This window comes from Andrographis paniculata, unplaced genomic scaffold (genome assembly GCF_009805555.1).
Source record: "Andrographis paniculata isolate CXL003 unplaced genomic scaffold, ASM980555v1 Contig54END, whole genome shotgun sequence".
In the NCBI taxonomy this organism is placed as follows: Eukaryota; Viridiplantae; Streptophyta; class Magnoliopsida; order Lamiales; family Acanthaceae; genus Andrographis; species Andrographis paniculata.
The window spans coordinates 2,806,958-2,869,984 of NW_026137589.1; the positions used below are offsets into that span (position 1 = coordinate 2,806,958).

The following is a 63,027-nucleotide window of genomic DNA, read 5'->3' on the forward strand; positions in this document are numbered from 1 at the left end:
TCTATTCATTATATAAAAAACTTATTCAAATCAAAACACTAAATAAATAAATCATTTTTATTATATATTTAACTATCACAAAAACACCATACTTCCGCGGGTGAAATGTACCTATTTCGTCGACAATTTTAATAAATTGTTGTAGAATTATCGCGAAATATAACTATTTCTTTTGATGTTAACTTGTAACAATTTTTTGCAATAATTTATTTGAAGATTAATTTCATTAAATTCTCACAAACATCTGCACAAATCATGATAATTTCTTTATTATTTAAATTCAACTAACTATTGCATAAATTTGCCACAAAGATTTTTAAAAAAATTATTGCAAATTTGGGTTATAATTTTTTGATTATTTTATTTTAATAATCCGCAAAAAATTCTAAAATACTTATAGTTGCAAATTTTTGCGACAAAAAAAATAATAAAATTGTTTTATGGTATAATTATTTATTCTAGAAATACTTAATAGTACAATTATTTCTTGCAGAAATCCACGACAATATAATTATTATTTATTATATCTCCTAATTCATATATTATGTGATGACAATATATTCAATTGCCACAAATTCTTCGTGATAATTAGTGATTTTTATAGTAGTGTTTAAAATATATTTAAAATTAAAATTTGTTTAATAAATTGCACCGGGCCAAGCATGATACAATTTGCACAGGTCCGGACACGGCCTGGATTTTTAACTGTGTCGGGCTAGCCTGGCCCAAAAATATTTTGGTCCTATTTTTTAAGCTCAAGTAATTATTTTTCATGTCGTGCTCTGAATCAAATTTTTAGACCGTGTTTACTTTTTGCAAGATATATGGCTAACTATGAGATATTCTTGATATATATATATATATTCCCTCCCTCCCTCCATGTTCATTATTGCAGTTTCTCTTTTTGGTTGTTGTACAAAATGATTTATAATTTATTTATACAAAAGAAAAAAAACAAAATTATGCACTAATAATTTCTTTTATTAATATTTTAATGAATAATAAGCTAATCCTGACTATCTTTTCAATCTACCCATTATGTATTTATGAGCTTTTTAATAAATTTCTAATGATAATTAATTTTACTTATATTACATTTTAGTTTGTTTGGGCGATTGGATTTTAAATCCACTGTTCATCCCATTTTTTTCTCCAAAAATATCAAATCAAACACCTATTTTTTATTTTTTATATTATACTAAAAATTAATTTTACATTCAAAACATCTCATCAACACCTATTTATATCGCATCATACAACTATTCAAATTCAAAATTTTTACTGTTCAAATCCCAACTCAAAATTCAAACCCCAGACAAGACACCCTTCATACTCTTATATTAAAATATTGTTATTTGTTACTCTTCGTGCCTAACCAAAAGTGCGGAAATATCCTTGAACGAGGGAGTATACTTTAATTCTAATGATCTAACGCGACAAAAAATTCCACAAGCTATCCCATACATTGCATTTTGTCGAGAAATTGAGAGAAATATGGATAGAAAATCAAATAGAACAAATGGATTGATTAATAGATCGTTTAATAAACACTTTCCAAAAGTAAAAATAACAAAAATTTAATTTTAGAATAATTCAACTCAAGAACTCTGATGTGAAAATTGAATCTAAAACTGAGTTAATTTGTTGTTGTATTTGGCAAATGACTAAGAAGGCAAGAACATTAATATAGAACATACGACTGTGGAGGTTGCCCTTAGTACCAGCGGCGGAACTAAAACTCGAATAAAGGGGGGATTATTTTTTTACAAAAAAAATTCAATAAATCGAAAAATCAATATGATACATATGTGTACTTATATCGTACTGGAATTTTAGTATAGTATCCATATACACCATTTCATATTAATTAAAATAGTAAAATCTAAAATAATAATTTTGATATCAATATATAAAATTATTTGTATTATACCGATATACCAAATACTAAAATATCGATATTGTTTTAGTATATACTAAAAATATACCGTACTAAAAAAATTGAATATGATGTTCCCTCCGTCCCATATAAAGAATAATGTTTGTTTTTTTGCACGTAGATTTTTAAATATTAGTATTATATTGGGATGTAGTAAAAAAAAACGAAAATATTCATATTAGTATTGTGTAATATAAAGGTGGTGGCATTTGTGTAATATATTGTATATTAGAAGGGTATTTATAATGTTAGGTAATACAACTACTAAATTAGAAAATGGTACCCTTATTTTGGGACGGACGAAAATGAAAAATAGAACTCTTCTTGTGGGACGGAGAGAGTATTAGATCATATTAAAAATTTTGATATGTAAAATTTTTAGTACAAACAAATAGTTTTTACACCAAAATTTTAATATTTTTTTTACTATATACTCCCTCCGTCATTCAAATTTATTTTCACATTCCTTTTTTTTTTTTTTTTTGTTATCATCCAAATTTATTTCTGTTTCATTTTCTTAGTAAAAAAATATTATATTTCTTTACCAAAAAAAAGTAAAAACTTACTTATTTTTCTTAAAGTACAATTTAAAAATTATATAAATTATAATAAAAAATAAGGAATGGGGTGGGGGGGGGGGGGCATGGCCCCCACCTAGTTACGCCCCTGCCTAGTACCAGCGAGGGGGTGCAGCCGACCAGTCCATAATTCGGATTTTGATATTGTTTCGACTTTTATATATATATATATATATATATAAATGTATACTTCACACATCTTAACTCATTATAATATAGCTCAACACAGTGTCCTTTCAGTCTCTAAATTCTTCTCACACTAAAATTAACAATGTAGCGTGTGTGTTCTATTATATATATAATTATCAGGTTTGTTTTCTTCAAATTTTGTAAAATAATAAGACAAATTTGATGATAAATTATACCATCAAGTTGGTTGAGGTTCAATGCGAGTACAAGCAACAAAATTGACGATGTTATCAATTTTCTTGGAGATAATTAAACAATGATAGGTGGAGGATTCCACATACAAGTATACTGCAATGAATATTATATATATATATATATTTAATACACTCTCTCCGTCTGCCTCTAAGGGTCACATTTACCTTTTTGCGTTATTGTACTTAGCATTAAAAATATCCTTATATTTGTATAAGAATCAAAGATCAACGCGCAAAAAATCAATGACAACTTTCTTGCGGGAAGGAGGGAGTAGTAAAATTTAAAATAATAATTTTGATATCAATATATAGAATTATTTGTATTATACCGATATACCAAATACTAAAATATCGAGATTGTTTTTGTATATATACTGAAAATATACCGGAGTCTTGCATACTTACAAATATATAGGGTCGTGTTTAGTACATGTAGTTATTTCAACACAGATAAATAATCCTATAGAAGTGTATGGAATTCATGGAAAATCGTCACGGCTAAACAAATTAAATGAGACGCAGAAAGAAGATATACCTACACTCTCATGATCTTTCTGGGCAAAACTATTAAGCAAAAGTCTAGTTTAAAGTATGCGCAACTATGTAATAATTCGATGTGTATCAGTTTTTAATATAAGTAAGATTTAATTCACAACTCACCTTCATTTTATTAGTGAAAAAAATGCACATAGCTCCTATTTGGCAATATGTTGTGCATAAACATATATATTTAGTAGGTACAAATACGGCGTCGATTAGCCCTAATAGGCATCCGAACAACTGCTTCTCAGTGTATGATTTAAATCAAATCCACATGTATTGTGCATATTGTTGTAATGTGTTGCAGTTGATTTGATTAATGTGCGCTATGTTAATATACATCTTGTGATGAGATCGATTGTTGTTTAACTATTATCAAGTAATATCAGTTCATATATTGTATTTTTCTTATATTAATATGTATCTTTTCATGTAACTTGTATTTTTTACTAGTCCTAATAAACACTTTATCCACCATCTATTTTATATATATTTAAAATTAAAATACATGTGACGCATATACAATTAATTAATGTGGGTTATTTTACTATAATTGAATTTATTCGAAATCAACAGACATTTAGACAAAGCAAACACCAAGATGGGACATGTGGAGTACGCACTCGGTAACATTAGTATCACCGTTGAACCCTATAAAAAGCTTATAATAAAAATAAAATAAAATAAAATAGAGAGCTAGAGAGGGAGACAAAATTAATTATAGAAATAGTAGACTCTGACCGTTGATGCTTTGAATCTAGTTTGTCACTTTACTGAATTTTCATGGAGATCTATTTATTCTCTTGGTTTTTTTAAAGAGACATAGAGATACAAAGTCTGTAATCTGTAACCTTATCGTCGTAAATAAATATGCTCTCTCTCCTGCCCATAGATGTAACCAACACGTTGTTGGTGAACTACGTAAATCTGTGTCTTCATACATTTTATGTTGTTATTCAGTCATCAATCCTAATCCGTCGCAACAGTAACCATGTCTAAGGAATTGTTCATATCTTGAAAATTGACGATACCATACCCCAAGAATATAATACATCTCTGACGTTTTGGACATCAAGGCGTGTTCCTTATCATACAGTTGTGTCTCTTGAGTTTTGTATTCAAAATCTGAATTGAGGAGTAAGAAATGCATCATTCATTCAAAATAGTAAAATAACCAAATTGGAAAATTTAAAATTTGAATCCAACCAACATGACTTTTTTAATGAAAAGTTGTGTCTATTCAATTCAAATGAAAAAACACCTTCCTAAGAGTTTCAAGGAATTGGGAAGTAAATTTACTGCATGATTTTATTTCATACTCCTTTTATATGTATACACTCTAAATATCTCTTACTTTGATTCTACTTGTTTTTCTCCAAATTTGAAGTTACTCTGAAAAAAAAAAAAAAAAAAAATGAAGTATACTAAAATGTTTTTTAAGTTTAATACCCCCTCCGTCCACGCCAACCTATCCATTTTGCCATTTTAGTCTGTCCATCGCAAATGTATCTATTTTCTTTTTTTAGTATATGTACATTCCACTAAAATATAAAATTACCCCACATTTTATATAATATTACACAAATGTTATCAAATAACACTATTTAATACCATAAATGTTAAATGGTATAATAGTCTTTATGTATATCAATTGCACCACATATCAATGTAATACTAATATACTAAAATCTACGTGCAAAAAGTAAACGGATAGATAGGCGGTGGACGGAGGGAGTAATATTTTAACTATAACTTTAAATAACTTTAAGTTATAATTAAGCATAGCGAGGATTCAATCAGCACTATGCTCATCCATAGGATCAGAATGGTAAGGGGACCGTGCATACATACATATATATATATATATATATACATGCATAATATATGAGTTAAAATATCAAAATTTTGAACTATTGTCCGAACTTGTAGAATGAGAGTGTTCGGTTGACTTATTTGATTTTCTTTTTACTATTCACAAATTATTTTTTGTTTCAAAAATATCATATTAAATATTCATTTTTATTTATTATATTATACTAAAAATTAATTTTATATTCAAAAGATTATATCAATTTCTATTGATATTGCATCAAATAATTATTCAAATTTAAGCAACTATCATATAGTTTTTTTTTTTTTTTATGTGATATAAATAAGAATCCGTTGTGAAATTTTAAAGGTAAAATTAATTTTTAATGTAATATATAAAAGATAAAAATAAATATTTGATTTAATTTTTCTTTAAAACAAATATGAATAATAAAAATTAAATAATAAGGTTAGCCAAACAAACACACCTATTATGACTTGTGAATCTATGAAATGTAAAGGATACAACTATAATGCCAAGTCTTTTAAGGGGTTGAAGATTCTTAATGCTATTTAGAAATTGGTATTTAAAAAAACATATCTTAAGTAAATAAATAAATAAACATTTCTTTTTTCATGCCCTTTGTATCTGTCATTTACCTAGGGGGGTACCTCATATTCATAATTTCAATGGGTTTAATGCCAAGTCAAGCATTGCTCACATGCCCTTTCAATAACATAATACTCAAATGAAAACATATCTTTAACTTGTTTTAATGCCAAATCAAGTATTATACACATGCCCTTTCAATAACATAATACTCAAATCAAAGGCGACCTTTACAATGTTAATTGAGTCAAATCAACATCATCAACATAGCAGATCAACGCAGATAGCATGCGATTTTATATAGCACAATACAAGTTGTGCTATAAAAGAAATATGTGTTGTGCAGTTAATTTATGTATGGTACTGTGTTGTGTATATAAATATTTATTGTGCGGACTATTATATGATTATGTGTTGTTAAAATATGTATTGTGTATTATTATTATTATTATTATTATTATGTTGTAATGTTATATTTGTCCTGATTTGACCCAATTAGCATGAAATTCAAAGTGCGGATCAAAACTTTATATCTTAACTTGTTTTATTGCCAAATCAAGCATTATATACATGCTCTTTCACTAATATAATAGTCAAATTAAAACGGCTTACAAATAGGTGTGTTTGTGAAGGAACATTATACGTGATATTATAGGAAGCAGTTTTAGTATTTTAAATTTTAAACGTTGGGTGTGTCTTTTTTATGGATTTGAGAAAATTTTAATTTAAATTTGATATTAAAATAACGTATGAATGATTTGTAAGAGAAATAAAATACATATTTTCTCGAAAAATGCAGAGCCGAAAGATAAAAAAATCTGGAGTTTTAGGTCAAAAGAAACAGACCCACGAGTTTGGAGTTGGTTATATGAAATTTTTAGAAAGTTGGATATCAAAGTTTGAAATTTTTCGTATATCATCATCGTAATATATAGTTCATCTGGTCTGACATTATTAAGATTGAAAATATATCATCAATTTTCAACCATATATATATATATATATATATATGTATGTTTAGTATGTTATATCATTGCTATCACTTTCAGAACTAATGTTTGAAGGGTTTGATTTTGCTTTATTAGATTGTACTACATGAGCTATGCAAAAATAAAAGAAGTATAGATTTTTCTATGTAAACCTGATCCATGATTTAATTATTTTACAACGTGCTCAATTTTACTTCAAAAATCACAATAAATTATAGTTATTTATAATATTGAGGTGAGGTACTTAATCATTCAAATTAAATTAACTACATGTTTATTCAATTGACAAATTTTACAAACTCATCGATTGGATTTCAAAAAAGAATTCATATACTAGAATGTCATGTCAGGGTTATAAAAACCATATGAAGCATAATATTTTGATAAGTGATCTATTAAATCATAGTTAAGCTCCACTTTACATAATTTAGTAATACATATTTTTTTATTGGAAAATTTTCTCTTATTGGAGCTCCATTATTCTTGGAAAAACCAAAAGATAGCTACAATTTTCACATATGCAACAAGTTATCTGGATGTTTTCTTTATCTTATTTATGCTGGTAAATTTAGACTTCCTTAACCCATTGGGGAAATACAATAAATTTGATGGGAAAATCTTGAAGAACGGTGGAACAAAAAAATTTGAAATTAATATTGTTCAAGATCAATCATAAAATTTCTACAAGGAAAAATTAGAATCTTGAAATTGATACAAAAATTGGAGACATACATATTTACTCTTTCATGTTATAATCCAAAGAATTAAGGAAATAGTAACTCTGCAAGCATCGACTTTCTTTTTCTTGTAACAAATATAGTGAAATCATATTGAAATATGAAGAGAGTGGAAATATTGTTAGATTAATTTAATAACCAAATTATTTATGCTACTTAGTGTATGAACTTGATACAAGAAATAAGGTTTAACTCTGATGGTTGCTGCTAAAATGTGACTGGAAGTTAAACTCTCTTCCTAGATTTTTTTTATGACGGAAATTCCGCAGGCGCTACTCTTAGAGTGATCGTGATAAACCTCTAGCCGAAACTAATAGCCTGCAAACTAGGTTCAGCAAGACAAGTACGACCTATATGCTTGTTTAAAAAGATTGAACCATTGGCATAAATGGTTGGATTTTGCAGTTTTGGATTCAGTTTTTTTGCATTTGTATACAAACAATAAAGAAATCATAACCAAGTCTATTTTTTTAGAGTTTGGTTTTGGATTTTGGTTCGATAGTATTGTGATATTTTATGAGAGAAAATAATATATTTTTTTAATATATAATCACAATTTGCATGGAAAAAAAAAAAGTTGAAACCAGACTCAAAATATTTTTAAGATTCATTTTTATAAGTATATTCTAAAATTATAAAGAACCATCAGCTTTTTGGTTTTGTTGTGTCCATATTATGTGCCAACTAATATTCTATAAACCCCATAGGAAAAATGTTGGAGTCATGCAATTTCCCTTAATGTTAGACAATTTATTTTAATATAAATTGAACTTTATTATGACAAACCAAAAAAAAAAACATATTAAAACCATTATATTTATTTCAGAAACTCTCAAATGTTTTATTTATGGTGTAAAATCTGGTACACACTTACATATAATAATCCTAATTCGAGGCTGAACCGTTTTATAGGGCATTATTGAGTAATTGTTTTCAGTATATTTTATGTGATTCAATAGATTTAACATGCTTATAATATTATACATATTATAGTATATTTATATTTATAATACAGCATATATACTATGTTACAAAGCAGCATATGATATCTTATAAAGCACCATATGTTGTAGGTAGAAATTTATCTTGTTTACCTCTATGATATATGTTGATCTGGTCAAATTAGCACCACGTTGATTTGATCGAATAAACATAGATCCACGTCTTTATACTATGGTTCAAAATTAGGTTTTTTTTTTTTCTAATAGACTTAGACTATAATATTTTTGTCTTTAAATATATAAATTTTCCACATGTTTACAACATATTTCAACAAAATTATACTCCTAACAAATATATACAATAATTTCATAATTGTTTATATATTATACTATTTATCATGTTATTTGATAGATTTCTTATGTGGTACAATGTAGTTTTTATTTCACTGGACAACACAATTCAAAACATATACATATTACAATTTCATAAAGCTTTTTTTTTTTTAAAACATACGAGTATCTCTGGATAAACTCCAGTCAAATTTAATAGCCTGCAAACTAAGTTTGACAAAACAAGTCACATTATCCGAACCAGGAGTTTGAATCCATAATCTCACGGTCATAAATTCACCCAATACCATCCGGTCATCCCTCATGGACTTGTATAAAGTTGTTATACCCATTGAGTGGCAATTCAATTAATATTAATGAGCTCATCAATACCCATATCCACGTTAATATCTTTGGTGATTTTCCATTCTTTTGGGAGGGAGGTGCTAATATTTTAATGTGCAAGTTGTAAAGATATTCATTCAGCTATAAACAGAAAGGGCTGTTTGCAACTCTTACATTCACAACGAAAGCATTAAAGCAATCCATAGAGCTACAGCTATATTTAATTTATCAGAAAACAATGGCGGGAAATGAGGCTGTTCCACCGGTGGACACATCATTTTTTAACATCAGTCGCAACGATTTTCCTCCTGATTTCATTTTCGGGACTTCAACTGCTGCTTACCAGGTATGGTTGTGGCTATGGCAATGGAGCAACTCTTCTCAACCATTCTTAGACATAGGAATTTTAGGACTTCGATATTGATTTATTTTCTTATCTATCAGGTTGAAGGAGCCGCGAGCGAAGGAGGTAGAGGCTAAAGCATTTGGCATGTTTTCGCCTTGCAGACCCCTGGTTCATCTCTCTCTCTCTCTCTCTCTGGCACTCTGTTTCTCTATCTTCATTTATTTGTATTCGTGTGTATGTAAATGCTTTCCATAACTTTTGATAAATTCAGATAGAATTGCTGATGGATGCAATGGAAATGTTGCTTGGACATGTATCACAGATATGAGGTTCATGCTGTTGCTCTCTCTCTCTCTCTCTCTCTCTCTCTATATATATATATATATATATGTTTTTAGAGATAGTAATGTTGATTAGTGGTTGTGTCGATTGCCCTTACAGGATGACTTTAGGATGATGCAAACCATGGGTTTGGATGCCTACAGATTTTCAATTTCATGGTCGAGAGTCTTACCCACCCAGTAAGTTATTTTTAGTTTATGAGCTACACTTGGTCAATCAAACTGTTCCCTTTACTCTAAGCTCATGCGTTTGTTGTTTCATGTTTATTTGTTAATTAGAGGGAAAAATTAGCCTTGGAGTTAACCAGGAAGGAATCGATTTCTACAGTAAAATAATAGACTCCCTCATCGACAAAGGTGTCCAAACCAATTACTCAAATATATATGTTCCTTCTCTCTCTCTCTCTCTCTCTCTCTCTCTCTCTCTCTCTCTATATATATATATATATATAACATTTATATATATGTATTTTAGCTGAGCTAGTTGCATTCATTCCATTAACTACATACAGGTATCGAACCAGTTGTTACTTTGTTTCACTGGGATCTTCCTCAGTTTTTAGAACAAGAGTATGGTGGCTTTTTGAGTGAAAACATTGTGTAAGTTGTGCCATATTTGTATTCTTCATTACACTTTGAAAGCCGGTGGACCGAGCTTGCACATTTGATATAAATCTATAACACATATAAAATAGTATTTACAGGATATACATGTTGTCTATTATATTTTCATATGATATCTATAGTTATTTTTATGTGTTGATTGGGCAATCACCGTTAAATCTCTAATAAGCATCTTAATTGAAGTGCACTTCGAAAACTATTGAATTAGAATTACCTGTGTTAAATTTGGCCTTATACTTATTTTGAATAGGATTTCCCTTCTTGATCCCTTAATTTCAGGAAGGATTTTCAAGACTCTGTCGAATTTTGCTTTTGTCATTTTGGAGATCGGATCAAGAAATGGGTCACTTTCAATGAACCACATATTTTCTGCACAATTGGATATGTGATTGGGGATTATGCACCTTGTTATAAGCAAGCTATTATAGAAGATGACAATGTTGGCGTTTCTGCCAAAACTTTTACACAAAACCCCAAAGGCACGAGTCCACCCCAAGATGTGTACACTGTGGGAAGAAACTTCATTCTTGCTCATGCAAAGGCAGTTCAATCTTACAGAACCAAATTTCAGGTTTATATAATATATACATATATATATATTGAATTTTTGTATACAAACTGATTGAAAAAAATAAAAATGGAATCACATTATTTGTTAACTACAACAGGAACACCAGCAGGGTCAGATTGGAATAGTCCTTAATTGTGCCTGGGTTGAGCCTTACTCTACTAAACAAGAAGATGTAGAAGCTTCCAAAAGAGCACTTGACTTCCAAATTGGATGGTAAACTTTGCATATAATCAGCTAAATTTGATTTGAATACTCGTAATTCTCGGATGTCGGATGCACAAAATAACCGCTTCACCTAAAAACTCGAGCTATTAGAGAAGCGTGTCATTAATTTATTTGGAGCTCGAACTTGAAACCTAGGGCTCTAATACCATGTCGGATGTGCAGAATAACCGTCTCACCTGAAAGCTCGAGCTATTAAAAAAATGCACTATTAATTTATTTATCTGCAACCAAGAGCCCCCCAATAGTAATTAATTATATCGATGTAGGTTTTTGGGGCCACTGTTGGGAGGACAGTACTCAGCAACGATGCTAGAAAATGTTTCTCCTGAAATTCTTGAACCTTTCAATGAAGAGGAACACGCTTCTCAAAGGCTCCCTCGACTTTTTGGGATTGAACTATTACACAGCCCTCTATGCAGCTGACAATCCACACCCTATTGGGGTAACTCCCTTCCAATATGATCAGAAAATTTCGACTTTCTGTAGGTGTCCACAGGACTCTTGCCAACTTTGATCATTTGTTATTTATTAAGTTCTAAATATGAATAATTGACATAAATATTTGTGTTGTTCTTCACTCCTTTCAGTTGAAGGAGATGGAGGGCTGCCAATAGGTCCAATGGTAAGTTACCTCAATAATCGATTGAGGGACTAATTGATTAATTTGTATTTACAACTACTTTGATGAATATTTATTCAAGTATTACTTATATATGGCTTGATACTTCAGGCTCCAGATTCAAAGTGGACTTACATAGTCCCATGGGGAATCCGCAAACTCTTGAAATACCTGAAAGATACATATGAAAACCCGACATACAACCTTCCCGTTATATACATCACCGAAAATGGTAATTCTAACTTTAACACCATCCCCGATTGGTTGTGTTCTTTTGTGAGTTTTACTGCATATTTTTACTATTTAGATTCGTTTTTCTTTTCAAAAATATCAAATCTGACTTTTCTTTTTTTATACTATACTATAAATTTATTTTACATTCAAAATATCACATCTAACATCTATGTATATTACATCAAAACTATTCAAATTCAACTTTTTACTACAACTTTTTGTAACTTTGTTAATGGTATTGTGATTTTCAAATTTTTTAAGGATTGAGCCAAGCCAATGACTACACGCTCACCGCGGAGGAGGTGTGCAAGGATCCATGGCGGGAGAATTATATCCGCGATCATATTGTGAATGTACTCGAAGCAATCAATGAGTAAGTTATCACTGAAAATTACTCATTCTTTTATCAAAGAACTAACATCAGCTAGCCTTAAGATTGGTTTTTAATTTGGCAATGTTTGCAATCATGTAGGGATGGTGTTAATGTGAAAGGTTATTTCGTATGGTCTTGGTGTGACAGTTACGAATGGGCAGCGGGATACACTAAGAGAATGGGCATAATCTACATCGACTATACGAATAATCTGAATCGACACCCTAAACAGTCTGCCAAATGGTTCACCAAATTCCTAACAAAATCTGAATGAAAAACTTTGCACTGCCATGTTTGGGAGGGTAAGCTTTGGACTAATCGTTGCATTATTTGTACGTGTGTTTTTCTTGGTTATCTTACATTATGGAACCTTGATAAGTATTATAATACATTTGTATCAGCCGGTGAGCTATGTAATAAACAAAAACAAAACAAAACAAAAGGCGATAGGGGAAAAATAGTAAATGAATGGTTGTTACATATAATCATCAAAGACGCGAAAATCAAGTGTGTTTACTTTGTCTTTTTCGAATATATGTGTCCTTTTGTTTAAGTATGGGGATCGAAATGCATATAAAAAATAGTATTTTGTATTGAATTAGATTTTTTTAGTATTACTCGTGGGGGATCGCGTGTAAAATTATGTAATAATGTATCAAACCATTGAAATCTATATTTCTTGTTGGTAAAAAAATGTTCGGAAAGGTCACATAGATACGTTTGCATATATCACATTAAGCCACTGAAGCTCAATTCATTTATTATCACTTGACACAAACCTCACATATTGAGCATAGTTTAATTTCTAAACGCGACCAACCGTGGTAGCTGAAGCCATCCTTCGCCTCCCACACCGTCCCTTTCTCAGCTTTTTTACTATCTTCACGATCAAGCGTATCGTGTGGACAATGAGGAGGAGTGCCATCAACCCAATCCACACAAATATTGTTATTCCAATGACATTCTCCATACTTTTGCCTCGCTCGACGGGTGTCAATAATGATATAATCAAGCTATAAGTCAGTGCCGTAGCTGTGATTGCAGCCCAAGTGACCACCATTAGAATCCACACAAAAATCTTGCGCCTCACCGGCAAACCACTGATCAGAAGCAATATGATGCTGAGAGATGAGATGAAGCTTATTGTGTTGTAGATGTAAAATCCTACATACTCTACTGGGTAATTCCGAGCAAGTATTGAGTAGCCTGCCTCATGAGCATGTGGATCGCCTGGTTTGCTGTCGTCTTGCCATAGGCCACCTGGAGGATTAACTCCAACTTGGAAGGCCACGGTTGCGATTAGTGAAGCTACAATCATCAACGCGCTGCGCTTTTCCTCTAACCAATATTCTTGATGTTTTCCCTTGTTCCTCAGATTGGTTTGGAATGATAATTTGTGATTGTTCCTCACCGAGTCTTGCTGAAATCGCGATCCTTTATTATAGTCGTGTACTCCATCCACATTAGCCTGTTTAAGAGATTCTAGAATCTCTGCATCCCTTAGATCACTTCTGCTTTGAATTAGAATATCTAAAGCCGTCATTCGGTTTAGATTCTTTGCATTCACGTCGAGCTCAGGCGCGGAAAGCAAGAACTCGACAGTCTGTTTAAGGAATCACAAAAGCCTTTATTAGCATTTTTCCTAAGTACAAAGAAAGGCAGCAAGATTTCTAATTATTGTTGGGGAATTGAACACATTAACATGATAATCTTGCATAATGGTGGAACAAAGTGTAAATTAATTTATCCAATTTCGGCAAGATCAATCCAAAAATTTCCTAACAAATCTTATATATATATATATATATATATGTTAGGCCCTAGCATTAAAATCAGAAGAGCATAGGAGTTCATCAGGAAATGTATGTCGTAAGACAACTCAGCAGTTGACTGATAAGTTCGGTAGCGAGCAAATTTTTGACACTAATTCAACAGCTACGAATGAATAACTTACCTCGACCTGCTTATGCTCCACAGCTAAATGCAGGAGAGTGTTGCCATCGCTGTCTTTAGCATTAACTAACTCTTGATCGGAAACTTTGTCGAGCAGGAGCTTCAGAGCCTCGAGCTGATGGTGTTTGACACACATATGTAAGATATTCTCACCTTTATGCACTGAAAGCTGCGCTGCATCGGGCTTTTCCCCGAGTAAAACCTTAACAACTTCAATCCTGCCTTTAAGTGCTGCTAGATGCAGGGCTGTCATCTGGTTTCTGTCTCGAGCCAGACATGTCTGAGGATCGACATAAATCAGAATCCTCACTACCTCCACATGACCTTTAGCCGAAGCCAGATGAAGAGGAGTCGATTGCATTGAATTCAACTCATTTGTCAGCCGCGGATTGATCCTAACGATCTCCCTCACAAAATCCGAGTGGCCTAACATTGCTGCCACGTGCAGAGGCGTCTCCGAGAAACTGTTGGCCACAGCTCTTTCCAGGATGATTGGATCTTGCCTGAGCAATTCTTGGAGAGACTCGGTGCTGCCCTTCACTGCAGCATTGTACAACTTTTTCTCCAAATCCTCCATCTTTTTCCGAGCAATGTTTGTTAGCTTGAATAAATCTTGGCGCAGAATTTTCATAGCTTGATGATATCCTTATATAGGCGACGCCTTAGAAACCGTGTGGTGTTTGGATTTGTAAACCATAAACAACAAGTCTTGGTCTTCTGATGGAAACATCTGCAAAACGCCAAGGTCAAGATTATGTTTTGTAGCCATTCAAGATCTTGTAAACTCTTGGAATTTTGCATTTCAAGAGCTTATAAACTCTTGGAGAATTAATGCAAGTAACCATGGATTGAAAATAGCCTCGACAAAGATTACTATATACAAGATTGTAGTATCACATTGAAGAGATCAATTAATTAATACCACACACAAGCCATTTTTTTAAAAAAAAAAAAAAAAAAAATTGTATTTGGAATTAGACGAAGTTCACATGTTTTATCTAAATGACCCAACGAGTCAAAGTTATTTAATATGCACATCCTGCGATTGATAGATTAAGAAAGATATATGGAGATGTTACATCTTGATGTTGGAGAGGATGGACTACTAGTGACCTTTATTTATTTAATTAGGAATCTACACTAAAGATATTTTGTAGTTATTTTTGAGTACTTGTGTTGGGTTTTAATTTCAAATTAACAACTATTAAGTCCATATTCTATTAAAAAAAAAAAAAAAAGCACAAAAAAAAATATATTAATTAAAATTTAAAGTCAAATCAAGAAAATAATTTTTTCGGCTGTATTTTAATTTTTATCAATAATTTTATTGTACAATATCATTGTTCCTAATAAAATAAATTTATTTTTATCCAAAATATTGCATCTAGTTAAAAAAATTCAAAAGACTAAAAAAAACACATAACTCTATAAAAAAAAAAAAAAAGGGCCAAGTATCATCATAGTTTCATAATTTTCAATTTTTTTTGTATTTATTTAATCAATTTTTTTATTATTATGATTAAAAAAATCTAATTATTATATTATATAGCATAGTAAATCTCCAACTATATATATTGTGATTAAATTGTAAAATTATATTCTTTTTATTTCAACTGAAAATATATTTTTGACCATTTTTATATATTTTACTCAAAATATCTATTTAACTTTTATATTAATTATACACTAATAATAAAATATTTTTTTAACTTTTATTTGTATTACAAATATATCATTACCCATGCAATCAATTTATACATAAAGTACAAATGATAAAAATGTCAAAACTATAAAGAGTATTTGATGGACTTATTTTTCACTTTTTCACTATTTTACTTCAAATGTAGCACATGGTTGTTACATATAATCACCAAAGACAGAAAAAATCAAATCTTATGATACCGAGGCTCCAAATTTACCACAAGACTATCAAACCATTGATATCCATATATTTTATTCACTTACAAATGTTCGGAAAAGTTGCGGAGAAATATCGACAACAAAATCACACACAAATTCATTCGTTATCACTTCACAATAACCTCACATATCGAGCATATAGTTTCTGAACACGACCAACCGTGGTAGCTGAACCCATCCTTGGCCTCCCACACAGTCTTTCTTTCAGCTTTTTAATTATCTTCACGATCAAGCGCATCGTGTGGACAATGAGGAGGAGTACCATCAACACAATCCACACTAATATTGTTATTCTGATGACATTCTCCATACTTTTGCCTCGCTCGGCCGGTGTCACAGCTGATATAACCAAGCTATAAGTCAGCGCCGTAGCTGTAATTGCAATCCAAGTGACCACCATTAGGATCCACACAAAAAGCTTGCGCGTCACCGGCAAACCACTGATCAGAAGAAGTATGATGCTGAGAGATGAGATTAAGCTTATTGTGTTGAAGATGTAAAATACTACATAATCTTCTGGATAATTCCGCGCAAATATTGAGAAGCCTGCCTTATAAACAGGTTGATCGCCTGGTTTGCTGTCGTCCTGCCAGAGGCCACCGGGAGGATTAACTCCAACTTGGAAGGCCATGGTTGCTATTAGTGAAGCTACAATCATCAACGCGCTGCGCATTTCCTCTAGCCAATCTTCTCGATACTTCTCCTTGTTTCTGATATTAGTTGGGAATGTTGGATTAGGATTGACAAGAAAAGATGAGACTTGGCTCGCCGAGTCTTGATGAAATCGTGATCCTTGATCATAGTCTTGTACTCCATCCACATTAGCCTGTCTAAGAGATTCTAGAATCTCTGCATCCCTTAGATCACTTCTGCTTTGGATTAGAATATCTAAAGCCGTCATTCGGTTTAGATTCTTTGCATTTGCATCGAGCGCAGCCACGCCAAGCAAGAACTCGATAGTCTATTTAAGGAATACAAGAAGTTTTTATATATTAGGATAATTAGCACATCAGAAAGGTTGCAAGAATTTTAGTGTTGGGGAATCAAACACAATAATGTGATAATCTTGAAAATGGTGGAACAAGTTGTAAATTAATCCGATCGAATTCGGCAAGATCAATCACAAAATTTCACAACAAAGTAAACCAGAATCACCATATGCAAGAAAAACCATGTTGACAAAGGACTGTGTTTGTGTTTTTCAATAATCTTTTGTCAACATCATGAAAAAGAACCCGCAAAAGGAATGACTCTAAAGGATGGATAAAATCACGTATCTCTCTGTTTCTTCCTCAAGTATAAAGTAATCATTTGTAAAAGGTTTGGTAACTTGCATCTTGAATCCTTCTTCAATGGGAAAGAAGTATATTTTAGGGAGTAATATCACACTGGTGGATCTTGACAATATTATGTGTTCATTTAATTTGGATTTTATTGAAAAAAAATTACTTTAAAAAGTATATGAATTTAGAAAATTTAAAGACAAGGTGGTTGTCCTAACTTTCGAATGATCCGGCGCAAAACAAAAATTAGGAGATTCCAAAATTTTGATGTATTAGATATTTGAATCTATGATCTCGTCACTGCAAATTCAAATAAGGCTTATATAATAATTATATATATATATATATATAACATAAATATATAAAATATAGAAATACAAATTTATATGAATTTCTATATTGGTACACATAGAAATAACATATTTATGTATAGAAAAAAAAAATTAAAATGTAAATAGTTAAATAAATAAATACCAAATATATATTACTTCAAAAAAATATATTTTTATTTATACAATTAATTTTTTAAAAATATATGTGTCCAAATAAAATTGAAAATTGATTTAACATGTTGAGTTTGTTATTTTAAATATATATATAAAAAAAAATTGTATTATTTCTAATATATATTTTTAAAATATTTACAACTTTTTATTTATATTTAAGTTATTTTCTCTCTTACAGATATTATTTATTAAAATATTAAATACTTATTAAATATAAATAGTTATTAATGGTATAAATAATATAATATTGTGTACTTTCAAATTTTAAAATTAATAAAAAAAAAATTATTATTGGGGATTTTACACTGTAGTAATTTGTTAATACTTTTAGAAGAATATAAAAAAAAAAAAAAAAAATCATATCGTTTTGTTCTTTCAACGTTAATTTTCAATTTCCATTTTTCAAAACTAATAACAAAAAATAAAAATATTTTATACAAAAATAAGTCAAAAAAACTTTAAATATTCATTAAACAAGAGTCAAAAAAATCAAATATTCAACCTAAAATAATATAATTTATATATTTACACCATTCTCCGATCATACCCCAAAAATCATTTTATCTACAAATATAGTACTTAAATATGAAAATTTTTACACAAAATATAGTATTAAAGTTCATGTATTATTAAATATCTACAAACTTTTTAAAACTTGGTATTAAATATGAAAATTCTAATTGAATACATTTCAAAGATTATTGAGAATCTAAATTGGATATCATCATATTTTTAGAATCTAAAGAAATCTTTTATCGTTAAACATAGGAGTTCATCAGGACTTGTATATGATCAGACAACTCAGCAGTTGACTGATAACTTCGATAGCGAGCAAATTTTCATCACTAAACTAACTCAATAGCGATGAATAAATAACTTGCCTCGACCTGCTTATGCGCGACAGCTAAATGCAGAAGAGTGTTGCCGTCGGAGTCTTTAGCATTAACTAACTCTTCATCGGAGACTTTGTCAAGCAGGAGCTTCAGAGCCTCGAGCTGATGGTGTTTGACACAAAGATGTAAGATATTCTCACCTTTATGTACTGAAAGCTGCGCTGCATCGAGCTTTTCCCCGAGCAAAACCTTCACGACTTCAATCCTGCCTTTGAGTGCTGCTAGATGAAGAGCTGTCATCTGGTTCCTGTCTCGAGCCAGACATGTCTGAGGATCGACATAAATCAAAATCCTCACTACCTCCACATGACCTTTAGCCGAAGCCAGATGAAGAGGAGTCGATTGCATTGAATTCAATTCATTTGTCAGCCGCGGATTGATCCTAACGATCTCCCTCACAAAATCCGAGTGGCCTAACATTGCTGCCACGTGGAGAGGTGTCTCCGAGAAACAATTTGCCACAGCTCGTTCGAGGATGATTGGATCTTGTCTGAGCAGTTCTTGGAGCGTCTTCGTGTTGCCCTCCACCGCAGCATCGTACAACTTTTTCTCCAAATCCTCCATCATTTTTTCGAGGAAAGTTTATTACTAGCTTCTGTGTTTGAATAAAATTTCATAGCTTGATGATATCCTTATTATATAGGCGTCGCCATCGAAACAGTGTAGTGTTTGGATTTGTAAACCATGAGACACAAGTCTTGGTCTTCGGATACAATCATCTACAAACCGCCAATGCCCAAGACCATGTAGCCATTCAAGAGCTTATAAACTCTTCGAATACTATTACAAGTAACTATCGATTAAAAATAGCCACAGAAAATATTACTATTGCAAATATTCTACTGTCGCATTGAAGAGAGAAAGTATTTCCACACACCTTAGCCAATTTGTCTCTTTTTTATCTGTGTGTTTGTATTCGGATTAAAATGAAATTCGCACGATTCATTCAAAATGTTCCAAAGAACTATCAAGCAAGGGAATCACATTCAAAGGGAATCACTTGTGGTCCTTCAACCCAAACATCATGGCAGATTTTTCTATTTTGTGTTTATATGGGGAGATGTTACATCTTGATGTTGGGGAGGAAGGACCATATATATAGTGACCCTTAATTAAAGGCAATATCATGGAAAGATATTTTATGGTTATTTGAGAGTCAATATTTTGTTTTAATTTTAAATTAAAATTATCATTCAGATCACATCATTTTTAATTAAAATATATTATTTTATATTAAGGTACCGTTTGAATTTTAATTCAACTGGAAAAAACTCATACTTTGACCAAAAGAATAATGTTTTTAAGCTTTGTTTTCATTTTTTTTTTTTTTTTTTTGTCAATAAATTTAATACACAATATCATTGTTCCTAGTAAAAATAAATTTAACTTTTATATTAAATATTACATCTAAACAACAAAATCAACACACTAAAAAAACACATAAAAAATACTTACTACGGAATGTTGTGCCACATAAATATATATATATATATATATATATATATTGGAAGTTTCCCTTGTTTAGACCAACTCCAACCCACTGCAGTAATGTATAATTTTATTTTTTTTGAAAGGTAATATATGATTTTATTTTAAAAAAAAATAATGTATAATTTTATTTTTAAAATTAATATATAATTTTACTTTCTGGAAAGTGATATAATTTTATTTTTTTAAAAATTATGCGTACTTTTATTTTATAAAATTTATGTATAATTTTTTATTTTGAATAGTTATTTGTCTCGATGGCATTTAATTATTTATTTGAAATTATTTTATTTGTAATAGTTATTAATTATAAATGTTGATTTTAATATATGTAATTTTTAAATAAAATATAAATTATATGTGTATGGATTATAATGTAAAAATAATTAAAGTTGGGGTGTAATTTATAAATATGAAAAGTTATATAAAATAATATAAAAGAAGAATATATATGATATACTTTTTTTAGTAAAAATTGAAGTTTGAAGTTTATGATTAGAGTAAAAGTACTGATCAGTACTGTAGCAACTACAAAAATGGAGTGACGAGTTAGAGATGACCTTGTAAGGATAAATAACAACTCCATTTATCATCAATTGAATTAAAATAGAGCCCAAGATCCCTTCTTAATGGCATTAGAGTCGAGACGCTCTATGTTTGAGTTCCACCGCTATTCATTTGTCGTCGTCCACATACAAGATTCGCAACTGGCGTCTTAGGTTGTGTTTTGAGATGAAACCCCAAATTTCTTCTTGACACGCATCTCATTGAAAATAACAACTAGCTTAATTTCATCATTTTCAAAAAAAAAAAAATTGTATTAATTGATCAAATTTCTTTTAATTTCTATTAGCATGATTGAAAATATTCCTAACTAATATATAATATAAGTAATATCCAACTACATATGTGATTGAAATGTAAAGTTGTATTTGACTGACTTTGATTTATTTTTTCTCTTTTGCACTATGTTACTTAAAAAAAATATATATCTCATAATATTTATCATAAGTACATTCAAAATATTAAATCTAGTTCATTACCTCTATAATTATCTTCTTAAAGTTTATTGCAAGGAAATTTATTATCTCTTTTATTAAATGAAGTTACCACACCACATACATACATTTAAAAACTTATTTGGTATGTCACAGCTCCATTTAATGCAATTTAAAAGACAACCATTATCCAAAATAGCATTGTGTGTGGTGCAGCTTCTTCCCAAAGGATGTAAGCACATTATCTCCTAAAAAAACATTCCAGCTCAGAAAATATACATAGCAAAACTTTCCACCTCAGCAAGCAGCATGGATAGTCCAACTGTCACACTAGCATCAGTTTTGTCGTCTAATGTCAGGGGTGTCAATTCGTGATTTCGAATTGTGTTTGTGTCGGGTTAAGATGCGGATATAACAAAAAGTGTGCTGATCGGAACTCGACTTGAACTTGATTTTCAACCCGAAATCCTAAATCCGAATACAAAACGAATTTTTTAAAGTTAGGTTCAAGTTAACCTGATTTTTTTCAAGGCACCCGATCGATAACCCGAACAAATTCGAAGAACCTGGTATGAAACAAACCCTAAAACCTAAAAACTGACATGAAATTGACCCGTAAATCTAAAAATTTCAAACTTATCTAAAAAATCCTATGCAAAACATATTCGAAAACTTGATTTTATTTTTTTATAATTAGTATATTATTTATTTTTTATAATTTTAACTTTTTTATATTATTTTATTTTGTAATATATTATAATTTGAAATACATCAAAAAAATTAATTATAACTTCTATATTTTGGTTTATCATGTCAACCCAAATTTGACATGATCCAAGCCAATTTTGTTAGTTTTGGGTTCAGGTTGACCTAAATTTTTAAAAACTTAAAACATTTAAACTCTTACCTAAAAATTTTCAGGTCGAACGAAATTTAGTTTTCGGATCGGATTCAATGTTGACACCCTATATGATGTTCCTGAAGATCCTCATGCAGCAACAAAATAATTTGCCAATATGGGCCTTACATGCTGCATTCACCACCAATTTTGGTTGGTCAGCCGGATTTTGGATGGAAAATCTAATGGGGTGGGCGGAGTCGACCAGAGATGATCAGATGGAAATTATAGTGGTGGCAATGGCTGTCGATTTTGCTTGAAAAAATTATGCTCTGATACCATATAAAATTTCGATAGAAATTGTATATTATTAATAATGAAATCTAAACATGATGAAATGATATAGATTTGAAAGACTCAAATAATAACAATCAAAATCTAGATAACTAAAATCAAATTTAAATCAAAATAATCAAATAATAAATATATCTAAACAACGGAGATGAATCATCAACACGATCACACACACATATTTCTATATATCACATGAAGCCACTCGAGCTCAATTCACTCGTCATGGCTTCACACAAACTTCACAAATCTCTAAACACAGCCAACGGTTGTAGCGGAGACCATCTTTCTCCTCCCATACCATCTTTTTCTCAACTTTTTTTCTATCTTCACGATCAGGCGTATCGTGTGGACTATGAGTAGGACTGCCATCAAACCAATCCACGCAACTATTGTCCATCCGATGATATCCTCCATATTCTTGCCTCGTTCGACGGGCGTCACTGCTGATATAATCAAGGAATAAGTCAGCGCAGTAGCTGTAATCGCAACCCAAGTGACCACCATTAGTATCCACATGAAAAGCTTGCGCGTCACTGGCAAACCACTGATCAGAAGAAGTATGATGCTGAGAGATGAGATGAAGCTTATTGTGTTGTAGATGTAAAATAGTACATAATCTCCCGGGTAATTCCGCGCAAATATTGAGAAGCCTGCCTTATAAACAGGTTGATCGCCTGGTTTGCTGTCGTCTTGCCAAAGGCCACCGGGAGGATTAACTCCGGCTTGGAAAGCCACGGATGCAATTAGTGAAGCTACAATCATCAATGCGCTGCGCATTTCCTCTAGCCAATCTTCTCGATGCTTCCCCTTGTTCTTGAGATTATTTGGGAGTGCTGAATTAGGATTGACAAGAAAAGATGGAGCTTGACTTGCCGAGTCTTGATGAAATGGTGATCCTTTATTACGGTCTTGTATTCCATCCACATTAGCTTGTCTAAGAGATTCTAGAATCTCTGCATCCCTTAGATCACTTCTGCTTTGGATTAGAATATCTAAAGCCGTCATTCGGTTTAGATTCTTTGCATTCACATCGAGGGCAGGTTCTGAAAGCAAGAACTCGATAGTCTGTTTAAGGAATCAAATAAGCCTTTTATTAGCATATTGCCCAAGTCAAAGAAAGGTTGCAACATGTCTCATAAAGAATGGTCTGGTGTTGCGGAGAATGAACTTGTGACCGTGAGGTCATAGGTTCAAACCTCGACGCCCTCCAGGTCCACCTGTCACACATTGTTCGTCTAGTATGACTTGCCTTGTTGGGTTTAGTTTGTAGAGTATTAGATTCGGCCAAAGTACTAGACTTGATAAGACAAATCACACTAGGCGAACCATGTGTGGCAGACAAGACCTGGAGACGTCGGGTTTGAACCCATGACTTTACGGTCACGAGTCTATATATAAACACAATATAGGGTAATTAACTAATATTTTAGCTAATTAATCCCTCAAACACCCATAACTAATTTGTTTTTGTTAGGCGTGGCATTTCTACTTACTGATTAATCAATTTTGACAAAATTATGATTTTAATTTACCTAAAATAAAATTTCATCGATCACTTTTTACGGATTAATTTACATTCAACAACGATGAATAGATAACTTACCTCGACCTGCTTATGCGCAACAGCTAAATGCAGGAGAGTGTTGCCGTCGGAGTCTTTAGCATTAACTAAATCTTGATCGGAGACTTTGTCGAGCAGGAGCTTCAGAGCCTCGAGCTGATGGTGTTTGACACACATATGTAAGATATTCTCACCTTTATGCACTGAAAGCTGCGCTGCATCGGGCTTTTCCCCGAGCAAAACTTTCACGACTTCAATCCTACCTTTGAGTGCTGCTAGATGCAGGGCTGTCATCTGGTTTCTGTCTCGAGCCAGACATGTCTGAGGATCGACAAAAATCAAAATCCTCACTACCTCCACATGACCTTTAGCCGAAGCCAGATGAAGAGGAGTCGATCGCATTGAATTCAACTCATTTGTCAGCTGCGGATTGATCCTAACGATCTCCCTCACAAAATCCGAGTGGCCTAACATTGCTGCCACGTGCAGAGGAGTCTCCGAGAATTGATTCACCATAGCTCGTTCGAGGATGATTGGATCTTGTCTGAGCAGTTCTTGGAGCGACGCCGCTCTGCCTTCCACCGCAGCGTCGTATAACTTTTTCTCCAAATCCTCCATTTTTTTTTTCTCGAGCAAAGCTTGTTAGCTAATTCTTTGTTTGAATTTTCATAGCCTGATGATATCCTTATATATATATATATATATATATATGTAGGCTGCGACGCCATAGAAGTGTGCAATTTTTGAATTCGTGAACCATGAAAGACAAGTCTTGGTCTTCGGATGGAAGGATCTATACAAATTCTTTGAATATACTGCAAATAGCCATAGAAAATATGAGTTTTTTATTTTTCGTTATGTTTTTTTTTTCTTTTGTGTTTGTATTCAAAATTAAACTAGTTCCGCGCAATTTATTTGAAATGCCCAACATCCATTATGGTCCTAATTAGAGCCGTCAAAATTGGTTAAGCCCGTCGGGTTGGTCTTCCCCGCCTTATTTTTACGGAGGGTTGGGTGGTAAATTTTTAAGCCCGTTAAAATGCGGACCTAAATGGACCAACCCGCATAGGCCGCAGATTGAGGGTGGGTTAGCCCGCGGGTCAAGTAAATATAATAATTAGTAATTACTGGTCTAACTAAATGTATTTTTTAATCAAATATTATATAAGAATATATCTTAATTTTTTATAAATTACAAACATACCATAATTTAAGACGAATAAAATAAAATTTATATTATCATTACCTTGAATAAATTATCAATATTGTCGATTGTTTTTTTTTTCTCTAACTATGTTATTCATGACATTGTTATTTGTTTCGATTTTTCATTATTTGTTTTGTTCGTCTTCCATTTTATTATTTTATAATTTTATAAATTCATAAAATTAATTATGATTTATTTTTGAAATGAAGTATTTCTTATTGTTAATTTTTTTAAATACACCAATTAATATTATAATTGAGACCTTTTATATTTGTTATTTATTTTAAAATAGTTATTATTTAAATTCTACAATAAAACTATTTTTAGCTATTTTTAAATATTAATTATGAACATATTTATAATATTAATATTCTTTTAATATTTTTAAAAAACTCGTGGGCCAGCCCGCTTAGTTCGCCACCTGCTGGTGGGTGGTTGGGCTGATGAAATTTTAATCCGTCCCGCCGCGGATTGGCCCGCAAACAACCCACTTATTTGCGGGTTATGGTGGATTGTGGATCAATTCGCCCCACTGACCCGTTTTGACAGGTTTAGTCCTACTCAGGACCTTACCCAGTAAAAAATGTCTCGCCACTTAGAACTATATAATAAACGATATTTTGTGTGAGAAAAAAAATATATATATTTTTTTCTTTTAAAATGCAGAGTCTCAATATAAAATCTGAAGTTTGGAGTTAAAAAAAACATGCACTAGATGCTAAATCTCGATGTTGAGAGGAAGGACACTGGTGACCCTTAAATGCATTTAATATCAAATCAAAATGACAATTTGTATCCGATCAAAAATAAAAAATAAAAATGACAATTTGTAATTAAAATATATTATTTTTTTTTCATAAAAATTATGTTGAAATAATATTTAAATTCAAATTCAAATTAAGAGAATAATCATTTTTTAAAGCTCTATTTTGTATTTTTATCAATATTGTCCTAGTACAATATTATAGTTCCTAATAAGAATAAATTTATTTTTCATATAAAATAAAACGTCTGAACAGCAAAAATCAAAACACTAAAAAACACAAGTCATAATTTTTCAATTTTGTTTTATAGCTAAGCGGAAGGTCACCGTACGGTGATCAGCACTCATAAAATATAAAAACAGCACAAATTTTTATTAAAAACAACACGAGTTATTTGTAATAATGACATATATTGTTTATTTATAATGAAATTTGTTGTTTGTTTATAATTATATGTGTGCTGTAAAATGTGCTATGTGAGACTGTATCATGAGTTAGTTAATTTATGTGTTTTATTTGTATCATATGAATATGAATAATGTGTTGTCACTAATATTACCGTATGTTGTTTGCTAGCTATCTGTGTGATGTTCATTCATGTGTTGTGTTTGTATTATATTAGTATAAATGATGTATTATTACTAATATTATTATATGCTATTTGCTAGTTATGCGTGTGTTGTTCAGCAGTCACCGCCAATGTCTAATTAATCACGCCAATGTCTAATTAATCAATTTATTCTAACTAATCCAACTATGTGTGCGTGCGCGTGTGGATGAATTGTAAAGTTGTACTAAATTGACTTTTTTACACTTGCACTATTTTACTTCAAATAAAATAGGGTAAAATGTCTTTTTTAATTTCGTAACTAACCTCTCTTATTATTTTAGTCCCGTAAGTAGCGTCTGTCGCAAATTAGTTTCATAAGTGGAAAACTTTTATTGTTTTTGTCCTCCAGCGCTGGAGAAGCCCGCGTGGCTCGCCGAAAGCCTAGTGTCCGCCGGGTATCCCGCCAGGTCAGCTACACTTGACGGACACGTAGATTTTCTTTTATTTTTTTAATTTTTTTTTAATTTTTTTTAATTTTTTTCAATTGGACCAAATAAAAAAATTAAAAAGGCAAATAAAATTTTTAAAAAAATTTAAAAATAAAATAAAATCCACGTGTCCGCCAAGTGTCGCTGACCTGGCGGACACGTGGCCTCCGGCGAGCCACGCCAGCGTCATCGGAGGACTAAAACAGCGAAATTTTTTTACTTATGAGATTAGTGTGCAACATGCTCCACTTACGAGACTAAAATAATAAATAGTCTAGGGGACTAAAAAGACAGTTTACCCAATAAAATGTCACATAATAACATTCAAGATATTACACCTAAGAATTAGTTCTAAGTTAAATTATTCAAAATCCAGAATAGAAATGCAAGATGCAATTGGGGTTGTGTTTTTGTTTGTATTTTGTATTTATAATTAGTTGGATATAATAAATTGTATATCTGTATAGAGAATTGTGGAGACTCAAACAAAATCTAATTGCCTTTTTCATGGGTCTCTATAGAACATCCCACATCGATAGTGGTGTTTGTAGCTATTGGAAAGTCTACAAAATCTCTGAGATTGTTTGTTTAGTATTTTTATTTATTTATTTATAAGTCAAATAATGAGTAAATATAATATTTTATATATATAAAAAAAAAGAAATATATATAAAAATTGTGTTGATAATTTGTAAAAACAAAATTAAAATTAAAAATTAAAGAGAACTGATGAGCATATTTAAAGTTCATAATATCTAAACTATTTAAAAAGGATAAGATCGCTATTTATAATATTCTTTTAGTAGTCTAATAAATAATCTTCTTTTATCAAATTATTCACATTTACTTTATAATAAATTTTTTATTTATTATTGTGATTTAAATAAAGTTGTTTAATTTTAATAAATTCATAAGGCTTTGTTTGGATTAACTTTTGGTAAGAATATTTGGCTAAGAAAGTATAATATAATATAAAAATAATTAATTTATATATTATATTTTAATGAAAAAATGTTAAAGATATAATTATATTACTATTATTTTTAGTGTTTATTATATTTGAATTAAAATTTAAAATTATATTAAGATATCAAATTTAAATAAAAATATACAAATTTTTTAAGTATACTATAATTATTAAATATAATTTATAATATTAAAAATAAATTGTAAAATATATATAACTTAATATTAAATTGTAATTTTATTTTTAATTTATATATTATCCTTAAGCCAAAATATTAAAATATAAATAAAAAATTTTAAAAATACATTTTTTATACTATAGTTTAAAAATTTTAAATATAATTCATAAAATTTAAAAATAAATTATAAAAGTATTATAGAAAAAATACGAAGTAATTTTAACGGTTTCAAACACTTTCAACTATGTTATAGCCAAATATGTTTTATAATAAATTGTTTTTATAATGATTTATTTAAATACAAAATCGAACTGCTTTTGACTTCTATTTTTTTTTTAAGTCAATTCAAATCGACCAACTCTTCCTACTAAATGTACAAGGAATTATAAACCTCAAAAGTATAAACGCAATTTTTCATGCATGATATATAACTCTGTCATAACAATCAGGAGCGGAGGCACCAAGTGTCCGTCGCCCCCGAACAAAAAATTTAGGAATTTTTTTTACCTAAAATTATATTCCAGCAATAGATGGAAAGCTTTGAAATTATATTCATTGGTCATTTAGCCATGCATTTATTAGGAATGACAAATGTTTTATCACAAATTTTACAACAAAAGAATCAAGACATATCTCTTGTTATGCCCTCACTGAAAGATGAATTTGGGGAATTTATAAATAATGGTTAGGATTAGTTGTTTTAAGGAAGTAACTGAATTTTGTTTTAATAATGATATTGTCCTGCCCACTTTGGAAGATGTTATACCGGGTTGAGCAAGAAGAATATTGGATGGGAAGGGAGACTTATATTCACTATTTTCTGTTGGGGTGCAAACCCAAGTCTCACATTAGAAGTTGTGAACAAAAATTTAACACATTATAAGTCTCAAGTGAACTCTACTAGTACGAGGTTCTCCTGCTAAACCCAAAGCAAATAATATCATACTTGAATTGGTCCAGTCCCAACAGTGGTATCAGAGCCCAGTTAAATGGTGAAGTGGATTGGGTGGCATTGGGCATTGGTTGTGGTGGTGGGCTCGCCCTCGTGACCTGCGGATGTGTCTTGTGTCGAAAGTCTTCTGGCGGTGTTGGATTGGTCCCGATTGAGATGGTTAGGCAGCGGGTCCTTTGTGATAGGCGGTACAAAGTGGGCAGGGAAGGTCATTAGTTTGAGGGGAGGATTGTTGGGGTGCAAACCCAAGTCCCACATTGAAAGTTGTGAAGAAAAATTCTACGCTTTATAAATCCCAAGTGAACTCCGCTAATACGAGGCCTTTTGGAGAATATCCAAAAACAAAGCCGTAAGGGCTAAGCCCAAAGTGGATAATGTCATACTAGTGTTGAGTTGGTCAAATCCCAATATTTTCATGTAGACATATTTTTAAAGGTAATTAAATTCTTGTTCATTTTATAACGATATTCAATTGCTATTTTATAGTATTAATTTTTTTTTTTTATTATAGGTTGTTGATATTATTTCTCAAGAAATGAATGCCGAATTTTCTAAGTTAAATTCTGAGCTGATTATGTGCATAGTTTGCCTTGATCTTAGCAATTCATTTGTTAGTTTTGATCTTGAACGGGTATTCCACATAGCTGAGTTGTACTCAGATGACTTTACCGGGGAGAATCTAATGGAATTGAGATTACAACTTCGATCATATATTCATTATGTGCGAAGAGAATTGGATTTCTCAAATCTTTCTGATATTGAAGGTTTTGCAAAAAAGATGATTGAGTTCAAAGTTGATCTTATTTTTCATTAGATATATCGACTTATAGTATTAGTATTGATCTTGCCCACTGCAACAATCGAAAAATTCTTTTTTACTATGAAGATTATAAAGACTGATTTGCTTAACACAATAGGAGATAATTTTCTTGTAGATTGTCTATTTTGTTATATTAAAAAAAAAAACTGTAAAATGTGAAATCAATGAGATTTTACAGAAATTTCAGGCCACCAAACAATTACAGTTGTCTCACCATATGTAAAAAATATTTTTAATCTTTCTAATATTTTACTTTTTATTATTAACAGAAAACAACCCCTATTTTAATTTAAAAAATTGTATCCCAGACCTAACAATCCCAGTGACACAGCCTTCTCCATTGCAGAAATTCAACAAAAACTTGCAGACTCTATTAATGAAGCCATTATATTTTCTGGCATTATATACAAATATGTTAATTTGAATTTGCATTTGCATTTGTTGTAGCTGAAGCGGGATACAGCAGCATGGCGGCCGTCCGCAGCCTGCGACAGCCGATCACCGGCGGATCTCCGGCAGTCATTGCCGCTATAAATTCCCTCCTCCAATCGATAAATCCCCAAAATCCGAGAGTTCACCAAAACCCTAGCCCTTCGACCCTCGATCAATTTGCTTCATTCTTGAGACCTAATTTCGTGATCGAGATCATCAAGGATCAGACAAACCCTTATCACGCCCTCTTCTTCTTCACCTGGGCCTCCAATCCGAGTCCCAACCCAAATCATTACAGCCACTCCCATTTCTGCTACATCGCCATTACTGACAAGCTCCTTTCCCACAGATTGTTTTCATTAGCCGCGGGGTTACTGAAAAGCCACGACAGGTTCTCGGATTTCATGGTGGGTAAGTTCATCAAAGCTCACGGCGATTTGGGGCACCTGAAGTGGGCTGTGAAGCATTTTCGCGAGGTGAATTGTGGGGATTTCGGAGGCTGTCGATTTTCTTTCAATGCGCTGTTGGGTGTGCTGGTTAAGGCCAATAGAATCGGCCATGGTTTGGGTTATTTTGCGCAGATTGTTGTTAAGACAGCCGCCGTGAGGCCTGATGTTTCGAGCTACACCACCATGATCAGGGGCTTGTGCAGAGCAGGCATGGTTGTGGATGCAGAGAAGGTGTTCGACGAAATGACTGACTGCAAGAATTTGGTGACTTTTAACGTTATGATCGATGGGCTTTGTAAGAATGGGTTGGTAGCTAAGGCGCAGAGGATTGTGGATCAAATGGTTGAGTCTAATTCCGACTCTGGCACTGGTTGCTTGCCGGACGTTATGTCGTACACGACGTTGTTGGATGGTTATTGCAAGAAAGGCGAGTTAAAGAATGCGATGAGATGTTTTGATGAAATGACGAGCCGGGGGATTTGCGAGCCGAATGTTTTGACGTACAATGTTTTGATCAACGGGTTGTGCGTCAGCGGGGCAGTAGACGAGGCGAGGAGAATGGTGAGCCGGATGCAGTTGAACGGAGTGAGGGCCGATGTTGCGACTCAAACGATTTTGTTGAAGGGCTATTCGATTGCTGGGAGATCGGACGATGCGATTGAGCATTTCAAAAGTCTGGTTGATAAAGGAATGAATCTCGATGAAAAAGCGTACACGGTAGCAGTGAACGAGTACTGTAATTTGGGGAGGCCCGACAGAGCGATTGCGCTGATAAAAGAAATGATAACGGCGAGGGGCGTTAGGCCTAAAACCGCAACCTTCAACGCCGTCTTGCGAAGCTTTGTTAAATTGCATCAGTTCGATGACGCTATTCTTCTTATGAAGCAGATGCAGCAATGGGGATTCTGCCCGAATTTCTTATCCTACAACGACGTGATAATTGCGCTCGTCGCAGCCAGACGAATGATGCAAGATGCCGAGATGCTTGTTCAAGAAATGGTCGAAAATGGCCATAGGCTTGATTTGACGTTATACAGTTCGTTGATCGAAGGATATTGCGCTAATGGAGATGCAGAGAAGGCAGTTCGTCTCTTCAAGAAAATGATCGATGAGAAGCTCATTGTCGGGAAGAGGTCGCTTGAGGTTTTCATCAAAGAAATGGCGTCGAAGGGTTTGATGAAATGCAGCTGCCCGACTTGAATTGGCGACAAATTATCCGTTTTGATTGATCCGATAGAGCGTTCGAACTGAAAGTAAAACATCGGCGCTGTCTTGGAAACATTGGATTTCGATCAAAAAACATGTTGGAAAACATGGAGAAGCTCGAACCTGTTATGTTATGTTCGACTTTCTTTCGTCGGGTAGTAAAACCGAAAATCGACAACAGATGTTAATACGAAGAATTCATTCATAGAGTCTGGTGAGTTTTTGCTGAAGCTCTTGAATTTCTGCAATGGCGGAAGTTCTCTCGTTGTGATCATTCGAAGAATTCAGACATTGTTGCTTCCTCAATATCTTACTTTCGATGCTCTTAATCTGCAAAAACACTTTCGCTTTTCATTACATTCGAACACTCGAATCATCGATCGATTTAACGATAGCCTGACCTTTCTGTAAGGCCACCTGAGTAACCCTTCCTTTCGACAAATACTCTTCACGGCGGAGGGACATATGTTCATTTCTTTAGCCGCATTGTTGATCGGAAGATGGAAATACGGCGCCAAATCTCTCACCTTCATCTTCCCCGTCCTCTCCCTCTGCACTAAACATCGCCATCGCCGGACATAATTAATTTAGAGGAAAAAGAAAAAATATCGATGATTTTTTGTCGCTAACCTGCGATGCTATGAAGCTCTTACTCGGTCTTATGCCGTTTTCCATGTACTCGTATTGATCCGGGATTTCCTCTGTAGAAAGATTCGAGGGGGTCATTTATAATCGCGCTAAAGCTAATCCAAGTTGGGAAATTATTTGCGGAAGTAATTTTATGTCGACCTCTCGAATGATTTTTGCCGCTGCTGTCGTCGATTCCAACGCATAACGCGTCGTAGAAGCTGGAGAGCGGATCCTGCAGCATGAAGTAGCCTTCGCGTTTACGATCGTCGCAGTATCGAATCAAGAATTCCTTTATGCTACTAATACTTTCTTGGCTGAAACTGGAATCCGACACGACAACCCGTTTAGTGGAATTTTGACAAAAATACAATCGACAAAAAAAAAAAATTAAAAGCTCACTCGAACATGTGGTAGTCGTGATTCTGATACGGCGCGAGGCTGTTGTACTTTTCTAGCACGGCGTGGCTGATCATCCCGAGCCTTCCGTGGATGTCGAACTTGAGCACGTGAGTGCCTAATCAGGAAATTTTTCGAACATCATTAGTAGCGTCGAACAAAGACAGGGGAAGAAATGGAAACAGAGGAGGCGTCGCGACGACAAACCGTCGGTGTGTAATAATTCCCGTAGCGATTGGCAACAAGTGCAAGCGTGCGGCGTCGGAAGGACAGGCCACGCCGGGATTTGGATCGGATTTCCGAATTCTGATGATGTCTGCGGGAAATCGCAGACATTCTCGTCGATAGGTATGCCTGAAAAATCGATCGGGTCGTAGCTTCCGACGAGGTTGTTGGGATCTCGCACCAAATCGTCGACGAAACTGTCGATGAATGCGATGCCGGGATCGTCGTCGAAGATCGGTAAGGCGTCGAGGGCTCCGTGGTTCGATGGAACAGTGCTACTGCTGGGTTGCGGGTCTGCCATTGTTGCCGGTGATCGTCGAATTTGCTGCGGCGGAGGTGGCGGTGGCGGTGGTGGCGGCGGCGGCGGCGAGTGGTTACTTCCGGTGGGTCAGTGGTCTATGATGAGAGGGAAAAGATATGTGGGAATGTTTGTGATGATAGTTTGAAAACGAAGAGAATGGCGGTTAATTGATGACCGTTGAGATTAGTAACGGTAACTTTCAAATTTTATGCATATTTTTACCGATAAAATTTTAGGCAGTTTATTTTATGTAGTTGGTGCGAATGTATCTATTTTATTTTATTTTTGAAAATTTTTGCGCCACTATAAATTGAGAATTTAATTTGTTATTGTTAGGGATATTATTAGATATTCACTTAAAATAAATTTGAATTTTTTTTTAATTTAATTTATTTGAATAATATTTTTATGTGATGTTTTTTTAAAATAATACTTTATCTCTTCACTTAATAAGTTTAAATTTATTTTTTGAGTCATTGTATTTAATATTTATATTTGTATTATAAAACACTAATAAAATTATTTTTGTATTATATTTTAATATAATAATTAATATTAAAATAAAAATATATTGCAATATGCTATGTCCAGTTGATTGTTATTTTGCTAACTTTGGTGACTATTATAAGATTTGGATTTATTCTGAATAAATTGTCATTCACAATTTAATTTTAATTTTATAACATTCAATAAAAATATATTTAATATTGCATCAAAATTCAAATGTGTCTTTTTGTACAAAATACTATGTTGATAATTATTTTCACTTTGCAAATATCAAAATAAAATGGTTTGAAGGCCATGGATATGATTATACAATCTAAATGGTTGGTAATAAAAATACATAATTTTCTTACATAAAAATTAGATTATAATATTATTTAAATTAAATTAAACTCAAATTAGTATATACAAATAGCATGTGAGTTAAAAGTTCCGTTAATTATAGGCAGAATGAAAATTTCATGTAAATTTTATTATAATATAACTATTAAATATGCAATAAATTAAATATAAAAAAATTGTGTATTATAAATGTTAAATATACAATAAATTAAATTAAAAACTTTTGTGCAAAAATCATATAACACATGTATTCAAAGTTTATCCCTTAAAAAAATGTTCAAGACCATTAAATCGAATATTTATGTTTTATACTCCTTTTGTCATCAAACTATATGCAGATTTGATCGGACCCGCTATTTAAGAAAAGTAGACAAAAATAGAAATAATTTTTTTAAAAGTAAAAAAAAAAAAGTTAAAAAAATAATATTTTTTTACTAAAAAAAAATAGATTTAAATGACAATAAAAAAAAAGTAAAAAAAAAATTAAGATGACAATGAAAATAAAATATATTAAATAAAAAATAAAATATATATAAACAACATTTAAAAAAACTATTAAATCAAATATAATTTCAATTTCAATTTCAAATTTATTATTCTTGTAATTTTCACTAGACCATAACCTGAAGAACAAATATATTACTTTACTAAACACAATACATATTATATATTAGATAATTCCCACTGAAAAAATATACATATAATAAATAAAAATAAAAACAAAAAAATAATAAAAAATCAATAATATCATTTAATATGTGCATATATATATATATATATATTTCATTGCAATTTCTCGTTGCTTGTTATTTTGCCAACTTTTGTAAAAGTCCAAGTGATGAAACTTATCTTATAGGCTTCCTTTTCCACCATTGGTTTGAAACTCCGATTTAAAATAATAATAATAACAATAATAAATAGTTGTGGTTATTTTGACAAGTTCATTTTTTTTTTCTATATTCAAGATACCAAAGTGTATATACTTCCTATTTAAGCATGCATACATAGTGTACATATATATCTTATATATACTTTATAACGTAAAATTTTTTCGTTACTCGAATCTTGGAGTGCACTCTAAATAAACTCCATCGAACCTAATAACTTGCAAACTAAAAAATATTCTTCCCCTACAATGCTAAATCCTATTGTTTTGTGGTGTTTTTGTTTTACTTATGTTTATGTTTTCCGCAACAAGGTAATGTCTCCAACAACAATATAACAACTAAGGAATGCAACAAAATTCAAATAAAATTCAAATACCGAAAAGAAACAATTAACAAAAATTTGATAACATTTATGTCATGTGTGCAGGTTTTGCTCTGCCTTAAAAGTTAGAACTTTTCAGAATGTTATGCTATATAAATAAACCAATGGAGGAATGGAATGTAGACGAATTTCGCAACGATATATCAAGATCTTCGATGCCTATGGACGTACCTCAGCTAACTTCACTTTTTTGGGGAAAGACTTGGGAGTGCACTTTAAGCAACCAAAATATTCGAAGCTTTTCTACTTCCACAAGTGCTGCTTCGATAGACAAGAACATTGCACTTCTCTGCATTTCTTCTATGATCGCCTGATTGATAATTACTTTTGCAAGCAAACAAAGCAATGAAGGAACCTTCTATGTAGTGTCAGATCAGTTCATTTCTCTATGTTACAAAATCTTAGATGGCTTGCCGTGGACATACCGTGGCTTTCTTGCGAAAGATAATTTGTGGTGCACCTTAAGCATTTTTGCAACGAAAATATTCAACGGTTTTCTACTTTGACAGGTACTTCTTCTCTTGTGAACCTGGCTATGGCAGTTTCCTGCAGTTCTTCCAGGATCTCCTGATTGATAATTACTTTTCCGAACAAACAGAGCAATGAAAAAACCTTCTTTGTCTACTGTCAGATCAGTTCGTAACAAGTGCTCAGCTGAAACATAATAGTTAATCATCAGTTCTACAAGAATGTGTCGAAAAAGAGGATTACACCGATAATGGAAGTGAGACAAAAACCATAAAAATGAAAAGCCTTAGGTTTCCTCCCTCGAGCAAAATTTTAATGTGAAACTTACACCCATCGAATGCTGGGAGACCGCGGCGAGGCCACGGGGGAAGTGCTGTGGCCAACTGAAAGCCATGAGACAAAGCCAGATGCAGAACAGACTTAACAACATCTTCATTTTCAATTTGATGTATTGAACAAGTGCTGTAAACAATTCTCTCCACAGCTGGGACTGCCACCAAATTTAAAAACAGTAACATTAAAATTGTATTTTGAAACATGGGAAAGCAGGTCTGGTTTCAAAAAACCGAAACTGCTATTTAGGAAAACTGTAACTGAGCACTGGAGAGAGAAAGATAGTGTGATTATGCTAAGGTTTCTTGACCATCGCCAATCTAGCAAAGCCACAACGCCTGCATGCTCAATTTTAAGCTTCACAAACAACTTAGCCAGAAATGTTGCAATTGGTTTGAAGTCTTACAAGACAATGCATGCTCTAGAACCTTCTTCTGAAAACCGGCAAGCTTTTGAAGTCTTTTTGTTTCTACATGACCAGAGCTACCTTGTGCCAAGAACCAAGAACGTATATAAACAACTCATTGCAGCTAAAGCACTAGGGATTTTTAATATTGAGCTAATGAGAATGGTAAGGAAGATTTCAAATATGAAACCCAAAAATATAATACAAATAAATAAGGAGCTTCTAACTACAGATAACCTAAAAATCACCTGCAGTATGTGATGGAAGTAAATGATCTAATCTCTCCAATGCAGTTCCTGATCCAGAACATGATGGATCTAAAAGTATAGCCCGGACCTGCTATCCAGAATTCAACCATTAGTAAACAGTTGAAGGTGAACAGAAAATCTCTGCGAACTGAAATATGTATCCACAATTACCTTTGAATATGAAGGATCTTTAGGGTCCAGACTTAAAAAGTCACAATGTTTAACTTTCACATCTAAACCAGGTTAAGTTCAGCATTGACTATGATATAAATTGACATAGAAAGTCAAGAAGAGAGATTGTTCCACATGCTATGGAGGAAAATTTGTTACACAAAGCATAACTTGGATAACAGCTAAAAGCATCCCTCCGAAAGAGCATTATGCTCATACTTGGAGAAAATGCAAAATGATAAAAACTCAAGCAATATTTTTGAGCTCATGGATGGAGGAAAAGCAATATAGAAATGGATACTTGTGGCCCCAGCCAATTTAACATTGTGTTTCAGTCGTTTGACTCTTTCCTCATCAAGTTCACAAGCTATAATTTTTCCCTGGCCCTTCATAAGAGCTGCAAGGTGCACAGTTTTGTTCCCAGGAGCTGCACAGGCATCAATGACCTTTACAAAAACAACCGACCTAGTGTTCAACAATAAAGCAACAGCAACATACTAAGAAACTTAGTATAGACCAAGAGTTACAAGTACGGACCTCCCACCCAGGTTTTGGTCCAAGAGCTATGGCTGCCATGGAACTAGCTTTACCCTGAAACAGAACAGACAGTAATATCTCCATTCATGCTACTTAGCCTCTCTTTTTTACAAGTGATTTGAATAATTATAAATAAGATCATTTAAACTTTGCACAATCATACCTGCAAAAAAATGTCTCCATTTATTACTAGAGAATGATTGTGTAAATCTGCACCAGGTGGAAGAATCAATAAATCTGGTACAATGTTGTCTTGCTGGACCTAATTGGTCAAAAAGACAATTAAATAAAAATGTCATTAGTTCATTAAACTTTCAATACAAATTGCAGTAAATATCCTACATAAACTAAATATTTAGATAAGAATCAATCCCTGGCCTTTGCTTTAAAAGTCAGCATTTTAATCTTGACACTCTCTAATTTACACTCCCCCGCCACCCCCCCCCCCCCCCCCCCAAAAAAAATGTCTGTTTCTTCATCTCTAGCAGTCCATCCCAGCAAGAGCTCAAAATATATGAAATTGAAGGAGTTTTAACTGTAAAAAATACCTCATGTTCTTGTTTCAGTTCATGTAAGGCAAGTTCAGTGTCTATCTTCAGAGTGTTGACACGAACATATCGAGGTTTTCGTAAATCTGCATTGGGCAACAATTATAAAATTCAGGAAAAATAAGGAGAACTGCATAAGGTAAGAACTATTGCTGTGCGATATATTTTTCTAAAACTGTTTCAGACAAAGACAAACTGGCATATATTCAGCCACATCACACAGGTAAAAACATTGGACCAGTGAATTATCTGTTCCTTTGAACATCTCTGCTCAGTGTCAAAGCCATAGATACTTCATGCTACTAATAGGATATTACAGAAGTTCACCCAACATATCAAAACCAAACAAAGCAGTAAAATACAAGAACATGAAAACCATAGCAGTCAGTTGTTCAAATTTCAAATGCATATTCTCACAAACAAAAGGTTAGATCAAACTTTGAGAAAGAGACTAAATTATAATCCACCAAGAGAAAAGTGATGACATCACATACCTGACTCACCAAGATTCACCAAGTCCTCTACATTTCTCACCCCTTTGCGCTTTATAATCTGTGACAGAGCTGACCCCAATGCATCCTTTCGTAGCATCAGATACTTTTCAGCATCACCCGTTAATGAATCATTCTAAAAACGATGTTCAGGTCAATCATTAATAAACATAAGAGCAGTGAAACAACATGCAAAGTAAATAACTCTACCAAGAAAAGTATAATATCAATACTACGAATCAATAACTACAGTTGCAGTTAGAACTGCCTAACCTCTGTGATCAAGTAAAATATAAATAAGAAACAACATTGTACCTGCCCAAAAAGCAGATCATATGCTATGACATACATTAAGTCTTTCTGCTTCTGTGAAACAAAGTATGCAAAGCATCATCATAGAGCTTCAAAGAACAGAGTAGATGCAAGACCCCAAGTCATAGTCTTACATATTTTTGATAACATCATATATACAGCAGCATTACCTTCCACTTGGCATTCAAAACATCTGCCTCCTGCATCACTTCTTTAATAACTGAAAGATCTACAAATCCAAAACAAAGAATCATTCTAAAGTGACCAGTCACACCCCTGGCTCTTCATAGTAATATCAATAGAATAGCTCGATGAGAATCCATATGAAATCTTGTCCGTTCAAACCTCAAAAGTGATTTTGAAATTAATTTGCTAGCTCATCAAGTCAAACTAAATGGCCAGTTCAGCAACTTTCAATTTTGTCACTTAACTCATACATAACAGGATACTCAAGATCATCACAGCATAACGTGAAGGTTCCCGCCCCTGTAAATCTCATTCTCATCCAAAAAAACTAGACAATTAAAAAATTTCACATAAAACCACGTCAAGCATTCATCACATAATCATCATTCCAAATGTTATAATTATTCCAAAAGCTAATTGCACAACCAAGCTCAACAAAAGTTTCCAACGTACGCTTAAGAGTTTGGCAGACCAGAGCATAAGTAGCCTTCTTGTTCCTTACAGAAGGGCTGTAAACAAGCGACTTAATCGAGCCAATAGCCTTGCGCCGAGCATCGCCCTGGAGCGTGCTCCGCAGAACCTTAGCCGCTTCTCTCCGGGCAAAATAAGCCGACCTCTGAACATTGCTCGGCCGCTTCTCCTCGACCTTCCGCCGGTCCATGGCCGACGACCCCGCAGCCGGATTCCTCCGCACCATGACCGACCACGGGAATCACTCAATAAACCTACACAAGCCGTGTTCTTTTTGTGGGTTTCGGGTGGGTGTCAAAATTAAACCCAACCCGAACAAAATTTTTATTTTTTTGGGATCGGGTTCGGGCATTTTAGGTTTGCAAGATTCGAATCCGAAACGAAAAATATTCATATGGACTTTTGGTTTATCTGACATTTCGAAATATAAAAATTGGTCTCGGGTTTCATGTTTCTATCTCGGATTGGCCTGAATAAATTTATTATTTTTATTTTAATTTATAATATTATTAAAATAATACTATAAAAAAAAAAAATGAATTTTTTTAAATTAATTTAATTTTTTTAAAGTTTTCATATAAGTGTGAAGTTCGTGTCGGATTTGTTCGAATTTTCGGTCTAAAATTAATTTAAGTCAACTTAAACTCTCGACCTCAAAGAATTAGTTGTGTTTGGATCTAGATTTCACATCAAATTTGGAATTCATTATGTTAGAATTGCCCTAAATCAATCCTACACTAACTTTACTCAAAAATACGAATTAATACTCTAATTTTTTTTAAAATTTATTTGTTTCTAAAAACAAATATCTAAGTAAAATAAATATTTTTTATTTTTTATATTCAAAATATTAAAAATTAATTTTATATTTAAAATATCAAAATAATTTATTCCTATGGTATTAAATAATTATTTAAATTAATATTCTTTTAAATTAATGTTCTTTTATTCAAACCATTCAAACCTAATAATCCAGTTTGTTTCTTTTTGCCATAACTATTATTTTTTCTTATAAAACATCTTTATCATACATTATTGTAAGGTTTCTTAAAATCGCATTCCACATTTACTCCCCACTAAAAGCGCGAAACTAAAAAACGCGCTTTCTCCGAAAAATCGTGTTTCAGACGCGACTATGACTTACTAACGATTTATAATCACAAAAACGTGTACGTGTCAGTTGCTGTCACTTGACGAAATGAGCGGAAGTGAGAATAAGACGAAGAACCCTACGGAGAAAGTGAAATCCCTATTATACCCCGGGTTCCTCTGCGCCTTCTTCATCGTTTGTATCAGTATCGCTTATCAGACCCTCAGGTCGAGCGGTGGTGTGCGAACCAGAGCATCCTTCGAGAAGGCAACCATGGCGGATAACAAGCATTCGCATGATCAGTTCCAAGGGCAGCCGCGTCTCCCCAAGTTCGCAGTCCCTAAGCGCTACGATCTCAGACTGAAGCCCGATCTCGTCGCTTGTAAGTTCGCCGGCGTCGTCGGAATCTCCGTCGACGTCGTTGCGGACACAAGGTTCCTTGTCTTCAACGCCGCGGAACTCTCTTTAAATAATAAATCCGTCACCTTCGCGTCTGGGAGTAAGGTATCGATGAGCGTGTGTATCGTCCGGAGCTAAGTCGACTGGATTGTGTTTGCTTCTTTTTAATTTGGGAATTCCGAGTTGTTCTGGTCGGAGATTGATGCGTTTCCACACGATTTTGACGGATTGGGAATTCCAGTGTGTGTGAAATTAAGTTCGGCAGTGTGTTTGCCCTAGGAGTCAATTATCCTTTGACTTAAATCTTGCATAGGTTCTATGACGTCAATGAAGTCGATATTTTTAATGAATTTTGTTGTGTGTTGTTATCTAATTGGTTTCAAGGTTGATAGTCACACTACGAATTCGAAACATTGAGTTACTCTTCCTTACCTAATATTTTCAGGTGGTGGAACCTGTGACAGTAGAGTTATATGAGGCTGATGAGATAGCAGTTGTGGAGTTCAAAGATAGTTTGCCGATGGGAGTTGGGATTTTGAACATTGAATTTGATGGGGTTTTGAATGACCGAATGAAAGGGTTCTATCGAAGGTATTTTATCTTGCCCCAATGTAGCTGTGATTATGACATTATTGCTGTGTTGTCTGGTTATTTTATTTTGCTGTTCATATCATTATAACTTCTATGTATTCTTTTGGCAATTTTGTGCAACTTTTACTCTCCAGGTAGAAGCTTAACTTGCCTGGTTGGACCGTCATATGATTTTTTCACCTACCACAATGATCAGTATATATACTCCACTAAGAATAGGAATTGCCTTACAGCCTACCATACACCATTACAAACGTAAAAACACACTTACCATCAATTTCACATTTGAATGAAATTGCTTTTTTAAGTCATTTTCACTTGCCTAGAATCACTCATACTTATTATTTAAGGTTGTTTACAACAACTGGGTTTTCTGCATCCACTGATGAATATACATATATTCGAACAGTTCTTTCTGATGGATCATATTATTTTCCCTTAAAGTACCGTATTGGCATTTATTTAGGTTGTGGATATTGCAAGTACTCTATTTCTTGTTTTTGATCTACTACATCATCATGTTAATTGTTATCTTAATGTTCATATATTCATTAAGCTTAAACTGTTTGGAATTTTGGATGCTATATCAGCACATATGAATACAATGGCCAGAAGAAAAACATGGCTGTGACGCAGTTTGAGCCAGCTGATGCAAGGCGGTGCTTTCCCTGCTGGGATGAACCTGCCTTCAAGGTATTATTCCTACTTCCCAATAACTATACACTAACTTGTTTTGATGTTTGTTCTTGATTGTACATGATAGCCCATTTTTCATGTGAACTTTTAATCAGCTTATGTCATATTTACAATTCAGGCTACTTTCAAGATTACCTTAGAAGTACCTACAGAACTGGTAGCACTTTCCAACATGCCAGTCATTGAAGAAAAAATAAATGGTGATCTGAAGACTGTGAGCTATCAAGAATCACCTGTTATGTCTTCTTACTTGGTGGCAATTGTTGTTGGTCTGTTTGACTATGTTGAAGACCATACACCTGATGGTACTTGTGACATCTCATCCATTCGATGGTACCCTATCGATTAGTGCAAGTTTCTCTATTGATGGATTAGTATTATGATTCTCAGGAATCAAGGTGAGAGTATATTGTCAGGTTGGCAAGACTAGTCAAGGAAAGTTTTCACTGGATGTTGCTGTGAAAACACTCGGCCTTTACAAAAAGTATGTGTATCACCCATTACCTGTTTCATTACCTTTAAGTGGTGCAACAATAAGTTATCCTGTTTTTTTTGTTAGCCATCATGTTAGATTAAACCATTGTATACACTTCCAAGGTGTTGATGCAGATTTCTTCTTGACATGATTCTTGTTGATTAAAAACTATTAGGTACTTTGAGGTGCCATATCCTCTTCCTAAATTGGACATGATTGCAATTCCCGATTTTGCTGCTGGGGCTATGGAAAATTATGGTCTTGTTACATACCGAGAAACAGCATTACTTTATGATGATAAGTACTCAGCAGCTGCAAACAAGCAGAGGGTAAGTTTAATGCACCTGAAATAGATCAACACTGCTTAACGTCCACATTATGCATTTTGTATTTCTCAATGAAGCCCTTTTTGCAACAGCACTGTAATGAATTACTTATCTTTCACTTAGGTTGCTGTTGTTGTAGCTCATGAACTAGCACATCAGTGGTTTGGTAATCTTGTTACCATGGAATGGTGGACTCATTTGTGGCTTAATGAGGGATTTGCTACATGGGTAGGCTGTTCCAGTCAAGCAGTTGTGCTGATCCTAATCTATGTACCATTTATTAATATTTGGTTTCCGGTATTCAGGTAAGCTATTTAGCTGTTGATAGCTTGTTCCCAGATTGGCAAGTTTGGACCCAATTTCTTGATGAAAGTACTGAGGGACTCAGACTCGATGGGCTTGCAGAATCTCATCCCATTGAGGTATTTTGGCAATTTTAATTTGATGCATTCGTCCATGTGTTATGAAGATCTTGTGGAGATGTGATTTAGTTGTGGAATCATGATTGAGTTTTAACCATACAACTCTTTTATAGTTAGGAAAAAATTGGCTTTATGCAGGTCTTTTTACCATGTATCTTGTAACTCAAGTTTATCTGCTATCTCCTTTCAGGTGGACATCAATCATGCTGGTGAAATAGATGAAATTTTTGATGCAATCAGTTACAGAAAGGGTGCATCTGTTATTCGAATGCTACAAAGCTATCTTGGTGCTGAATGCTTTCAGGTGATTTAGTTTTGAACCCTTTCAATGCTACAAAGCTATCTTCACTACCATGTTGTTTATATGCTAATACCCCCTCTGTGTATTTTGTATGATCTGTTTGGTTTTGTTATGTAAATTAAAGGATATTAGTTTTATATATGATAGATAGTGTATAAGAGTGAATTGACTAAGATGTCCCTGAAAGTACAATAGATATATTGTAAACTAAAATGGTGGTATGTTGGTAATTTTGGAAAAATGTAAGGATATGTTATTATTTGTGTGGAGACCGTATTTTCTAAATAAAAAATTGGACATATTGATTGTAGGCAGCCCAAAATGGTAACATGCATGCATCAATTGTGGTTGGAGGGAGCTTTTTTATTCCTTCCTCATGTATATGTGAATCTTTAAAATCTGTAAGAATCAGTGTGTTTGGTTTTGCGTTTGGATTTTGAATAGTAAAATTCTGAATTGTGAGTCCGAGTGGCGGCATGTCATCTCCTAAAAGAAAGTAAGTAGATCTTATAATGAATTCAACTAATAGTTATTTGATGAGATATAAATAAGTGCTTATGTGATGTTTTGAATGAAAAATTGAATTTTAGTGTAATAGTATAAAAAATAAATATTAGGTGTTTGATTTGATATGTTGGAGGAAAATTTTTTATTAATAGTAAATAACCTAACAGAACCCACAGCCAAATGCAGCCATAAGTTTATGGTAAAGCGGTAATAGCTTTAGTTGTCCTAGAATTGTTAGAAATTGATATATGTCATAGTGTGGAATGTGGATGTTATTTAATTTTTGAATTACCTAAATAGCACACAACTATTGGTTAAATATTTAATATGAATTACTTGTGACTTCTCGCAGAGGGCTCTTGCTACCTACATCAAACGATATGCTTGGTCAAATGCAAAGACACAAGATTTGTGGTCAGTTCTTGAAGAAGAATCTGGTGAACCTGTGAATGAGCTAATGAAATCTTGGACAAAACAGAAAGGTTATCCCGTTGTCACTGTGAAAGCCAAAGACCAAACGTTGGAGTTTGAGCAGGTTTATTAAATAACTGGCTTTAATTTATTGTTCTTTTTTGGGGTGGATTTAACTCCTGACTGCATGGTAACATCTTCTCACCTTTGGTGTTTTCTGGAAAATTGATTGCTTCTTCCTTGTCATTTATTGATAGGCGCAATTTTTGTTGAGTGGTTCAAGTGGTGATGGGCAGTGGGTTGTTCCTGTCACTCTATGTTGTGGCTCTTATGATACTCGTAAAAGTTTCTTGCTGCAATCAAAAAGTGAGGCACATGATGTTAAGGAGGTATTAGGTTCTGTGACATCATCTGGCCGCCCTTGGATCAAAGTTAATGTGGACCAGACAGGTTTTTTCCGAGTTAAGTATGATGAGGACTTATCAGCTAGACTTCGGGATGCAATAGAGAGCAAAAGCATGTCAACCAATGACAAATATGGTATAGTATAAATATCATCCTTTCTTCAATCTAATTTTAATTGTCTTGGAATATTAATTTCAGTTTATTTTTCTCTGATTAGGAATATTGGATGACTACTATTCATTGTCCATGGCATGCCAGCAACCCTTGAGCACTTTGCTTGCTTTGATGGGTTCTTTTAGAGAGGAGATCGACTATACAGTCTTATCTAATTTGATAGGCGTAAGGTTTTTAATAGAGTCCTTAATTGTTTTTCATCCTTGATCGTTCTCTTTAACATTAATTTGGTTGGTTCCCACAGATAGCTTCTAAAGTGGCTAGAATTGTGGCTGATGCTGCACCTGAATTGCTTGGTGACCTCAAACTGTTCTTCATTAACCTTTTCCAGAATTCTGCTGGGTTTGTACCTTATTTTCTAATTTGTTTCAACATAAATTATAGTATTAACTAACCTATGTCTTTGCATTTCGTCTGTCTCCTTTCATCCATGCCACACATAGATTTGAGCACTTACCGTTTAATCCTTCAATTATCCTTTCAGAAGTTTGTGTACTCATATGATAAATTTGATTTAAGAGGATATCAATCTGGAAACAGCCATCAAAATTCTAGCTCACACATAGTTTTGTGCCCTGCAAATTGTGAGCCGATTGTTTATTCAAAGCAATAAAGCCGCTCTGCACAAACTAAGCTATTTCCTAATGCCTTACTAGTGTTTCTGACTGATAGTTTGTTATTTAACTTAATGAATGTAAAATATGTATGCTGTTCATTTCTTTAACAGGAGACTTGGGTGGGACCCGAAACAAGGGGAGAGCCATCTTGATGCCATGTTAAGAGGGGAGCTCTTGACAGCATTGGCTTCTTTCGGAGATGAAGAAACACTAAATGAAGCGGACAGGCGATTCCGCATATTTTTGGATGATAAGAACACATCTGTTCTCCCTCCTGATTTGCGAAGGGTCACAAAGACACATCCTATTAACTTTAATCAAGATTGGATAAATTTTTGCTGTTTTGCTTACTTTGTGTTTTTTTTTCTTCTCTCTCTCTCTCTTCCATTTTTCAGGCAGTTTATGTTGCTGTTGTTCTGAATGCAAATAAATCAAATAGATTTGGGTATGATTCACTTCTGAAACTATACAGAGAAACTGATCTCAGCCAGGAGAAAACACGAATTTTAGGTACAGTTACCATCATCCCAACCATTTATACTTTGGCTTATGTTTCAAGTACTAACAAAGTGTCATATCTTGCTCAGCTTCTCTGCCTTCTTGTCGGGATCCTGAAATCATTGACGAGTTTTTGAATTTCCTGTTATCTTCTGAGGTAATGTCAATCTTCTTTAGTTTGTAAATGGTTTATTTTCTAAACATATTCTTCATGAAGTAGGTTAGAAGCCAGGATGCTGTCTATGGACTCTCTGTTAGTCGTGAAGCTCGGGAGACGGCATGGAATTGGCTGAAAGTAAGTTACAAATCCAAGGAATAAAATTACTATACACAAAATTAAGTTATGAACCTTTTTCTACCATTATGAACCTTTTGAATGGATGATTTTTTTTACAGCACAATTGGGATGTGATCTGTAAAACTTACGGAGCTGGATTCCTAATCACCCGCTATGTCAGTGCTGTCGTGTCCCCGGTTGGTGCTCTTATCAAACATACTTTTTAAGATTTATCTACATAAAATGATTGTGGTAATAATATTTTTGGTTCCCGTCAGTTCACCTCATACGAAAAGGCAGCAGAAATAGAACAATTCTTTGAGAGCCGAAAGAAGCCTTATATGGCAAGGACCTTAAGGCAAAGCATCGAAAGGGTTCACATCAATGCCGCATGGGTGAAAAGTATTCAGAACGAGAAGAATCTTCCGGACGCTGTCAAGGAGCTCGCGCACAGGAAGTATTAGACGATATCCATTCAATGATTCGCTCGCTAACAGCACAGGTTTGCGGCTCTTGAAGACAATTTGTTTCGGGTTTTTTATAGAGAGCGTGAATTATGATTGGGGACTTGGTTCTTACTTTCTCGTGGTACTTTCTTTTTGTTATTTATAATTTTTTATGTTGGATTTTTGTCTTTATATGTTATTTATGTAATAAGGCCCCATCCATACTTTTGTTCTTACCTTAATTTGTTCATGTTCATGGCCATTACATTTTTTTTTTTTTTTTTTTTGGGGGGGTATGAAAAGGAAATGTAGAGTTAATTATGGGGGGCTTGGTACTGGGAATTGGTAGTAGAGAAAGAGAAAGAGAAAGTGTTTATTTGTTTGAGTTAGATAAATTGAATTTGAAAAATAAATTTTTTTATTTTTTTATTTTTATTTCTCTCACACATCCATGCAGGGAAAATAGAGAGAAATAATGGTGCATTATATATATATATATATGTTTTTACTGTTTATTTTTTATAATTTTTAAAAATTATATTATTTTCTCCGTCCCGTTGGAAGGGCGGTGTTTGTTTTTTTGCACGTAGATTTTTTAATATTAGTATTATATTGGATTGTAGTAAAAAAGACAAAAATACTCCTGTTAGTACGGTAAAGAGTATTTATTAAGGGTGTGTTTGTTTGAGAGTTTGGATTTTGAGTTAGGATTTGAATATGAAAAATTTTGAATTTAAATAGTTGTATGATGTGATATATTGATGTGATGTTTTGAATATAAAATTGATTTTTAGTATAATATAAAATATGAAAAATAGGTGTTTGATTTGATGTTTTTGGGGAGAAAAAATAGAATGAATAATGTATATTAAATCCAATCCTTCAAACAAACACACCCTAAGTTAACAGGCAGTACAATTATTAAAAATGAAAAAAGGTATTTTAATTTTATAAATATTACATTTAATTTATTATTTAAATATTTAATTTTTTTAATTTTTTTAAAAAATTGTACTAAAATATGATCTTATAAAACATAAAATATCATATATAATTTATAATTTTTTTAAAGTTATTAGAAATATTTTTTCATAATTTTTATTAGTTAAAAAAAAATATTCCAATTAATTATTTATTCTTGTTCGATTTATCTATATTTTTTGAAAAAATGTTCATTTGTTTGAACAATTCTTGAATAAAGAAACAGATATAATTGTAATATTTTGAATAAAATTAAAGGTAAATTGTATAATATTATTTTAAATATATAAAATATTGTACATATTTTTTTTATTGCATAAGATTTTTAATGTTATATTAAAATAAATATGTTAAGCAAATAATTTGAAAAAAAAAATCTTAATTATCATTTTTTGAATAAAATATATTTAAAAAAAAATTGATAAAATTTTTATTTTACAGTCACTAAAAATTTAATTACAATTCGTTTCATTTTAAACTGGACATGTTCTTGCACATCCAATGACTAATGAAAAAACCATTGTTTGGACAAATGCTCCCTCTACGAAGTCTTACCACAAAGTCTCAGACTCTTCTTTTGAATTTTACTTTGAAAAAAAAAAAAAAAAAAAAGTTCGAAATAAAATTAAATTGCCAAAGAACATATTCTTATCTTACCCGCTGCAAGAACATCAACACAAGTGCTTTACACAACAACGAAATCCATCACAAGAGCAATCAAATGGCATCCATCTTGTACACAATTTAAACTTACATTGCTCCCTCGGATAACCTCGATCGCACAATATGTATCGACAAATGACACAGCAAAGAAGGAGACACTATAATAGATCTCACCAAGATTAGTCGAAATAACCATTCTTTGTCGACGTACCTGCAATCCGGGAAGAGTAGTTCCATCTTCGATACAGACTTTTGCTGCTGCAGCTGTCGCAGTGTAGAGTCAGCCCGTCAAAAGTGACTGTGTCTTTCATTACCAAACTCTTCATTTCTTTAAGTAAGCGACTTCCCGGCCCATTCTCGCTGCCTTCGCTTTTCCTTCGCCTGCATTTTATTGAATTTATCTTTCCCTTTCTCCAGGAGGGGATCGTGGACGACGTAATCATTTGGGTCCTCACTCCGGGACATATTATTCTGTAGTGGAACAATTGATCAGTTATCATAGCAAATCTTCCATACGAAAGCAGAAACCATAGATTTTGAAACTAACTGCAATCGAAAGAAATAACCTTGCCAGGCTCGGGAGCAAACTTTAGCTGAACCGTCATCCAATCTGATGAATCAGCATCGTTCTTGGCACTTTCACTGCTAGTTGCGCCAGACTTTGTGGAGAAAGTTGATTTGAACCTCTCGAGTTTTGCGAGGATCTAGAACAAACATGAATACATTAGTAAATAACCAATCTATAGACACAAAGAATCTAAATAGCTTCTGCTCTCTTTTCTTGCATCACTACGACAAATTTATCTCAGAGAACCATTAGTTCTTACATCCAGTTCTCCGAGGGCAGGCAGCATGAAAACTCTCGATAATAACTTCTTTTCCTATCCATGCCACTCGTATTAATTCAAATGGGTAGCATATTAAAGGAAATTAAGGTTCAGGTCTCGGTTGCCCCACCCTTTATTTTAGTTGTGTATAATTATTCCAGAAACGCTAGTCAAATATTGGTTGCTCTAGCTATAGGTAGTGACATCTAGCACATTTATGACATTGCAGGCTGGTAAGTAAAGCAGTTCATAAGAAAAATAACTATATTCCATACACAGTCACAAACAGCATGAACTCCTGAATAGAATGTGCAGACGTATCTATCAGTAGATTATCCAACTTTGCTCCAGCATATAGAAGATAAAAGAAATTTTGAAAGGTATTCAACAAACATTTATAAAATAAAATAAATAAGAGTACAAGTATACCTCGTCTTCATGCCCCTGGCGCCTATGTTTCTTTTGTTTCCGCAGCTGTCGTTCTCGTTCTGCTTCATTTAGCAACTGTAAATCGGAGTCTGCATTAGCCATGCGTTCAGCTCGGGCTTCGGAGCCTATACCCTTTTTCTTCAGAAATAATTTGTCTACTTTTGGCTTTTCGTCATCGCTGGCAACTTTAGATCTGGAAAGCAACAAAAGCACAACATAAAATAGAAGCTCATAACATGCGGCCTAGCAATCTTAGGGATGGAGGAAGAAAAGAAGTGTCTAGCCACCATTAGTTATTTGCACGAACAATGACACTGAGATTCAAGTTTACGAGAGACAATATCGCAGATAAATCCATGGCCATGGTAATGCTATGGTGACACAACTCATTTGCACAAGATAATTAACATTCAAGAACCTCCTAGCGAAATATTGAGTTGCACAAAGATTAACCAAATCATAGGATATAATACAACAGTTCAGACCATCAATTTCGGATTGAATTTAAAACAGGTACATAAAACTGTAAATATTACATTGATGAAAATGATTGCAAAAAAGATATTATCTATCGAGTGTGTTCTGTTTACAAAACTGATTTGGTCTTTTCTTTCTCATATCCTGACTTTCAAATCGAGTACGCTTTGAAAGAAAATATAGGAAGAACTGCATGAAGGAAAAAACCTAAGACTCAAGTTTAAGTTACTATCAGTGATATCCAAAGATAGAGCAATGCCAACTTTGCAATTTTCATCAGCATTAGCACCGTAACATAGGTAAAATTTCGAGAATGGCCCAGCTACTATTACCTAGTTACATTTACGGATCTATAATACAGCAGCACTGACTTTGGAACTCGATCAGAGAAAAAATATACATTGTTAACAACAAAAGTAAAAATCAATGTCCACACAAAGTCATCATACCTGGGTGGAGAAGCTGCGGGATTCCTTGATCCTGAACCTGCGCCAATGTAATTGATGAGTACAGATAATTAGAGATGAATCTACAGCTGCTTAGAAAAATATTGAGACTTAAAACTGAACATTGAACAAATACTTCTAAAGCAAATGACAGTTCCACTTTTCCTTAATATCTATCTATGTATACATTTATATATTTGACAAGTTTTGACATGAAAAATCAGAAAATTAAATAGGCACTGAGGAAACAACACCAACATAATTAGAAATAACTATGCCATGCATAATCAGACGCAAGCCAATCGAGAAATCATGAAAATATTGACAGATCAGATAGAACAGTATACTGTTCCTGCAGGGTACAATGACTGGTTTGGCTTATCATTTTAGTCCACAATAACTGCTGACACAGGAATTTGCTCTAAAAGCCATTTTGTTCGCAGAAATTCTGTCACTGCACAAGCAAGCCTAAACTAGTGAATTCAAAATAATTAACTAACCCTTGCTTGACTCTTTCTTAGCAGGCAAGTCTCCAAGATCCTTCCTTCTTCTTAGTATTTGTTGGCGCATTCGAGCATCAAACCCAGCCTCATCTTCGTCGCTATCATCAAAAGCTTCAGCATCCTCAGATGCCAATTCCTTTCTTTGCTCTTTCTTTGAACTTAGAGCTTCTCTTACAATCAAATGTGAATCATTTGGTTTTTGCTTTTCCTCAGAATTCTGCAATCAAAAGTTACATCAAATATGAATTAGTGAAATTTAGTAAATTCCAAACAATTTTCCCATATATATAGTATGATTGATGCATATTAATAGATACTGAAAGAAAATAAAATTCCAATATGAATCCAACAAGAGAATAGTAAAACAAATTCATAAGGATCGGTAAAAGTTCTGTAATCTAAGCATAGTTGTTCAAATAAAGTTGCACATCAATTATGCAATCTAAGGTTTAACACCACATTATTCTGCCCTTCAATTAATTGTATTCTTTTACAACATACACCGAATGTGAGGAAGAACACCGATAGAGAAATAAAAATAACAATTTACCAACACTATTATATCATTACCAAATCATTTTCAGTGTTCTCCTTCAGGAGGCGAGGATCATTTAAAACATCATGACTGCTTTTTATCTTAGCATTAACAGCTGCAAGTTCAATCTCCTCTTCCTCAGCTTCTTCCCCAAATGATAGTAAGTTCAACTTTCTATGCACCAAAATCACAAGAAACAGTTGTATTCCTGTTTATTTATTAGAAAATATGTAACAGTACATATAAAGGAGCACAGATACGGAACCTACTTGGTGACCTTCTGCTTTGTTTCTTTCTTTTCTGATGATGGCAAAGCTTGCACACGGATTTTCCTTGGCACGATGTCATCAAATGGATTCCATAACACCTGAACAGCGTATATGAAAAATAAAAAAAACATGCAAACACAGTCCAAGGTACAGTTAGAAAACGAAGAACAAAAGAAGCAATCAACGAGGATCTATCAGCATTAACTGAACCATTGACACAGCAATATGAATTCTATTTTGTCAATCTCATCTGATCTAAAAACAGCCAACTAACAGTAGGACAGGTACAGGAACTGCTAATAATACAGAAACAAAAAGACAAATTGAATCAACACTTCGAAAGATGCATGAATGAAAAATAAAAATAAAAAGCAAGAAATATAATTGTCATGTGAAAAAAGTGTGTAAAATCCGCAATGGCTTGGCCCCATGAACAACGCTGAAAATATTATTTTAACAGATAAATGAGCTAAAAAAAATACAATGGGAGATCAAACCCCATAACACTCACAGTTAAGAAACTCTTTAAAAAAGCATCCTATTACCTCAACTGAAACAATTTTCGGAAGTGGGTCCACAGGCCTGTCATTTTGATCGGTCTCTACTTCACCCAAATGTAATAGATTGTATATTGAATCTCCAGTTACCTGTAAAAATAAATTACACATATTCTCAATTCCAAGATGTCAAGCGCAATAAAATCTTCATACATACCCAACACATTAAGCAATGATTACTTTTCCAAATATAGTATGCTTCTTATCCAGCCAATCACATCGATCGAGGGTAATAAAGAACTGGCTGCCATTCGAATTAGGGCCAGAAGCACCAGCACATGCAACCAAACCCCTGTGCTTAAATCTGAGGCGAGAATGAAATTCATCAGGGAAAACACCACCATATATACTCTCACCGCCTGGAAATAGAAGACAAATCAACTTTTCATAGAAAAAGTGAGGTAAAAAAATCAACACATTTATTAAAGACGACAGTTTGCTCGAAACAATGAAATCTTTTTTGCATTATCATCACTCACCATGTAGTTCCAACAACGAATTATGATATAAAGTAATAAATTATATATATATATATGTATGTATGTATTTCAAACTATTAACAATAAACTCAGTAAAGAACTAAACAACAGAAACCCATAAATTTTTCAGATTGGGGTAACAGATAGAACCACACAAATGAGTCGCAAATTCACTGATAAGACCTTCGCAAATGCCTTAACATACACAATAAACCTATCCTATAGGTTACAATGCTAATTTGGGACTTAAAAGTCGATGCAGCCAATAGAATATGTACCTTCTCCGGTGCCAGTAGGATCCCCGCCTTGAACGAGAAAGGATTTTATAACACGGTGGAAAACCGTGTCATCGTAGTAGCCCTCAAGGCACAGCTGCACAAAGTTCCGAACAGCCTTGGGCGCCTCCTTCGGCCAAAGCTCGATATCCAACGGCCCGTACGTCGTCGTCAATATCACTTTCCCTTTCGTCGGCGGTTCCAACACATACACCGTCGACATTCTCAATCACTCATCAATTGAATTCTCACGGCAGAAAAGACCTCGCCAATTCCAGCAGTACTCAACCTCCCAGTGAATTCCGAATTGAACGACGCAACCCTACTATAGATCGAAATTAGGGTTTTAACTACAAGAAAATCTTCAAATTGAAACTTTTCTGTTCAAAACGACGTCGGAAACACATTGCCCGTTTTCATATTAACTTATTACATTCTACCCCCCAATCTCTTCTCTTTTTATATTTGTAATCCCCTTTTTTTTTTAATTTTTTTGCCATATATTTTCATTGACTTCGTGAATTCAGACATCACTCAAAATCTGTGGATTTACGACAATGGAGGAAAGATAAAAATAGTATCTTTCCTATAGTAACTTCATTTTCTTTTTTCTTTTTCTTTTTCTCTTTTATTGACGAGAAAATAAGAAAAAAAATAAAAATAAAAAAGTGGTGGTCGTCACGTTGGCAATGACGGTGGCGACGCCGCGGTTGCTCCTGTGGTATTGACGTCATTGCGCCGCTACCTTTTATATTAGAGCCATTGTCCGGAAACGTATATCGAGATCGGATCAAAATGTTATCCGACGAAAAGGATCACATATACGTTTGCGTCGACAAGGACAAGCATAGCACGATCGCCGTCCGATGGGCCATTGATCAACTTGTCACCTACGGCCAAACTCTTGTCTTGATCCATGTTCGGATAAAACGTAGGTACCCAATGCCCGTAATAAATTTTTGGATAACCGTGTAACAATTCGACAGATACGTGATTCTCCGTAATTTTATTGTAGATGGCGTGAGCTTGGGGGAGGTCAATTGTGGGCTAGCCGAGGAGCCTATCTTCGCTCCTTTCCGCGCATATTGTGCGCGTAAAAGCGTAAGTAAGATCGTATAATTATCAAACACCTTGCGATGTGTAAATTAAATTACGAATAAAATGATTTGTTCTATACGTACAACTGTTTAATATGTCTTGAATCTAATTTACTACTTCGATGAGTTTTTACGGTGCTGACCATGTCCGGTGTATTCTCTTTGTTTATCTTAATAGACTTAGAGATATGAAATCTTTATTTTTCGTTTCTATCCGTGGACGTAATCAACACGTTGTTGATAAACCATGTAACTCTGGTATTCTTTACGTTTTCTGTTTGTTATTCGATCGTTAACCTTAATCCGTCGCAACAACAACCTTGTAGATCAACGTACGAGAAGTTGTCCTAGAAGGGGGAGATGTTCATAACACACTTTTGGAGTACATCAACAAACACCACATTACAAGTATAGTCCTCGGCTCATCGTCGAGGAACGCCCTCGCGAGGTACAATGCTAAATCGAACACTCGAAACTAATTAGGTTACTTAAAAATATATGTTTTCTATCAGTTTTTAATATGTTGACCGATTCAAATCAGCACTCTAATTAGGTTACTTAAAAATATATGTTTTCTATCAGTTTTTAATACGTTGATCGATTCAAATCAGCACTATACTATAGGATACTTTCAGAATTGTGTATTTTATATGTCATACATATGTTTCGATGCGTAGGAGGTTTTGGAGTCAAGATATTGCGACTCTAGTGAACAAGGCTGCGCCGGATTTCTGCTCCGTCTACATAATTTCGAAAGGCAAGGCGCAGTCAATCCGTCCAAGACATGCATCGAGTTCGAGCCCGCCTCAATTGCCGCATCCAAAGCTGAATCGATTGGAAACGGACACCGGCAGCAGGTAATTCGTCTGTTCGATAACTCGTCCCGCGTCTTTCGCTTAACCAAATTATTTCATATACGCGTCGTCGAAATCTATGAACAGGGGACACCTAATGAACAGCGAGAAAAGATCGATGGATCATCACGCAGAGATGCTAAGGCCGACTAGTAGAGGGAGCAGCGCCCGAAATCTGTCGAACCTAAATCAGCTCGACATCGATTTTCTAGAGCTCGACAACGAATCGAGCGACATAACGAGAGTCGAGATTCCAAGCCCCGCCAGAATGGGAACCGGCGCCGATGCGGAGGACAACGTAAGACTTTCGAACCGTTACGGATACGAAAATTTTATCGCGTGATTCACCGTTGTTTCGAAAACTAATGACAGGGAGAAGTTCAGAGATTGAAGCTGGAAGTAAAGCAAACCATGAACATGTACAAAACTGCCTGCAAGCAAGCAGTCTCAGCTCAACACCGGGTACGAAAATTCGACGAAAAACGCTTTCGATCCAACGCTCGAAACTTTTTTCGACAAAAAATTGAAAAACATTTCCCTATGTTCTTCAGGTGGATGAGCTTCAACAAATAAAAGTCGACGAAAAGAACAGAATCGAGCAGGCGCGACTCGCCGAGGAGGCGGCGCTCGCACTTGTCGAAATGGAGAAAGCGAAATGCCGAGCAGCCATTGAAGCAGCGGAGAAAGCGCAGAGAATAGCGGAGAAGGAAGCGCAACGACGAAAATACGCAGAGCAGAGAGCGGAAAGAGAAGCCGAAGCCAAGAACCGAGCTTTAGACGTTTTGTCGCAGAGCGACGTCCGCTACCGAAAGTATTCGATCGAGGAAATAAAATCCGCAACCAACGAGTTTTCAAGCTCGATGAAAATTGGCGAAGGCGGCTACGGTCCCGTCTACAAAGGCAAACTCGACCATACTCCCGTCGCCATCAAAGTCCTCCGGCCCGACGCCGTGCAAGGTCGAAAACAGTTCCAACAAGAGGTACATAAGAAATCTACCTAGCTACAATTCTCGTTCTTTCTCGTCGTCGTCGTAAAATTTTAATCGATCTTTTCGACAACGCGTAGGTTGAAATCCTGAGCTGCATACGGCATCCGAACATGGTACTCTTATTAGGCGCATGCCCGGAATACGGCTGCCTCGTCTACGAGTTCATGGACAGCGGGAGCCTCGAGGATCGACTCTTTCGAAAAGGCAACACTCCGCCGATACCGTGGGGGATTCGATTCAAAATCGCGGCGGACATCGCGACGTCGCTTTTGTTCCTCCACCAAGCGAAGCCCGAGCCGCTCGTCCACCGCGACCTCAAGCCGGCGAACATTTTACTAGACCACAACTTCACGTGCAAGATCAGCGACGTCGGGCTGGCGCGGCTGGTGCCGCCGTCGGTGGCGGATTCGGTGACGCAATACCACATGACGTCCGCGGCCGGCACGTTTTGCTACATCGATCCCGAGTATCAGCAGACAGGGAAGCTGGGGACGAAATCGGACATTTACTCGCTCGGGGTGATGCTGCTGCAGATCATCACGGCGAAGCCGCCGATGGGGCTTACGCATTACGTCGAGAGGGCGATTCAGAAGGGGACGTTCGCCGATCTCCTCGACGCGGCCGTGCCGGATTGGCCGGTCGAGGAGACGCTTGGCTACGCCAAATTGGCGCTCAAATGTGTCGAGTTGAGGAAGAAGGATCGACCGGATCTTGGGAGTGAGATCTTGCCTGAGCTTGAGAGACTGAAAGAATTTGGAATGAAGCAACATGTATAGAGAATTATGTTCTTATATTTTACATTACATTACATCTTCTTCTAGAATTGAATTTGGTCTCACTTATTGTTACATGTAATGTGTAATTTTATTTTTGGTTTGTTTTTTCTTGTTATCTTCTTGTCGATTTCATGCTATTGTTTGTTGTTGTCTACCACAAAATGCAAGTATTTTTTTAAGTGGGAATGCGCGGCCGCTATCCAAAATTGCCCACGGAGTAAACTAACCTAATATCCTGTTGTTGTCTACCACAAACTGCGACTACTTTTTTTTTTTTCTTTTTTTTTTTATGACCTGAGAACAGACAACTATTACCTGAAATTGTGCACTGAGTAAAAACTCCGGCTGAACCTAATACTTTACAAATTAGACCAACAGACAAGTCACACTAGGTGAACCACAGTCATACGGCAGGTGACCTGGAGGCATCGAAAATTGCAAGTATTTATTTTTTTTTTTTTATGATGTGGGAACCCACAGTCGCTACCCGAAAATGCGCAGGATAAACGTCTGGCCGAACCTAATACCATGCAAACTAAATTCGACAAATAAGTCACACTAGACGAACCATATGTGACAAATAAACTGGAGACGTCGAGGATTTGAACCAATGAACTGACGATTGTAAGTCCACTGACGGTTTTATGAATTTGTGGCATTATTCATCATAGTGGGGCATGTAACAAATACCTCAAATATAAATAACATCACATGTATAAATAGACAATAAAAGACAATATATAGACAATAAAAGACAATATATAAACTAACAATGATATAAAATCAATTTGATAGTAACTTTATTTACACAATACCTTTTAATTGATCTACTAGATTATTCGCAGTAGTATATTATTTGTTTCTCCTTAGTGCATCTCCAACCACACGTCAATTTTGACGTTTCAACTGCATTTATGCCGCCGCCGGTCTCCAATCCAGAGCCAATTACAGCACCATTTTTTGTATTGCACTATAGCAAACGCCATTTATGGTGTGTTTGTTTTATTTTATTTTTTAATTTTTAAAATTATAAAATTTGACTTTTAAATTATATTTTTATTTTTTTAATTTTTTTAAAAAATTATTTAAGATTATAAAAATAAAAAGTTGTTTAAAATAATATAAAAAAATTGAATATTTGAAGAATAATAAGGAAAAATGGAGTTATGGTTGGAGTAAAACTACCGTAGCAACATATTTGGAGATAAAATTGGATAAATAAAGTTTAGATGGGTTGAAAATCACCTTACTCAGTTGCATCATGCAAATATCCATCGTGCTATTCCTTGATTATTACCAAAAACCTCATTCAACATATTAATATGTAGATGATACGATAATATTCTCACTACTTAATTATTTATTCAATATATATATTTACTTAAATGCATATTTAGCATATGTCATAAAAAAAAAAAATAGATTATTTGAAGAATTTTGTGGGATTTTTACTACTTTCACATAATTTTTTCTCTAAAAATATCAAATCAAGACACTTATTTTTTATTTGTTATATTATACTAAAAATTAATTTTACATTCAAAATATCACATCAATTTTTATTTATATCAAGTCATACAACTATTTAAATTCAAAATTTTTACTATTTATATATATTTCTATTTTACTATAAAATATAACAAATAACAACAAATACACATCACATTAAAACATAAAAACATTTGAGCTTACTTTTTTAACGATGGAAAGGCTTAGTATTACCCTTTTTAAATTCTATTTTTTAAAATTTTGACATTAATCAATAATATTAATTTTTTTGAAAGAAAATCACACTAAATATCTATTGTATCAAACAAAACATATTATTATTATTATTTAGAAAATAAAAAATCAAAAGTATCTATCTAGACAAAATCTAACAAGTTTTGGATAAATCTGAAATAAAAACATGCTTATATTTATATTTATAATGTGTGTATGTTAAAATTAATTATTGCATATGAGGTTTTGACATTTTTGTTTTTTTACTTTTGTGTAAAAAGTAATTTTATGTATAATAATATACTTGTAATTTATGTAAAAATTAAAAATATTTTAATACCGATATATGATTACTTTTACTAAAATTATAAAATAGATACTACGAAATGGGACAAACGAAATAAAAAAAATTGATACTTTTAGTTATAACAAAAAAAATATATATTTATTTTTAAAAAAATAACATTTGAATAAACAAATAAGAGACGTAAGAAATCGTGCATTATTTCTCTGGTAGGCAAGTTATTGACACTACATTAGGCAACCCAACTATACCAATTTGAGTTTGTGCAACTAACATCACCCACCTGTCACCCTAAAGCCTCCCTCACAAGCTCAACGACCTCCACCGCAAAACCCTAACCTCCATTCCATGGACCAATGCAGATCCAAATCATACGGCGGCGGCGGGGGGAAGATGCAGATACAGATAGAGCCTTACTATGGACCTACCGGCGACTTCTGCAGGTCTTACAGCAGCGTTTCCTCCACCAACTACTACTACTACGAGGAGGCGGCGCCGCCGAAGCTTAGGAAGGGGAGGAGGCAATTGAGGGGCGGCGACACGGGCGTGTTGGGGTGGAGGAGCGTGAATGATCCAGAGTTCCAGAGGAAGAGAAGAGTGGCGAGCTACAAAGCCTACTCCGTCCAAGGGAAACTCAAGGGCTCCTTCCGCCGGAGTTTCCGCTGGCTTAAGGATCGCTACACGCAAGTCGTTTATGGATGCTGGTGATTCCCACGCGCCGCCCTGCCTGCCTGTCTGTCATATGCATATATATATATATATATATATTCTCCTTCCATCTCGTTTGAAATGTTGTTATTTTTCATTTTCGTCCGTCTCAAAACAAAGTTACTATTTCCTAATTTAATAATTGTATTCAAATTTACATTATATTACACAAATGTCGTTACTTTTATATTACACAATACTAATATGAGTATTTTCGTCTTTTTTACTACAACCAATTATAATACTAATATTAAAAAATCTACGTGCAAAAAAAAAACGGCAATCTTGCACCGGAACGGAGGGAGTATATATATATTTATCTGAAAGTGCACATTGAATAAACCTCTGTCGAAACTAATATCCTGCAAATTAGATCCGACAAATCAAGTTATATTATTATTACTATTATATTATGGTTTATTGGCGTAAGAATCTCAAATAACTGGATAGCCAGTTTTCGATCTATAATTTTATTTTTACAAGATTTGTAATATATTTTTTTTATTTTTTTCTTGAATTTTTTAAAATTATTTATCTTCAGTCAAATTTTATGTCGTATTATTATATTAATATTATACAACACTAACATAAATATTTTTTTTCATTTAATTTATATTATATATATAGATATAATATTAATATTCAAAATTTTATACCTAAACAAATAAATGAATACCAAATGTAAGTAGAATTATCTCTTTTACTAAAATGTTATTTTAAAAAAAAAAAAAGAGAACAAAACTTTTAATTTTGATGTGATACTATTTTAATTTTTTTTTTTTAAGTGGGATTTTCTTTTAAAAGTAAAATATAATTTTTTGTTTATTTTAAACAATACAAAAATAAATATTTACATTAAAAAGTTTATACTATTAAAGCCAGTTATTTATCAATGTTTTTATATACAAGCCGTAGAATGTTGAATAATATTACATGTTACATTTTAAAAAAAACACTACGTGTTATGTAAGCATTACAATGCTACTATGGCGGTTAAAATTCAGCTCATGCATATGTAACATATTATATTATTACAGATATTATATTATATATATTAATATAATACAAATATAATATGTAAATTAACAATACACAATATAATTTCATATATCACATACAATAATTAATTTTACCGCATAATATATTTTTATACAATATACAATCAACATTATACTCCGCCAAATTTTTAAAAATCAATAATTCAAAAAATATAGGGGAGTGCTCCTTTTGTAAAATAAACATATAGAATTTTTTTAAAAAAGAAGTACTTCCTCCGTCCCGGTTACCATGTCCGCTTTACTGTAAACACCAGAATTTAGAAATATTATAATTAGTAAATAAATAAGAATGTATTATTGAAAATAATTATAATATAATAAAAATAATTATAAATTAAGATGAAGATAACTAATTAGTATAATTAAAATAACAAAAACTATAAATTGAATTTTTTAAATAAGATTAAAGTGTATAATTCTTTTATAAAAAATTACAAGATAGAGAGACCAACGAAAATGAAAATGTAGACATGGTAAGTAGGACGAAGGAAGTAATATATTATTTATATTTATTATTTTTATATTATTTACATAATTTTTTATATTTAATATAAAAAAAATCTTAAAACTATTTCACAAGATAAACACACCATAAATATTTATATATTATATACTCCGTCAATCCCTTAACAATCTATCCATTTTTTCATTTTGGTCAATTTATCAATTTCAATTTTTAGTAACGGTATGTAATATTACAAATATTCTTCTAATTTACAATATATTACACAAATGTCATTACATTTATATTATACAATACTAATAAAACTAATTTAGTCTGTTTACATTTATTTCTATTATAATACTAATATTTTTAAAAATATTTGCAAGAAAAAAAGCAAACAGATAATAGATACTTCCTCCTCCGTCCAACATATTTTTATTTTGAGACGTCAAATTACAAAGTAAACATTTTATTAAATACCTCAATTTTTTTCACACATACATTTACTTTATATCACATCAAAAAAACAAATACAAAAATATCATTACATTACTTTTAACTACCAATTATAATTAAAATACCACTATAGGATTGAAGAAGTATATAAAATGTGCTATTCCTACAACAATTAAAAATTAAGCCCCCTTCAGGCCATCTCCAACACTCCACTCTGTTTTTGCAGTTGTTACAATAAAAATGTTGTTGATCTACAGTAATTTTACTTTAACCATAAACTTCAATTTTTATCCTAAAAAGTATATTTATTTTTACATTAGATTCATATACATATAATTTATATTTTATTTAAAAATTACATATATG

General features: G+C 33.3%; 10 protein-coding genes and 1 pseudogene across 17 annotated transcripts; 5 read left to right on the top strand and 6 right to left on the bottom strand.

Annotated features, from left to right (window-relative positions):
• The first annotated feature begins 9,436 nt into the window (after positions 1–9,436).
• Positions 9,437–12,805, top strand: LOC127255469 (oleuropein beta-glucosidase-like; annotated as a pseudogene).
• A 426-nt stretch (positions 12,806–13,231) lies between these two features.
• Positions 13,232–15,090, bottom strand: LOC127255903 (ankyrin repeat-containing protein ITN1-like). The gene is made up of 2 exons (XM_051281673.1): positions 14,486–15,090; positions 13,232–14,134 (listed from the first exon to the last, which is right to left on the bottom strand). The coding sequence occupies exons 1-2, from the start codon at positions 15,059–15,061 to the stop codon at positions 13,337–13,339; spliced, it is 1,374 nt and encodes a 457-aa protein (XP_051137630.1). The 5' UTR covers positions 15,062–15,090; the 3' UTR covers positions 13,232–13,336.
• A 1,308-nt stretch (positions 15,091–16,398) lies between these two features.
• On the bottom strand, positions 16,399–19,956 carry LOC127255901 (ankyrin repeat-containing protein BDA1-like). 3 transcript variants are annotated; one of them, XM_051281669.1, is made up of 3 exons: positions 19,075–19,956; positions 16,955–17,365; positions 16,608–16,844 (listed from the first exon to the last, which is right to left on the bottom strand). In XM_051281669.1, the coding sequence occupies exons 1-3, from the start codon at positions 19,651–19,653 to the stop codon at positions 16,758–16,760; spliced, it is 1,077 nt and encodes a 358-aa protein (XP_051137626.1). In that variant the 5' UTR covers positions 19,654–19,956; the 3' UTR covers positions 16,608–16,757. The 3 variants fall into 3 exon arrangements, with proteins under 3 accessions (XP_051137625.1, XP_051137624.1, XP_051137626.1); XM_051281668.1 differs by having other exon boundaries at positions 16,399–17,365; positions 19,081–19,956; XM_051281667.1 differs by having other exon boundaries at positions 16,399–17,365; positions 19,075–19,952.
• A 2,954-nt stretch (positions 19,957–22,910) lies between these two features.
• LOC127255902 (ankyrin repeat-containing protein ITN1-like) lies at positions 22,911–24,987 on the bottom strand. 2 transcript variants are annotated; one of them, XM_051281672.1, is made up of 2 exons: positions 24,374–24,987; positions 22,911–23,829 (listed from the first exon to the last, which is right to left on the bottom strand). In XM_051281672.1, the coding sequence occupies exons 1-2, from the start codon at positions 24,941–24,943 to the stop codon at positions 23,014–23,016; spliced, it is 1,386 nt and encodes a 461-aa protein (XP_051137629.1). In that variant the 5' UTR covers positions 24,944–24,987; the 3' UTR covers positions 22,911–23,013. The 2 variants fall into 2 exon arrangements, with proteins under 2 accessions (XP_051137629.1, XP_051137628.1); XM_051281671.1 differs by having other exon boundaries at positions 24,368–24,987.
• Positions 24,988–30,576: 5,589 nt separating this feature from the next.
• LOC127255671 (pentatricopeptide repeat-containing protein At5g65560-like) lies at positions 30,577–32,938 on the top strand. Its single transcript, XM_051281333.1, has one exon. It carries the CDS (start codon positions 30,719–30,721, stop codon positions 32,330–32,332), a length of 1,614 nt encoding a protein of 537 aa, XP_051137290.1. The 5' UTR covers positions 30,577–30,718; the 3' UTR covers positions 32,333–32,938.
• On the bottom strand, positions 32,549–33,574 carry LOC127255673 (uncharacterized). Of its 2 annotated transcripts, XM_051281338.1 has the most exons (5): positions 33,368–33,574; positions 33,128–33,288; positions 32,969–33,039; positions 32,740–32,894; positions 32,549–32,668 (listed from the first exon to the last, which is right to left on the bottom strand). In XM_051281338.1, exons 1-4 carry the CDS (start codon positions 33,439–33,441, stop codon positions 32,868–32,870), a joined length of 333 nt encoding a protein of 110 aa, XP_051137295.1. In that variant the 5' UTR covers positions 33,442–33,574; the 3' UTR covers positions 32,549–32,668; positions 32,740–32,867. The 2 variants fall into 2 exon arrangements, with proteins under 2 accessions (XP_051137295.1, XP_051137294.1); XM_051281337.1 differs by lacking the exons at positions 32,549–32,668; positions 32,740–32,894 and having other exon boundaries at positions 32,938–33,288.
• Positions 33,575–35,996: 2,422 nt separating this feature from the next.
• Positions 35,997–40,496, bottom strand: LOC127255672 (25S rRNA (cytosine-C(5))-methyltransferase NSUN5). Of its 4 annotated transcripts, none has more exons than XM_051281334.1 (14): positions 40,159–40,496; positions 39,690–39,748; positions 39,523–39,573; positions 39,211–39,343; positions 38,717–38,802; positions 38,332–38,430; positions 38,169–38,222; positions 37,933–38,077; positions 37,632–37,693; positions 37,461–37,548; positions 37,213–37,293; positions 36,802–36,963; positions 36,431–36,659; positions 35,997–36,329 (listed from the first exon to the last, which is right to left on the bottom strand). In XM_051281334.1, exons 1-14 carry the CDS (start codon positions 40,400–40,402, stop codon positions 36,221–36,223), a joined length of 1,602 nt encoding a protein of 533 aa, XP_051137291.1. In that variant the 5' UTR covers positions 40,403–40,496; the 3' UTR covers positions 35,997–36,220. The 4 variants fall into 4 exon arrangements, 3 of the variants coding, with proteins under 3 accessions (XP_051137291.1, XP_051137292.1, XP_051137293.1); XM_051281335.1 differs by lacking the exon at positions 40,159–40,496 and adding an exon at positions 39,951–40,149; XM_051281336.1 differs by lacking the exon at positions 40,159–40,496 and adding an exon at positions 39,865–40,149.
• Positions 40,497–41,352: 856 nt separating this feature from the next.
• On the top strand, positions 41,353–48,073 carry LOC127255608 (aminopeptidase M1). Its single transcript, XM_051281233.1, has 19 exons — positions 41,353–41,770; positions 42,111–42,256; positions 42,847–42,949; positions 43,071–43,257; positions 43,343–43,436; positions 43,603–43,756; positions 43,877–43,981; positions 44,059–44,175; positions 44,366–44,479; positions 45,336–45,518; positions 45,652–45,934; positions 46,017–46,138; positions 46,218–46,315; positions 46,701–46,878; positions 46,986–47,100; positions 47,178–47,245; positions 47,309–47,383; positions 47,485–47,562; positions 47,644–48,073. The coding sequence occupies exons 1-19, from the start codon at positions 41,375–41,377 to the stop codon at positions 47,827–47,829; spliced, it is 2,802 nt and encodes a 933-aa protein (XP_051137190.1). The 5' UTR covers positions 41,353–41,374; the 3' UTR covers positions 47,830–48,073.
• A 1,325-nt stretch (positions 48,074–49,398) lies between these two features.
• LOC127255948 (peptidyl-prolyl cis-trans isomerase CYP57) lies at positions 49,399–54,633 on the bottom strand. The gene is made up of 10 exons (XM_051281747.1): positions 54,256–54,633; positions 53,679–53,857; positions 53,487–53,588; positions 52,942–53,039; positions 52,708–52,846; positions 52,135–52,354; positions 51,638–51,674; positions 50,712–50,904; positions 50,022–50,159; positions 49,399–49,926 (listed from the first exon to the last, which is right to left on the bottom strand). Exons 1-10 carry the CDS (start codon positions 54,473–54,475, stop codon positions 49,786–49,788), a joined length of 1,467 nt encoding a protein of 488 aa, XP_051137704.1. The 5' UTR covers positions 54,476–54,633; the 3' UTR covers positions 49,399–49,785.
• Positions 54,634–54,980: 347 nt separating this feature from the next.
• Positions 54,981–57,968, top strand: LOC127255470 (U-box domain-containing protein 34-like). Its single transcript, XM_051281000.1, has 8 exons — positions 54,981–55,183; positions 55,268–55,353; positions 55,676–55,797; positions 56,027–56,206; positions 56,291–56,501; positions 56,576–56,665; positions 56,755–57,183; positions 57,270–57,968. Exons 1-8 carry the CDS (start codon positions 55,048–55,050, stop codon positions 57,966–57,968), a joined length of 1,953 nt encoding a protein of 650 aa, XP_051136957.1. The 5' UTR covers positions 54,981–55,047.
• A 2,374-nt stretch (positions 57,969–60,342) lies between these two features.
• LOC127255471 (uncharacterized) lies at positions 60,343–60,702 on the top strand. Its single transcript, XM_051281002.1, has one exon. It carries the CDS (start codon positions 60,343–60,345, stop codon positions 60,700–60,702), a length of 360 nt encoding a protein of 119 aa, XP_051136959.1.
• Positions 60,703–63,027: the final 2,325 nt, after the last annotated feature.

What these genes read in the sequence shown, in the direction of transcription:
- LOC127255903 (XM_051281673.1), bottom strand. Translation starts at nt 15,061, where the DNA reads ATGGAGGATTTGGAGAAAAAGTTGTACAATGCTGCAGTGAAGGGCAGC. An exon ending in TGGAGCATAAGCAGGTCGAG is followed by an intron (nt 14,135 to 14,485) that starts GTAAGTTATTCA and finishes TTCCTTAAACAG; the next exon opens with ACTGTCGAGTTCTTGCTTTC.
- LOC127255901 (XM_051281667.1), bottom strand. Translation starts at nt 19,653, where the DNA reads ATGATGGAGGATTTGGAGAAAAAGTTGTACGATGCTGCGGTGGAGGGC. An exon ending in TCGCGCATAAGCAGGTCGAG is followed by an intron (nt 17,366 to 19,074) that starts GCAAGTTATTTA and finishes TTCCTTAAATAG; the next exon opens with ACTATCGAGTTCTTGCTTGG.
- LOC127255902 (XM_051281671.1), bottom strand. Translation starts at nt 24,943, where the DNA reads ATGGAGGATTTGGAGAAAAAGTTATACGACGCTGCGGTGGAAGGCAGA. An exon ending in TTGCGCATAAGCAGGTCGAG is followed by an intron (nt 23,830 to 24,367) that starts GTAAGTTATCTA and finishes TTCCTTAAACAG; the next exon opens with ACTATCGAGTTCTTGCTTTC.
- LOC127255671 (XM_051281333.1), top strand. Translation starts at nt 30,719, where the DNA reads ATGGCGGCCGTCCGCAGCCTGCGACAGCCGATCACCGGCGGATCTCCG.
- LOC127255673 (XM_051281337.1), bottom strand. Translation starts at nt 33,441, where the DNA reads ATGATCAGCCACGCCGTGCTAGAAAAGTACAACAGCCTCGCGCCGTAT. An exon ending in CACGACTACCACATGTTCGA is followed by an intron (nt 33,289 to 33,367) that starts GTGAGCTTTTAA and finishes GTCGGATTCCAG; the next exon opens with TTTCAGCCAAGAAAGTATTA.
- LOC127255672 (XM_051281334.1), bottom strand. Translation starts at nt 40,402, where the DNA reads ATGGTGCGGAGGAATCCGGCTGCGGGGTCGTCGGCCATGGACCGGCGG. An exon ending in GACCAAAACCTGGGTGGGAG is followed by an intron (nt 38,078 to 38,168) that starts GTCCGTACTTGT and finishes GTTTTTGTAAAG; the next exon opens with GTCATTGATGCCTGTGCAGC. An exon ending in TCTTTCGCAAGAAAGCCACG is followed by an intron (nt 36,330 to 36,430) that starts GTATGTCCACGG and finishes TGCTTGCAAAAG; the next exon opens with TAATTATCAATCAGGCGATC.
- LOC127255608 (XM_051281233.1), top strand. Translation starts at nt 41,375, where the DNA reads ATGAGCGGAAGTGAGAATAAGACGAAGAACCCTACGGAGAAAGTGAAA. An exon ending in CCTTCGCGTCTGGGAGTAAG is followed by an intron (nt 41,771 to 42,110) that starts GTATCGATGAGC and finishes TAATATTTTCAG; the next exon opens with GTGGTGGAACCTGTGACAGT. An exon ending in GGAGAAAACACGAATTTTAG is followed by an intron (nt 47,101 to 47,177) that starts GTACAGTTACCA and finishes TATCTTGCTCAG; the next exon opens with CTTCTCTGCCTTCTTGTCGG.
- LOC127255948 (XM_051281747.1), bottom strand. Translation starts at nt 54,475, where the DNA reads ATGTCGACGGTGTATGTGTTGGAACCGCCGACGAAAGGGAAAGTGATA. An exon ending in TCCTACTGGCACCGGAGAAG is followed by an intron (nt 53,858 to 54,255) that starts GTACATATTCTA and finishes TTCTATTTCCAG; the next exon opens with GCGGTGAGAGTATATATGGT. An exon ending in TAAGAAAGAGTCAAGCAAGG is followed by an intron (nt 51,675 to 52,134) that starts GTTAGTTAATTA and finishes ACATTGGCGCAG; the next exon opens with GTTCAGGATCAAGGAATCCC.
- LOC127255470 (XM_051281000.1), top strand. Translation starts at nt 55,048, where the DNA reads ATGTTATCCGACGAAAAGGATCACATATACGTTTGCGTCGACAAGGAC. An exon ending in GAAACGGACACCGGCAGCAG is followed by an intron (nt 56,207 to 56,290) that starts GTAATTCGTCTG and finishes ATCTATGAACAG; the next exon opens with GGGACACCTAATGAACAGCG. An exon ending in CAGTCTCAGCTCAACACCGG is followed by an intron (nt 56,666 to 56,754) that starts GTACGAAAATTC and finishes TATGTTCTTCAG; the next exon opens with GTGGATGAGCTTCAACAAAT.
- LOC127255471 (XM_051281002.1), top strand. Translation starts at nt 60,343, where the DNA reads ATGGACCAATGCAGATCCAAATCATACGGCGGCGGCGGGGGGAAGATG.